We start from the raw sequence: 70470 nt of genomic DNA, 5'->3' as shown, positions 1-70470 counted from the left end.
TATTGCTTGCTTTCTTGTCTTCGCTTGCACATTATTCTTCTTTCTATTTTATAGTTTCTGCATTTGATGCGAACCTTTGCATTCTATGATTTTGTGAGTGTTGTGCAGATCGAGTATGATCCCAAATTGATTAGTTTCAAGCAACTTTTGGATGTCTTCTGGTCTAGTCATGATCCTAGACAAGTATTTGGCCAAGGCCCTGATGTTGGTAACCAGTACAGGTAATAACTATCCCTTAAGACCTAAAGCCACAAAAAAAAAAAAAAATTCATTCCAACCCTGTACATATAAGTAAGGTGTGCTGCATTGGTAGGTCAATAATCTTCACGAATGGAACTGAAGAGGTGAGGTTGGCTGCTGCTAGTAAAGAAAGGGAACAGACAAAATCAAGGGGTAATATCGTGACTACACAAATTCAACAATTGGGAAATTTCTATCCTGCAGAGACTGAACATCAGGTACAGTGTTGTAGATAAAGATTTCCCTTTTTTCTTGTAAGCTTATGGTTTTGTAATCAAATTTACCTATATGACTTGGTGTGGTGTAAATTTTGTGTGAGTCGTACTAGAAATCTAATATCTCAAAAATAGATCTTGTAGCGTGACTAGGACACAAATCAAATCTTGGAAGTCTCTAAGATTGTTTCCAGGCTCAAAGGATTTTGTGATTACTCACTGAATTCTTAACTGATACAGCCCAAACATTGGCCCACATGGGGTGAAGTAAATGACATTGGAAAATGGAGATTGTTGGACATAGGTTAATATTTGGAAAATGGGAAGGTTAGTTTAAGAGTTTTGGGGTTCCAAGTTAAATTAGTTATGTTTAATACCTAGGTTATAGTTTCTTATGGGTTTTCAGTTATTCTCTAAATAACAGTTACTAGGTTAGAGATGGGTAGAGTTAATTTAGTCTACCTTTTGTTGTTAAACATTACTTCAAAGTTCAAAGCATAAAAAAAAGCTATATATAGGGCTGGAAATTTGGAGAAAAAAACTAGAGTTTGAAGAGAATTTTAGTTCTTTCTTGTGGAAAGATTCTTCCTCCCCTGGATAATCCCCTAATCAATTGAGTGACTCCTGAACTAGGTTAGTGATTCCCTAAACCCTTTGGGTCTGAGCGACTCCCCAAACTATCCCATATATCCTATATATATATATATATATATATATATATATATATATATATATTTTGTAAGGATCTTCAGATCACATTTTGCAACCGGCAACATCTATAGGAAATCTATTTTTCTTGTTTCTTGAGTCCTAAAAAACCCACTCAGCATCATTATTAATCAACTCATATATTTTTCAAATTTGGCAGAAATTTGGGCTCAAGCGAAATCCATTTCTCCTCCAGCTGATCGGAAACCTGCCAGAAGAGGAGCTTGCAATGTCAAGCCTGGCAGCAAAACTAAATGGCTATGCAGCAGAGCTTTGTCCCCCGAATATCCAAAATCAGATTGATGCAAAGATAAGTGACATTCTTAAAAAAGGTTGGCCCATCTTGAAGGAATTGTAGTTGCGAGTGGTAACATTTAGATCAATATAATCCTTGCTTGGGAATTGAGAGAATGATTCAGCTGTGAGTGCATTGCTGTTGTTACAAGCTGGGAGAAGGAAGAAAGCAAAGATGTCATTTGAATCATTGTTGTATCTAATTCTCCTCTCCTGTGTTCACTAATGAGGTAGTTCTAGCTATATATTGATTAATGAGTTTCGCTGAAATGAAGATCTGTCTAGTACGTCATTATGGGTAACCTCAAGAGTGTTAAATAACAGAATTTGTCCCCTACAAAGCCAGGATTTTGGCACACGGCAGCTAATGTGCAATCTCTCAAGTGGTTCCAAAAAACGACACCAAGTAATTCCATTTTGGCAAGAAGACTCCATACCAGTTTGAAATCTGACCACAGATTATTCCTGTCAGCGCACAGTTTGCAATCCAGAGTTGAGATTGTTCCCCCTTACAAACTCTTGAAATAAAAACAAACCAAGACTTTTGGGCAGAAACCAGAATTCATTAACTTGGAACATTCCGTTCCACAGCTGAGAAAGGTAGGTGTGTCAATTTGATTTGGTTCCTGAGGTACCTAGGACTGGAACCATCGTATTTTTTTCAATTTTGGTTCCTGTCAATTCAGTTTCCATTCTAAATTATGTGGAGTAGGAACCGCTAAGAATTGTGGATATCTGTTGATTCCAATTGTCAAGACTTTGAAAAAAAATAAATAAATAAATAAAATCTCAAGACTCGGCATGAGATAAAAAAAAACACCTCAAGTGATTGTAGAATTTCATCATCTTTTTCTATATGACAACCATGTGAGAAAATACTGGCTATGAATGGTTGCAATTTTTTTCCCCTTTCAAGAACACACTGCATTATCTACAAAAGCATCAAAAATATAATTACAATTTGTTCTAGTAAAAAATACTAACTCAATGCTTTTTCTTCTTTTTCTTCGGAAATTAAAATTCATCTTTTGTTTAGCAATAAATTTCCAAAAGAGACGATCCACTTTACGTTTGAATAAACTTCCAAAAGAATTTTGTATGATATCTACCAATTTTAAAAGGTAAAAAATACAAAATAATAATCATTAAAAGTTTAAAAAGCTTCAACCATCTGCAATATAAAAAATGACAAAACAAATCAGTTCCTACTATCCATCGGATGGTATTGGCTCTAGTTCCTATCAGTTTCGTTCCTTTTAGGCCCAACTCTAATCGAATACATGGGTGATGGATCCAGAAATGGGGTTCTAAGTTCCCACTTCAGTTCTGGTTCGATTGGGGTTGAACCCATTGACACTTTTAGAGGAAGGAAACAAGAACTACAATTATCCCTGAAAGTTCTTGGCATCAGGGGTGCCATGGATAATTCATCTGCAGGCCAACCTAAACGACTAAATTCAAAGATCATACTAAGCTGCAAATCCCACCCATCTAAACGAGTTCTAAGTATCACAATCATCCGATCAGTATGATTTTGGCTACACTCTGACCTAAATGAACCCAGTCACGAGCCATGTAATATACATTGCATCACTATGCCATGAATGACACCAACACCTTTTTTATTATTCTTGAGAGATGTTTAAGTACTGGTGGTCCTATGGCAAGGATTAATACTACCACCTCCCCTTTTTCCTGATGTAAGGGAAGTTTTCCAATAAAATTATGTTCCGTTCCGTCAAGGTTCAAGGGATCGGTCGAGTGCTAAAGCCCTTCAAACATTATCGCAAAGATTTTGGGTCGATTAAACAAATCATGTTCCTCTATTCAATTCGGTCAAGAGCCTCATTTTTTGTCATCGAGAAAAATACTAAAAGAGAAAATTGCAACTACGATAGGGTTGATATCTTGAACAACCTTAGTAACAATGTTCCATAAAGCATTAATCAAGGAGACAAAAGTATCATTGAACAATTATTTTTCTAATTGAAAAATGGTGAAAGCATCCTTTTCTCATTTTGTGCCATTGTAATGGTTTGACAAACAAACAAACTTCAACAAAATTTCAAAGCTGTAAATAGAGCTCCATGATCTGCTACTACATTATCAATTTGAAAGATTATTGAATCAGAAATCAACAATGAATCTCATCTCTTCAATGATGAGCTTTAGCCTCCACCTTCGCATGTGACTTTGCCTTAGCCTGAGAAGAACCAACAAATAGCTAAATAAATATCTCTACCACAAGCTTACATGCACTTGCTCAAAGAAAGCAAGTCTTCCTTTGGGTATGCTATTACTATTAAGGTTTTAAAAAATTATGCGCAAACCAAACAACCTGATTTCTTCCTATAGTGAAGTAAACAAAACACACAGAAACAAGAAGGAAAAGCAGTTGTCTAATGCTTCCAGAAAGATTAGCAACAGATGCAGAACCTAAAGTGAGATCCATGACCATAAATCAGGGACACTTCCGATAAATATTCTTTTTTTTTTCTCTCCAGTTATCCTTCTATAGATGCCAAAATAAAAACCTATGTACTATAGATATGCACAGGTGTTTCAATGTATATTGATGCTAAGTGTTAAAAACACTAACCCATAAAATTTATTCTACACACTTTGTGAAATTACAAACTACTTTAGTTTGTGCTAAGCATATAATATTGAAAATTTGTATTTGGATAAGCTTGAATTCCTCATAGGGATGATGATATTGAGATGGATGAGTGGAACGAATAGAAAAGATAAATTAGAAAAGAACACAGTCGGAAAAATGCAGTTGCAGCTCCCTAATTGGCGATAAACTAAGAAAAAGTCAATTTAGATGATTTCGTCATGTTCAACGAACACCTATTATAGACCCAATTAGAAGAAATAGTCAGGTTGAAGGTCCTAAAATAGCGAGATAAATACCTAAAAGAATGTGGATGGAGATAGTGAAAGCAGATATGACCTCACTTTCAATAAAAGAAAACTTGGCTCTAGACAAAGTGGAATCAAGGAACATGATTTGTTTAGCTACCCAAATCTTTGGGACAAGACTTTGTTGTTGTATAGCAATAGATGGGTAATGGATGAAAATAAACTATTTGAATAAATTAATATTTGTTTAAAAAAGAAAGCCATCATGTCTTCTATCCTAAGTATGACATAGTATAAAAACAACAAACCCTCAGATGGACCTCGAGGTGAATGACAGTCGGAATTGTGGGAGTGGGTTCTAACATGGATAGTTTCTTCTACATGGATAGTTTCTTCTCAGTCAAGTCCTTCATAGTTCCATGGATTATCCGGTACAGCTCTTTGTCAATCCCATCTATTCAGATTTGGGGGGCCAAGAATTCCTTCCAAGGTGTCATTTTTTGTGTGGCTGTGTCAAAGAAAATTCTAACTTTGGAGCCTCTTATTAAGAGGATAATCTCTACGGCTAATTTTTGTGTTGTAAGCTGGCTAGCTCAGTGTGGTGGCATTTGTATTCACGTTTGAAATTGCAGGTTCCCTTTCTAATTCCATTGGAGAATTATTTGCAAGTTGGCCTTAAATGGGGAAGTCACTTTTTGGTAGCTAAGAGGGTCCTTTGCAGCTTTCTGCCATTTGCAATTTGTTGGGGTCTCTAGAATGAGCGAAATATGTGCATTTTTTAGTACAAGGAGGTCCCCTCCCAGGATATACTCATTTCTATCTTGAGCTTTCTATTTTTCGGGTGTAGGATTTTTAAAGAGTTTAAGAGTGAACTTTTTAAAGTTTTTTGGGTCGGATGGGGGTTGTATGGTTCTTGGTTGGTTTTCATATTTTTGTCTTGTTGGTTGGTCTTCTTGACCACCTTTAATATATTAATTTAACTATCACAAAAAAAAAGATCTCAGGAAGTAGATTTACCTATTGAATTAGAAAGAAGTGAATGGAGGAACAAGATGCATTCAGCCAACCCCAAATTTTTGGGATAAGGCTTTGCTGATGATGTGATTGGTAAAAATGAGTCTATTCCAAATCTTGCGAAGGCTTTCTTTTCCTATTGAGCGTATTTTAGTTAGGAATCCACAGGTTGAGAGGGTTGAGAAAAGACTAGCAACTTGGAATCACCAACTCTCACTATGAGGATGGATGAAATCAAAGCCATATGACTGAAACCACAGAAAAAGGACACAAGTAAGCCTGAGAAGAAAGAATAATCAGTATTAGTGAGCTTACTGAAAGGAAAGGAAAACTTCGAGCTTTACAGCTTCGAAAGTGAACAAAGAGGTTGTGAAGATATATCGACACAATCAGCTTCTAGAAGGCATAAGCCTTTGCATTTGGATGTCCACGTGGGGTCATATTTGGCTCATTAGAAATAGATCGATATCTTCTTAAGACCTCGAACTACTACTTTTACGATTTTTTACCATGAATTTAAGCAATGTTGTCAAATAGCATATGTGGTGATGTGTGATCAGCATATGATGTGGGCATATGCAATTGCATATCACCAAAAGAAATGTGTTTTTTAATAAAAAATTAAAAAAAAAAAAAAAAACAACTATTACAATAATTTTAGAAAATATTTCCTTTTCAATTTCATAAATTTTTTTTTCATTTACAGGTTTAACAAGGACGTAAGAATGCATCAACTTGAAATTTTTGAAAACATAAAATAAAATAAAACAATGCTTCTTGAATGTTGAAATCTTGATTTTTGAATGTTGCAAAAGTTCTTCAGTTTACTTCTTGAATGTTGATACTTGAGCTCGATGCAGATGATTTAAGGTGTAGAAAACGTAGTACATGTAGTTAAATTATAAATATAAAAAACTCTTAAAGGGGAGCTAAAATGAGAAGAATGAATTAAAATGAGAATAGAAATATGTTTAGAGTATTTTAGAAATGGGGGCTAATAATGTTTAGACCATCCAACAAATATGAGGTCACATAATGCATATGCGATGGCATAATGACTGAATCACATATGTCATCATGGCATATGCGATCGCATATGACTACTATGACTTTAAGTGACGTCCAACGAGACAAGTGTTGTTATTTGGACTGGTTAGGTCATTCTTACAATTAGATTTGCTATTTAAGTTGAATGGTTGTGCTCAGCTTCTTGATATTGGGGTTTTGTTCGTGTTATGAATAATTGTTATGTAAGATTTGTAAGCAAATTTTTTTAATTGCATGAGTTAGCCTTGCTAGCTTTATGGTTCTTGAGAGACTTTGATCTCTTCCTCTTTATATGGGACATAATTGAGTGTTCTTCCACCTTGGGATTGTTTGGATTAGTACCTTGAAAGAGCTTATCAGGGTTTTCACTTTGAGAAAAGGTTAACAATACATATGAATCAAACTATACTTCCATTAATATAATAGCAAATACATGAGCACAAATGCTAAGTGAAAGCTATTAAGTTTCCTATTTATAGAGTACACACTTTCTTCCCCTAATTTAATTGACCTCAGCCGTGTAGATTCCAAAAATCATCATAGAGGGAGAAAGAAAAAAAAAATTAACTAAAAAGTCTTTCATCACCATGGTTTCAGAACTCGTCCGACCGAGACGTATTGACCAAGTCGTCTTGGTATCAGGCATGGATGAGACAGACAAGTCAAAATTTCAGAAGAGGTTTAAACCCGAAATTCATTTTTCTCATTTTTTTGAACCAGACGTCTCAAACGTATCGGAAAACTCGTCCAAGACAACTCGGTATCGGCATGGACGAGACGAAACGTGAAATCGAGTTTTAAAACCATGTTCATAAGCCTGGTGCTACGATTTGTAACTAAAGCCTAACAAGAAGAAACGCCACCCAATTGGCCAAGCGGCTTTTGACCATCTACCCTATCCAACCATTTAGTAGGTTCCCCCATCACACACCACATAAGTTCCAAATTGTAATCTAGACCACATGTGTGAGGCCACTAGTCCACAAGATAACTTTCAACCATCATCTTGAAATCTTGTAGAATAAGAAAACTGCCATCAAACCCTAGATAAGATTTAAACCCTACATTTCTAATCTAAATTTCTTTAAATAAAAATAAATTAAAATGTAGAGAGGATCGAATCAAGGTCTTAGAAATCATTTTAGTACCTCAAGAAACAATAACAACAAGACTACATTGTAATCGAAGAAAATAGATAGTAACTCAAAATGTTTCGATTGAAATTCTGCAAACTTGTCTACGATGAAATTCAAAAATATTGAAGATTATATCGATTGGGGGAGGAGGAGGAGGAGTACCTTGAGATACTTGAGCTTCATGCTTCCATAAACGAGACCGAATGTGAATGCTGAGGCTCGAGCTACCTGCAAACAAGAAACATGGTGAAACTTTTAAAGAATCAAGCGAAACGTAACGGATTTAGGAAAAAATTTGAGAATATCTGACTGGACTGTAACGGATTACCAGGGCTAGGGTGCTGGTACCAGAATAAGGTCCTGGAGGCGGCGCCATGGAAGCTTTGATAGGACCAAGAGACCAAATGAATGAATGAATGCGTGAGAGAGAGAGTGGCACTCGCAATTTTCTCTAAACGCACCCCACTTAAATAAAAATAAATAAAAGAATTACTATTGACACATTAACTTTTACTAATGCCACACCAATTCCTATATAAATCTCCACATAGTTGGTGTGACGTTAGTAAAAATTGGTGGTTCAATATTAACTCTCTAAAATAAAGAATAAAAAAGAAAAAGACGCCCATGTCCCTCCCACTTTCATAATTTTTCCCAAATGTACTCCACTTCCCCCTCCATTTTCTTAATACACACCCCCCTTCTCTTCCTCTTAGGGTATGTTTGATTGCATGGAAAGTCACTTTCCATGGAATTTGAAATCCATAGAAAATTAGTTGTGGAAAATAGGTAGGGTTGGAAAATCAAATTCCATTGTTTGATTTCACTTGGATAAAATCATGGAAAAAATATGAGAAAAAATAAGAAGAGGAGAAGGAGGATGTGGCGACGACGAGGGCGACGGTGGCGGTGGCGGTGGCGACGATGAAGTAAGTGAGGAAAATGGGGGGAGAACTTGGTGGTGGTGGTGGCGGAGGAGGTGAGGGATGGAGAAGAAGAAAAATAAGAAGAGAGAGAGAGAAGGTGGTCGGAGACTGAGCCGACGGCGACGGCGATGGTGACGACGGCGATGACGACGACGGCAAGGTTAGTGTAATGGTGGTGGTGGTGGTAGTGGTAGTGGTGGTGGTAGGGAATAATTGATGATGGAAAACATGGGTGGATTTCATTTTTCCACCCATATGGGTGGGAAAGTGAAATCCATGATTTAGTGGACTTTTTGAATGGGGTGGAAAATGAATTTCATTTCCATGTGCAATCAAACACTTGAAAAATGTCATTTTCCATGGAAATTGATTTTCCACCTTATTTTCCATGTGCAATCAAACATACCCTAAAGTCTTCTTCTCCATTACCACTTGCCGCACATCTCTCTCTCTCTCTTTTCTCCACCATCATCGTTGTTGCCTTCCTCCACTCTTTTTATATGTCTCTCTCATTTTCTTCTTTTTCTCCCATGCCTCATTTTCCCCCTATCTCTTTTGAAATTTCATGTGATGGTAATAGTGGAAAAGAAGAAACTTGGTAGCAAGAAAAAAAAAAGATAAAAAAGAAGGGATAAGGTGGTGGTAGCAGAGAGGGGAGAAAAAGTGAAGGAGAAGAAAGGGAAAAATGAGGGGGATGAAAATGATAGTGATGAAAATAAAGGAAAAAAGAGAGTGCACTTTGAGGAAATAAATGGGGCATGGGAGTTTTTATTAAGCATTTGATCGTGAAAGCAAAACTAAACCTTATGGAAAAGTAGAATATGCCTATGTCATAGGCATGAGCATCCTCTCAGGGATTAAAAGGGGGTAAAAGAGAAATAAAAGTTTGAGTGGTATTATTGAAAATAATGAGAGAGAAAGAAAATACAATAAAGTTGGAAATATGTTTTTGAAAAATGGTAGTATAAAATAAATAATAAACTTGAATGGGTATTCTTGGAAAGTAGAGTAGAAGAAATAAAATAAAGTTAGAAGGGCATTATTGAAAAAAGATGAAAAAAAAAAGAAAAAAAAATATATAATAAAGTCAAAAGTGATTCTCAAGATTCGTAGGGGGATTTTATCACAATCCCTATTAATGTAAGGGATAAAAGTATGGGATACACAATAGTGTTTATTATATAAAGTAGAGTTTGGCACAGACAACATCTTTGGGATCTAGGGGTGAGAAAGGAAAATTAATATAGGAAAATGCAAGTGTATTTTTGAAAATGGGTAGAAAGTAAAAGACAACAAAGTTTTGGATATTCTTAGGAAGGAGGAGAAGAGATAAAATAAAAGAAGAGGGATAACTTTCTTTGAGATATATTGTTTATAGGGTATACATCTCAAGACAAATTAGTGGGAGTGTTTTATTATATAAATTACTAGAGTTTGCTTGTTCATATGACATGGGCATCCTATGTGGAATTAAAGGAGTAAAACAAAAAAGATGGTAAAGTAGAGGGGTATTATTGAAAAGAATAATGTTGAAGTGACTTAAGTTTGTACTTCACATTGCACATTTTGACGTAAAATTGCAAAGGAATCATAGGGGCTTTCATTGAGATACAAGTGAAAAGCATTTATTGCTCCTATGCATTTTTCACGTGATCAAGATGTGCAATATGAGGTACAATCTTGAGGTTACTCCAATACAACTTTATCAAAATGTGTGAGGAAAGGACATACAATAGATTTGAAGTGTGGAGAATATAAAAGACAATAAATAGGATTATATGGACCCCACTCATTTTTCATAATCTTTATATCTCATAAGATTACAGATTAACTTCGAACTACAATTTTGTGGGGTATATAGAGTGGGGTCCACTGTTGTTTTTATAAATTTGCAAAGAATGAAGAGGAAAAGATAATAAAGTGGAGTAGTGTGGATCCCGCTCAATTATAAATGTAATTAGACGTTTATATCCTATTAAACTGTAGTGGGAGTAAGATCCACAATTGTGTTTTGTTCAATATTTTTAAAATTGGACTAGATTGATCGATTAGACTAGTCCTAGTAGCTTTTACGAGTCAAGTCAATTGAAAAAACTAAAATTTAAAAATCAACTGGCCTGCTTGGCTCTACCAATTAAATTAGTGGCTCGACCAAAGTTTTCAAAGGACCGATCTAATTTTTGGGGTGCTTTTTAACTTACCCTTTCACAATTTAGTGAATATTTGAGAAAAATTAGCAAACTTAGTAAGATTTTAATTAATAACTCCAAATGGATTGCCACGTCGAAAAAACAACACTACAACCTTAAAAAATTCATGCTTAGATCCGATTTAAAATAAATAAATATTTTTTTTTGACTTGATCTATGCTTTGAAATGGATGACTATTTATCTCTTAAATTTCAAAATTAAATCCAACGATGGATTTTTATTTAATTTTTTTTTCTTTTGTAAAAAATCTTAAAATTTCTAATCTAAATGTTGTGGCATTGGACCATATTTTTGAAGTTGAAGTTACTTGAAGAAACTACCAATTTGACCTATCGGTCGCACCACTTTGGATACGGGTTAATAATCGACGCAAATTTTAAAACATAGGTTTCATTATATAGATTTAGACGAATCCTAGGGATAATACGAATCATTAGGAGATTCATTTTTTCCTCCCATCTTAACCATTCGTTGGATGTTGCAAAGGTAGAAGAGTATAACAATTTGAAAAAGAGTCCAATCCTAACTAAGGGGCTAGGCTTTCCTCTTAACCTCAAAAAACATGATCCAATGCTTTAAGATTGTAGAGGACGAAATTCTATAAATTTTGAAAAATTAAAATATGTTTTTTTAAAATGAAGTTATTTTTCACCATTAAATTTCATTTTTAAGTTTTGGGAGTTATGTGAAACTTCGGTAGTCGCTCATTTTCAAAATTTTGGATCTAATTTAAATATATATATAAATGTTTTTGTTACGTGAGTTTTTCAATGAAACATAGAGGGCTGTGATTTTGACTATATATATATATTTAAATGTTTTTGTTATGTGAGTTTTTCGATGAAACATAGAGGGCTGTGATTTTGACTTGGTAATCCAACGACCCTTACTAAGAGTTGAAGTCTTACTAAGCCAGTAAATCTAGTTAGACTCTAATAATTTCTATAAATGTGAACCGAAGCGGCGCCACCAAATTTTGACGATCAGATAATTGTGAAATCGCAGCCGTACAATGAATCAAATTATTTGGACGGCCAGAAAGAGTAGCTAGAACTGTTTCGATCAATCGAAAGGAATCTCTCCACCTTCCAAAGGCCTCCTTCGTCTTCCATTTCTCCCAATTTCTTCTTTCTTCATCCATCAAATACCTAAATGTCCCAAATTGAGAGAGGTTCATCTACAGAGCAGATTTCGCAAGACCAAGAAGAGATTGAACTGATCCCAGCTTGATTGGAGCTCCTCAGATGCCTTAAAAGTCTTTCTTTAACTTCTCCGGTCCTTAATCCAAGTTGATTTCTCTCAAAATATATGCTAGTAAGTCCTAATCTCCTCTAAAAAAATGCCTCTTTTTTTTTTGCTCCAAATTCGATAAAATTCTTGATCTGAACTGCTAAAATTGCTTTATTTCACATCTGTTGTCCGTTTTCATGAGTCTTTCTTATCCAAACTTATTTATTTAGATGTTGATTTGCTGTTTTAGTAGGGTTTTTTTAAGGCAAAATGGACATGGAGAGCACAAGCCAGTATGATTCATTGGTAGCTGATAGTGAGATATTTGAAGCTGTTTCAGAAAGTAGAGATAAGTCGGTAAATTCTGAAACTTTTACACTTAACGAAGTAACATGTTCGAAACCATTTGTCGGAATGGAATTTGAAACACTTCATCAAGCATTTCTTTTCTACAATGAATATGCTGCGATTGTGGGTTTTAGTGTACGAAAAGATAAAACTCGTAAATCCAATATCGATGGATCGTATCTTTTCCGTCGATTCTGTTGTTCAAAAGAAGGGCATCCCCGAAATAGTCGTGAAAATTCAAATGATAGATCAAAGCAAGGGAAAGAAGGTGGTGCTGTGAAGGTGGAAGCACGAATTCAATTGGTCACCACGAGAATAGGTCGCAGAGCGAAGTTAGACATGAAAAGACGAGCGGAAATTCTCCAGAAAATGAGGGTTGGTTGCAATGCGAAGTTAGACGTGAAAAGAACGACGGAAGGAAAATGGGTTGTACAGAAATTTGTCGAGGAACACAATCATGAATGTGTCAGTTTGGGGGAAACTCATTTGTTGAGGTCCCATAGAGGGAGACAAGCGACTCAGGGACAAATCGATAGGTGTGGAGTAGAGGAAATCCCTCCGTCGGATGAATTGAGAACACTTAACGAAGTGACGTGTGAGAAACCATCTGTTGGGATGGAGTTTGAGTCTCATCATAAAGCATTTCTCTTCTACAATGCATACGCTAGAATTGTGGGTTTCATAGTACGAAAAGATAAAACCCGTAAATCAAATAAAGACGGTTCGCTTCTTTTTCGTCGGTTCTGTTGTTCCAAAGAAGGTTATCGTCGGAAAAACTGTGAAGAAGATAACAATGATCGTAAACAAGTGAGGGGTGGTATTGTTGTGAAGGTGAGGCCACGAATCCTTCCGGTCACAAGAGTAGGTTGCAATGCGAAGTTAGAAGTGAAGAAAAGTACTGACGGTAAATGGGTTGTTCAAAAATTCATCGAGGAACATAATCATGAATGTGATCGTTTGGGAGAAATGCAGTTGTTAAGGTCTCATAAACAAATACAATCAACAACACAGACACAAGTAGTTGATGCAGAGATCGATGCAGTTGCAAGACCAAAAAAAGTAGCATCCTACCTAATAACAAGGGAAGCTGCTGGGAGTGAGAAGGTTGGGTCTTTTGAACCACGTTTAAGAAATCGCATAAATAAGAAAAAGAGGAAGAAACTGGAAAAGGGTGATGCACAGGTTTTGTTCAATTACTTTCGGCAGATGCAAACTGAGAATCCATCGTTCTTTTATTCCATACAAGTTGATGAAGAGGATCAGATGCTAAATTGTTTTTGGGCCGATGCTAGGTCCAGGATGGATTTTGGCTACTTTGGGGATGTGATTTGTTTTGAGACAAGTTACGGGACTAGCAAGTATGGACGACCATTTGCTCCAATTCTTGGTGTGAATCATCATGCACAAACTGTCTTGTTTGGTTGTGCAATTCTTTTAAATGAAACTGAGGAGTCGTTTTCTTGGTTGTTGGAGACATTGTTGAAGGCGATGCATGGTTGTCATCCCGTTACAATTATTTCCGACCAAGATGAAGAAATAGAAAAGGCAATGGAACAAGTGTTACCAGGAACTCACCACCTTTTATCTTTATGGCATATCTTCCAAAATACAGCTAAGTTTTTGAGCCATTTGTACACTAATGAGAGCAGCTTTACTACTGATTTCAAGAAATGCATCTATGAGCCCCTGTCGTGTGATGAGTTTGAGTCAAGGTGGGCATCGTTACTTGAAAATTATGAACTTTGTGGTAATGAATGGCTTGATAATATATACAAGAAACGGCACAAATGGGTTCCAATTTACTCAAAGCACGTCTTCCATGCAGACATGACGACGACTCAACGAAATGAAAGTGTACACTCTTTCTTTAATGGCTACTTAAACAAGTCACTTCCTCTCACTGAGTTTATTAATCAGTATGAGAAGGCACTTGGTAATAGTCGTGAAAAGGAAACTTATGAAGATTTTAGGTCACACCAAACAAGGCATGTTTTGAAGTCTGATCTTCCAATGGAAAAACAAGCGGCTGACATTTACACTAGATCGATGTTTAAAGAGTTCCATAAGGAGTTTTGTGATAGTTTTAACTTCATTGCTGTAGAGACAGAAACACCAGAGACAAATCGAACATTTGTATTGTCAAGGTGGGGACAAAACAGGAATTTTCTTGTTAAAATGAACTCTTGTGATAATGATATTCAGGTGACTTGTAGTTGCCAAAATTTTGAGTTCATGGGTAGTCTATGTAGGCATATCTTAAAAGTCTTCACAGCTACAAACGTTATTTTGGTTCCAGAGGTCTATTTAAAGAAGAGATGGACAAAAAGAGCCAAGTGGGGGGTAGTTTTGGATAAAACCAAGAAGGAAATGCAAGCTGACTATCAGAATTCCTTGGCCTTCCGCCACAGTGATCTTTTCCACCTAGCTCTTAATCTTTCTGCCAAGGGAGCATTCTCTATGAAAGCTTATCAAATTGCAAAGTCTAATATCGAGGCAAAATTAAGAGAATTGGAAAAGGTTTCAGAGGAAGACCCAATAATCACTCATCTTGATAATGGGGGCATTAGAAGTTCGTTCCCTCCAATTGAGTTGATTAAGAATAATGAGAGCTCAAAATACCTTGTGAGTGAAGATAATCAGGCATTATCCACAGCAAGCCAAGCAGCTTTATGTGATCCACCACATGTTAGAACAAGAGGCCGGCCACCCAAAAGAATTACGCCTTTGTTGGGGGAGATCCAAGGGAAGAAGAAAACCAGAACAGTGCCTGAATCAAATGACTACAATGCCATGCCTTCGCATTCCAGCAATGTGGGAGTGGGTATGTTTCAAAATAATTAGAATTCACTATTGTTATTTTTAGTTTATTTTTTCTTCTAATTGATATGGTTTATCATCATTGTTTTGGCTACTTATCTTCTTTAATTTGATTTGGCCTCAGAACCAAATGCTCCTTGCAATGTTGGGGGAAGAGGTGATCAAGATATTCAAAATCACAGTAGATTATTGTGAGCAAATATTAATATTCACAGTGTATACTTTGATTAAATCGTTAATTCATAGGAAATGACTCAAGACACCTTGTTATTGGTAGGAATGTGTGTCCAAACATTTGCATGTATGCATGTGCACCTCCTGGTCCCTCAGGTGATATGAACGACCAGTATCACTCTTCTGACACTCCTAGTTTCGGGGTTAGTCATTTTGAAAGTCCCTGTATTATTTATCTTATTAGTTTATAACCGACATACATTTACAGAAAATGACATTGCATCATTTTGTAGGAATCCTTTGCTGGCCTTCATTGCATCCAAACCTCTGAACCAAATATTTTTGACCTTAATCAGGTGGGCTTCCGGTAAGAATCGTGCTATGTTACATTTAGTATGATCCCCACAAGAGCTATGTTCTGTTCTGCCGAACAAAAAAATGCTCTTCTACACTTTTTTTTATTGTTATTTTCAACACTTATTTATTCTGGACATAATCATTATATTTAATACATTTTCAGGAATTGACTGTTGGCCCTTCTAACATCCAGAATTCTCAAACGAGCCATTTTGACCTTAATCAGGTGTGAGTCTTGCCAGAATCAATTTTTTCTATAGATTTCTTTGTATTTTACAAGATATTGCTATTTTTATCTATTCTTAGAATTAGAATTAGGAAACTAAAATATATGATTTTCTCGTCCAACTTTGGTCTAGAATCCAGTTAAGCCCTTTAGTTTATGGAAAGTGCAGACTTTACTGATCAACTGATTATGTTAGTTCTCTTCCTACTTGTTGATAATGAGGATGGTTATACTAGCCACCCATCAAGTTTGTACCACATAAGCTAGGGCTTTTGGGATTATGGATTCACCTTCTCTCTCTTAAGTGAAATTTAGGGTTTTCATGTAGTTGATTCACTTGATTGACATGGACTCATCTCCCGTTGATTGTACTCTGGTGTGGTTTCAATAATTATTGCGTAATTCTTCATTTTATTTTCTGCCTTGAAAATTTATATATTTTAAATTTTTTATATCTAGGTTAATCATGTTGCTAGAACAACAGATTCGTGGCTTCTACCTTCCTCAGGATGGATCAAGCTCAACTTTGTTGGAAGTAGTAAAGAGATTTGTTTGGGAAGCACTAGAAGAAGAGTAGCTGGTTTTGGTGGTACAATTTCAATTAGTGATGGATCTATCATCAAGGCATATGCAGGACCAGCTGGAGAAGTGCAAGCAGTTGATGCAGAAATATTGGCTCTTTGGAATGGATTAAAAATACTCTCTAGCCTCCCCTCAAGGCCAGTGTGGATTGAAGGGGATTCTCAACCTGTCATCAAGTGGTTGAGAAAGGAGAGTGACATCCCTTGGAGGTTCACCCCTACGTTCTTTGATATTGAGTCCATTATGTCTAAATTAGCCTTAGGTCGTATCACACACACTCACAGAGAAGGAAACTCTATGGCTGATAAGCTTGCAAATGAAGGGTTAACTAAGGACTCCTTGATCATTTGGGATCAAATGCCTAGTTTGTAATTTTCCCTTGTAAGGCCCCCATTAGTATGTTAATTTCTTTGATTTCAATATATATATTTCAAGTTTCAAAAGAGAGAGAGAAAGTCTGATTGTTATTTGGTTCAGTAGTTGTTTGTTTCGTTTCACTTTGGGATTAGGCTCTTTTGACAATTGACACAACTTTGGTTTATTTTTGTTTTTGATCAAATGAAGTTTTATTAGCAGTGAGGGTCTGACAACTTGAACTAGATTACTTCATTATATTGGGGAGTTGTGGCTTGCTGATGAATGGTTAAATCATTACGAGGGTGCTCCGTAGAATGCAGAATTTCCTTCTTTTTTTTTTTCCCATTTTTTATGGAGGTGGTCCTCTCCTACTATATAGGAAATTAATTGGAAATTTTTGAGAATTTTATGACATCCAGGTTTCAAGTATCAGTTACATGTTATATGTCTTTCAGTTAAGTGACATTTGTACATTTTTGTCCATTTTTCTGGTTGTCTTTGACCAACTTGTGAGTTACAGAGTGTTTCAACATCCTAGAGAGTGGGGACCAGATGCAGCTATCAACTTGCGTAAAAAATTCGAATATTTTGCTCTGACAAATTACAGGTGATGGCCATACATATCCATGTTCTTGCAGTAGTTCTTTCAAGCATTGTGGTGCTGATGAAAAGTATTTATTTCAACTGTATTGGTTAACGTCTATGATTCAAAATAAACGAGATAATCCAGAATCTGCTAATAGGTCCTACTGAACTCTTATAGGCCATCATAAGACTCAGGTCTCAGTAATGGGGTCTTCTATCCTATGCATATAATCACATGATTCAGGATTTGGCAGGGTGAGATGACTGAGGACGTGGCTTTAACACTGCTTTTTTAGGGCTATGCTAGATGCCCTTCGCGTATTAGAGCATTCACTCGATTTCCTAATATTTTCTCTGATTGAACCTGCTCTCATACATTTGGCCCACTCTGATTTTGATTTGTGTATTTCTTGAAATTGAACATAGTTGCCTACTTGTTTTTTTATTTGTTGTTATCTCCTGTGAGTGGAACTTTTTGTACCTTTGGCATACTAAACACTGATCTCAGTTTTGTCCCAAGAATGAGTCATCCTTCTCATTTACACTCACATACTGGGGCATTCCTGCATGGTTCGTCTTTCTAAAATGTTTGCAAGTTTTGCCTTTTATTTTTATATGGCTGTATTTGCCACTGTTGTTGTGGAGAATGGTGCAAAGACATTCTAACTAGCTTCCATACCACTGTTTTTTTAGTATTGCATATTTGACAAGTCTCCATAACACTATTGTACAGAAAATTAAGCTTTCTATGAACACTTTTAACATATGTTACCAGATTTGTTCCCAGTATACTGAACCATGCACCAGTATGAAGCGAACCAGTTCACAGTACGGTTTGCAGAATACAATGAACCCCGTACTAATCAATTTGTGAACCTAATCATCCCGGTTTGGTGAACCAAATAGTGAATATACCATGTATTTTTTTTTTAAAGAAATTCAATTGTAACTCTTCATCATTCTTCATATATATATATATATATATATATATATATATATATATATATATATATATAAATAGGGTGGTGTTGTCAGCCAACGCATTTGTCCTATATGGCTTAAAAGTTTCGGATTGAGCTGATTTTTTGTGAGGATGATCTCTACACCGAGGAGATCATCCTCACAAAAAATTAGCCCAATCTGAAACTTCTAAATCCATCGTGGTTTACAAATTATCGAATAAAAATCGATGGTCCACAATTCTAAACCACTTTTGATGGTGTTAGAAGTTTCAGATTGGGCTGATTTTTTGTGAGGATGATCTTCTCATACCCAATCTGAAACTTTTAAGCCATATAGGACAAATGCATTGACTCCCCAACGTTGGCTGCCGAACTTGACCCATATATATATATACAAGAGAAGTAAATCTAGATTCTTCTTTTTTTCTCGTTCGACTCTTTGAACTTTTTTAACATTATAGTTGTACTTGTTACTTGTATGCTTGAATTACATATATGCACAGGCGAACCAAGAAACAAATTATCTCTATCTACGCCTATGAACTAGATTCGTACTTGAGTGGTGATTCGCGAAACCAAATTCGAACAGACAAACTAGGTAACATAGCTTTTGACAAGGCAAACTTGCTGACCAATATGGTATTTCAAACTTCGTAAAATATTTATGGCCATCATCATGGCATATCTGTTGTTGCACAAGGAATTGTTCATACCATGAAATCTCTATCATTTCCTGTTGTCTGTGGCAGACTCAATTTTTTCATATTCCTTGTTAGAATCATCAATTTGTACCATTTTCTTGTGGACCTTGATCTGATAACAACTTATTGAAAACTGACAAATAGCCCATGTTTATAGAAGAGGCAGATGAATTGTAGGAAGCGTGAGAGACTTTGCCTGAGTTCATTCATAGATTTTTTTTAATAAGTAGTTCATCTGTAGAAATCTCAAAATGGTTTCTCACTTCGGAGGTTCTTGTCAACATGGACAAATAATTAGAATTCAGCTACTTGCAGGTTGGATATTTTACTGGGTCTGGGGAATTGGGAAGCTCACTTTAGCCTAGTTCGGTATTTGATCACCCTGTTGATTTGATAGTGGTAGTGTCAATAACCGTTCTCCCCCCTTATATTTTAGAACGTGGTTGGAACTTGGAAGTCATCAACTCTGTTGATCTTCTGGCCTTGTGTTGGGGGTCTTATGAGTTCATTGGAGGGACATAGTAAGCAGCTCATATGGAGCTAAAGCTCTAATAGTTCAATTGTTTGGGGAAAAAAAGGTTGATGGATTTTAATTTAAGTTGGTGCTCAAATAGTACATTTCTCACCCCTTATTTGTAGGAAAATGTTGACTGGAGGCTTGCAAGGATTAGGATTGATAAGTTTGGTAGGAAATGTCTATAAAATTATGGTGAAAAATCTTGCTTTAAGGCTTAAGGAGTTGTGTTTGATTATTTCTTAGGGCATGACCTGGAAGGTAAAAGGAAATTCCATCTTGTTTGGTGGAACAAGATGTGCGCTCCCAAGAAGTGGGGTGGTTTTGGGTTTAGAAGCTTCAAGGAGATGAATTCAGCTTTACTGCGGAAGTGGCTTTCGAGATTCGGGGTGGAAGAAGAAAGCTTGTGGAGGAATGTAACTGTTGGAAATAGAGTTCACTTCTGGGAGGATTGATCGTGGGGGGATTGTCCTTTCAAGGACCAATTTCCCATCTCTTCCAATTGTCCATGAAAAAGGGGCAGCCGATTTCGACCTTTGTGTGTAGGGAAGGAGGCTCGTTATCTTGGGACTTTGGTTTTAGAAGACCTTTCAATGATTGGGAGATTCAAAACTTGGCAAGGTTAACGAATATGATAGAACCACTTTTACATAATACTGGCATAGAGGAATGGTTGCTCCACAGTGAGATCCTGGTATCACTCTGAAATGTTGGATGTGTATAATGCTCTTTCCTCGCATTCCTTCTTATGGAATGGGAGAGTTCCATCAAAGGTGTCTTTCTTTATTTGGACAGCCACTCATGAAAGGATTCTGACTTTGGATCAGCTTATTAAGAGGGAGTTTATCTCTCCGAACTTCGGAGAGAGTGTGGAGTTGGCAAATCACGTGCTTATCCATTGCAAGTTCGCTTGTCAACTTTGGTCTCACTACTTGTTACTTTTTGGTGTGGAAGGCTGCTTTCCAATCTCGGTTTGTGAGTTTTTTGCATCTTGGCTGTCTTGGGTTAACTCCTTTTCTAAGTCTAAAAGAATGCTTTGGGGTTTTCTTCCTTTTGTCATTTGTTGGAGCATTTGGTTGGAAAGGAATGGTTGCGTCTTTTAAGGGAAGGAAACATTGCTACAAGATTGTATTTTCTCCTCCTTATCTTTGTTATTTATTTGGTGTAAGCCTCTCTTTTTGCTATTTAATAAAATATCTTTACTTAGCTCAGAAACAAATGTCAGGTAACGAATATTTGCACTTGTGAAACACATTGTATAGTTGGGGATTCCTTGAAAAGCAAACATGAAGATTGATGATTCTTAGAGCGTATGGTTAAAAGAAGGGGATCTGATTAGATGAGGATATGGAATTAGGTCTGTAAGTTTTGGGCTTTCCTTTCCTATTGAACAAGTCATTGACTATGTCTTCTAAAAGTTATATAGGATAACAATCCCCCTCTCTAATCCTTTATCATGGTGGAGTCTTTTTTATTAGACCTAGGAAAAAAAGGGTTGAAGGAATCCTTAAGGTTTCTCAGTGGGTGTAAATGTTTGCATGTTTTTTTTTTTTTTCAATTTGTAGATGACAATAATATTCTTTATTTGTTTTGGCATGACTTTTCATTGACAACCTGGGTACTTGAGATTCTTTCTTGCACGTGTTGAAGCTAGGTTGGGTTTGCACATACATCCTTAAAGAAGTGAAGCCAATGGATTGGCTGGAGTTGAGGGTTCAAATGTTATGGAGGTTGCCTATTTTTTAGGTTGCAAAGTTGGGACGTTTTGCTTCTTCATGTTCTGGTCTACTGCTTGGTGCTTGCCGTAGATATACACAATTCGGACTCCACACTCACAAGGTTTGAAAAGGGGGAAATCTTGCATTTTAGAAGAAAGTATCATTGTTTATGGAAGGGATGATAACTTTGATAAGGGTACTCTTTATAGTCTATAGATTTATTTTGTCTCTTTTCATCATGGCTGCTTCAGTTGCAAAGGACCAGAGAAGCGTGAAAGGGATCTGTTTGTAAATAAATGGAGGATAATGGAAAGTGGCATAAACCCAAGAGAGGCTGGTGATCAAGATTCAAGGCTTGAGGTTTTTTGAGGAAATGGACAAAGCCTTATTGGAGAAATGACACAGGGCGTCTGGTAAGAGCTTAAGTCTTTTGGGGATTTTTATTGAAAGCAACGTCTTAAGTAAACCCTGGATAGGGTAGCTGCTGCTTATGGGAATGAAGTTTATAAAAGCATTTCTTATGTTTTGTTTTGAAGACTTTAAAAAAGTTCTCTAGTTCAAGGCGTGGATAGCCGGATAGGTGATGGTGAGGTTTTGGGAGGATGTGTTGTGTGGGAACAAGCTCTCATGCACTTCTTCTTGATGTTCTTTGGGAACTCGGATTACAAAGGATTTCTTGTTGAGACATTTCTTTCAGATGAGAGGAGATGTGTTTTGGGACCCTAGATTTAAAAAAATATATATGTCAATGATTGGTAACTGATGGTTCCACGAGGAATATGTGATGGTTGGAGTGATACTTCATTTTTTAGATTGCTTGTACTACATGTAACAAATGCAAGAGATTGCTACTATGCGGTACCATCTCTGATTAAGAAATTAGCTAATTTTATATATATATATATATATATATAAAATAGGTATTAAATAGGTTAACACAAAGTCCTCACTAGCACTCTCTCCCATCTAAATGCGAAGTTCTCAAAGAACAGACCCTGATATTCCTTACATAATTTGAACCAGAAAAATAGGAGTACTGTCTGGCTGATGATGGTCTCCTGCACTGAGCTCTCTTCACCATAAAAAACTCTACTGTTTCTCTCCTTCCACTGGATTGCAGCACAAGGACGAACAGAGAAAATTTGGGAAGCCTCAATACAAAGTGATCTGGCAAGCACAGAACCATTATTCTTCTCTCACAGAGACAATGCTCTTCCTGTAAGAACATTTGGAATTTGAATTGAATGTGTTCAGATTTTTTTATACTAATCTGCTAGGTAGGATCGTCTTTACGTTGGCATCATCTTCCAATCCTCTCCATGATCATGTCAGACATGCTTGATTGAAATATGTGCAAGCCCATTTTGAATCAAGCATTATTTTGATCATTGTAGTCTCTAGGTATGTAATATTACCTTGACATGCTTTGGTATTGATACAGGCAATCCATAACACTTGTTGCAGGTTCTTCTATGTTAAAGTATAGCATCAGTTACTCCAGAGCAACTTTCCAAGTGCTCCAAAAAAAAAAATCTGTAAGAATTGTATAATTAGTACGTCCAATTACTTGGGCCCTGTGGTACTTAGAAAATATTTTTTTACTGTTACATAATTTTCAAAACAGCATAAATTCAGTTTTAGGTCCTGCATTCAAGCTTTGCAAATTTTTCCTTGCAAAAGTATTCCTTAAAATGATTTTTTTTTTTTAATATTTTGAATATTCTAAAACAATTAAAATGGCATCGCTGCATGTAACTGGCAAACAGTTGAAAATTCTATACAACTACATAGATGCTTAAAATTGTAATTTGGCTGATATTTTTGTTATGGTCTCAAAGATGTCACATATCTAGGAGAAAATGGGCATCATACATCCCGATCAAGCTATATAGTTCTTGATGAAAACTTTATGAAAAGATTCAGAAGATATTGTTATTATGAACACCAGCAGAGAAAGCACTACCATTCAGCTCAAAGCTCTTTGAGAAGAGATCATTGACGAAAAAGAGGTTTTTGGTCCTGGCTTCTATTTACTCTGGTTGCACCTCTGCCAAACGTGGTTCCAATCTAGGTCAGTTTCGTATCTTTGTAGTGTCTCACTCATTGGGAAGCATTTCTGGTTTTGGTTTAGTTTTAGTAGTTAGGGATGAGTTGTTTTCATTGCAATTTGGCTTCTTTTTTTTTTTTTCGAAAGGTAATGTGGGGTTAGGCAGACCCCAACCAGAAGAAACTACAATCTTAAGTACGCTTTACCTTTCCTATCCTCTTTGAGAATCCTAGAAAGGTCATTCCCATCCTCATTTATTACAATCAATCTCATCCCCCAAGGATCTTACAAGGCTAGGAAGCAAATCAGTGGCCTTGTTGGCCCCTCTAAAGAGATTATTGAAAGAAATACAAGAGAAATTATAAGCTGACATTCGATTGTCTTCAATGAGCCCTCTGACTTGCAAGGGAATCTGCCATTCTCCTTTAATACAATTGATTGCAAGGTTCGAGTCAGCTCTGCTACCATTAGGTGAGAGCAACCTTCTTGAATTGCAAGCTCAGCCCTTCCATTACTTAACCGTGCTCTAAAATGACTGGAGCCGACTACTCAGCTCCAAAAATACAGTTAAGAGTTAGTTCGTTTGGGATCTGATGGTTCTGGTTTTAATTTTTGAAAGTAGTGATGGTTAATATTTCATTTAAAATAGCCTTATTTATGTTCATCGAGGAATTGGGTAGTTTCAGTTTATGCTCTTTGAATTTTGGGGATTTATGGGTTTGATGATTGATTGAGATGAACATTTTTTTAGTTTACTCACTGCCTTGGTAGATGACTTGCAGTTCTTATGTACTTGATATTTTTGTCATTGAGAACCCTAAGAATAGGGCTTTTATGGTTTCGGATCCAAATGGATTCAGCTCTTCTTGTTGATTGTGGATTGTTATATTTATATGTAGAGTTTAATGCTCAATATTTTGTGTTCATGGACTTTGCATGCAATATGGTTTGGACATGTATAAAGAAAAACCTTTAGAGCATTACTCTTTGGCGGAAGTCAGGGGTTTTAAAAGGGCAAGATGAAGGTGAAAAATGATATGGATGGTGGTCATAAGAAAATGTATGATAAAATGCTTTGACTGAAAATATGGTTCCTTACTTCGTTATAGAGTTAGGGTATATTTAATTACATAGAATTTGAAATTCATAGAAGAATAATGATGGAAAATGGGTAGGGTTGAAAACTCAAATTTCATTGTTTGATTTTATTTAGAAAAAATCATGAAAAAAAGAAAATCTGAGGAAGAAGAAGAGAGAGAGAGAGGGGGAGGAGAAAGAAGAAGAAAAAGACGAGAGGAGAGGGTTGGGGCGAAGAGGAAAATGGTTGATGCGGAGGAGAAAGAAGAACAGAGAGAGAGAGCGAGGAGGGTGGTAGCCAAAGACGGAGATGGTGAATGTGATGGTGACTATGGTGGTAGGGATGACGAAGAGATGAAATTAGGATTTTGATCTGGGGATGAAAAATAAAGATGAATTTTATTTTTTTCACGAGTATAGGTGAGAAAATGAAATTCAAACTTTGTAAAAATTCATTTTAAATGTAAAAATATAATCAAACATAATGAAAAAATAGTATTGATGTTGCCGACCTTGGTAAATGGGACAAGCTGTGAACTTATTAAGGATCTATGATTGTCTTTTTTAATGCATACTTCATTTAATTAATATAAACTTAATTCTTATAAATTATCAGTTTTTAATTGTATTTTTTCTTGTGATATTGTAAGTGGTGACGGAGTGGGTAAAACAAAAAAGAAATAGGTGACACTCCAAGAGCCCTCTACACCTTAAGATATTTTTAAACTTGTCTGTCTCACGTTCTTGCTTCTGCTTTCGATGCTCGGGTCACTAAGTTTTGAACATAAGTTAATTCAACATCGGATACCATTGTGTAAGGAGATTGTCAAGTAATTTTAACAAAAAATGCTTATAATTTGATGTACTTTTGGCGCACAGATGCTGATGTGAAAGCACATAACTTTTTTTTTTTTTCAAAGGAGAGTTTCTCCTTTGCCCACATTTATTTTTTTAGATTTCAAATCTTAAAAAGGATCGTTGGGCTCACATTGACATTCCAATGACACAGCCATCTAGATTTCATGAAGATATTCATATTCAAAATAATAAGAATAATAAAATAAACAAATAAATAAATAAATAAAAACAATTGTTTTTCGAGTTTTATCCAAGGTGTTTAAAATGGACGGCGACCGAGCACCCAAATTTAAAAATAAAATTCAACAATGAAAAATAACAATTTTTTAATATTATAATTATTGATAAATTTAATATAATTTTATCCTCTACAACCCCATTTTAGCGGATCATGTTTTTTTAATGTCACAAAAGTTGCTTCTTCACTAAGCGCAGGAGAGTTACACTACGTTTGGATAGAGCTTCTTGACGACTTCTGCTCCTGCGGGAAGTTAACAAATGTCTGGATAGATTTTTGTTTTGGCGGGGATAGATTTTTGCTCTTGCGGGGATAGATTTTTTGCTCTTTATGAAGAAGTTCCAAAGACCTGCTCTTTCACGAAGTGGTTTTTTACTCTTGCGGGGAGTGATTGAGCTTTTGCTCTTGCACGGAGAGGTGTATACACACAGGCCCTTATGTGCTTCAACATCAGGGTGCATGCGTCAAAAGTACATCAAATTATTATGCAATGAGTTGACTCATGACACTTTTGAATGGAGACTGAGTGGATTAAAACTGAATCATCTGGGCCTTGTGTTTTTATATAGATTATTTATTTATTTTTAATTATACATTGGATATAGATTTTGTGATGGGCATCTAATGATCAACCTTTTAATAATATTAAAAAAGAAAAAAAGAAATTGGACAAGTCACCAAATCAATGAAATGATCTTATTTATCAGCAAAAGTTTTTTTGGAAAAATAGAGAGATTTATTGGTTAGACCTTGCATGCTTATCATATAAACTACTTTACTTTATCAAGTTTGTTACTCAATAAAACTTGGAATTAAAACATTTAGGTTCTAATTGGGATTTTTTTCTTCAATTTTATAAAATATTAAATATTTCCCCATTTTAATTTCAGCAAATGATTAAAAAATTACTTCATAAAACAGTACATTTTTTCCCTACTTAACTAAAATGTTTTAAATCCACAAATGACAATTTACTATGTTCGGAGTTAAACTGTATAGTCTACTGTGTTTTTGGGGTTTTCTATTTTTAGCCACATTTTAGTAAAACAGCCTTTTTTTTATATAATTCTGTCATATCTTTTGAAAGTTTAATGGATCAGAATTCCCATGCTTCTAGAATGAGAAGAAGGGATTAATCAAACTTTTGACCGTCTATCGTAATTTCCCCCCTTAGGCTCGTCTTGCATATTAATACCATGGTTTCAAAACTCGGTTTGGCGACTTGTCTCATCCACAGACGAGACCGAGTTGTCTCAGACAAGATAAAACATTTAACTCGTTTTATAATGATTTATTCATGTACATATATTTATATGAAAATAATTATAATTTTCTTTATAAAATAAAATAGGTCAAAAGATATTTAGTCATAAAGTCATGTTTTAGATATATAATAAATATTTAAATTCTAAAAAAAAAATTATTTTAATCAAAATATACAAAATCCTGATTGACTTGGCCGAGCATTACTGACTCAGACGAGATTTTCATAATATCATCTGAGTCATCTCACAAGATGGTGTGAAGTTTGAGAAACCGTGTAAATCCATCTCATCCATTAACAATAGCAAGATGACTTGGGTGACTCATCTCGTCTCGGGCATGGCTAATACTATTGGGCTTCCAGAGGAGTAACCTCTTGTTTTTTTTAACAAGTATTCTAACTTTGCATTTTATTTCAGAGAATCAAATAACAAAGAAAAATGGTAATTCAACCATTTTGGTGCACTCGCGAGCGCACATACACACACCAAAAAAGTTTATGCCAACAGATCTGATGTCTCACAATTACCATAGTTATCTGAGGTACACTGCTTTCATTGTGAATAAGTTATGATTTTGATTCATGCAGAAAGGGTCAGTAATATTCAAAACAATTTCCCAGAAATGATATTTTCTCACCTGGATGAAGAGCCTCAGTTAAGAGTAACTGGCCTTAAATACAGTCATTGCTTTTTCTCTTCAGCTTTCCTTGGCTGCAGAAAAAAAACAGTCAGAAAATTTTAAGACTCAAGTTCTTGGATTACTTGTAGAAGAGAACAAATGATTTCAAGAGCTGCTATTGGCACCCTAACATTTACTTATTACACCACAAATTAAAGATTAAAACACTCTTCCAACATTACCAAGGTTTAACTCAAATTATAATCTCAAACACTACCTAACATTACAACATTTGTTGAACACATGCATCCGGCACGTCTTACCAACTTAGCTAAGTTGGCACACATCCAGTATATTTGCAGTTCTTTCTGGACCATTCACAATTTTTGCTCTAAATTGGCAGAAAAATGTTATGGATGGATACAATTTTATGATTTCGTTGATTTTTTAATCTAGGGATCCATATATTGGGAGTATACATAGGGTGGGTTCAAACCGCCCTGCATCAAAACAGTGTCAGACAATATAGGTTTGGAGTTGGGACACTGGGTCTTAACTGAACTTCACAAATACCGTGTGGTTCCTCATGGAATGGTAGTTCCTCATTGGAGTTGCATCAAACAGAGAAACAGAACTGTCATGTAATAACAAAGTTTTTTACCAAGTAACATAACATAACCATCAGGACCAAGAGAACATCATTCAAAAAAAGAAAAAGAGTGGATGATTCTGATTATGAAAATGGTATTATATAAATTGGGATTCACGTCAAATGATTAAATATTCCAAACATGATAGGATCAATTGATAATGGCATAGACTGTATATGAGTCACAATCCTTGGATTTAAGTTAGAAAACAAAATCAAGAACCTCTCTTTTGATTTAATCATCAGCAGGAATTCCTCAACAAATGAGATGAAATGGATGCAACAGAAAGACAACATAATGAACATATTGAAAACACAAGGAATAATAGCTACCAACTCCAAAACTTTCCATTGCGTTTGTAAAGTAGTTCCACTTCCAACATGGGAAACAATAGACACAACACGGGTAATGGTAAAAAGTATGTTTAAAAACATAGGTAGGAACCTAAAAAGTATCTAAAAACTAGATTGTAAATAAAACATCTTATGAATATGAGGGAACAACTGAATTCTTAAACCCAACCCTAACTGAGACAAATCTTAATACTAATTTGAAGGGACTCAGTTTCTGGCAGTGTATTATCCAACACCTTGTTAATACCACATAAATACAACTATCATCATTACAGTCTCTATCCAAAATCTGATCTCTATTGCTACTTCCATCTAAACTTTATCTTGAAGCAGCATCTGGGGCTAGTTATGTTCCAATACCAAGCACAGGAAAATATTCAATCAGAGCAGACGACAAACATCGTATTCTAGCAACATGTCTTAAGAAGATTAATGAAAAGAATAGAGAGAAAAAACAATTTGAAAAATCTTCTTCTTCATTTCATTACTACATGGTAAAAAACTAAACAAATCCCCCTTCTCACAACAATTTCAAATCTCATTCTTTCAAAGTGAGTGGATGGATATGCATTTCTTGAAATTTATCTAAGTTGAAGTTGTATTTAGAAAAAAACACAAATTTTCTTTTTGAGGTGTTTCAAGGTTTAAAAAAAAAGTTACAAAAGTAGTGGACCTTATTTTCAACCCAAAAATATGTACAATATTATTGTGAACAGTACTCGAGAAGTAAGATTAGAAAAATATCATAAGATTTTTATCAAAAGGGATACATTTATGAGATTCAATTTCAAATCATACATCCTAGGATTTTAAACACTAGAAAATGGAAATGATCAAATCCCGATTTGTGGTTGAATCTCTTTTTCACTCAGTTATCTTGAATCTACAAGCATGGTTGGCCACTAACCACCCGTTGAAAGAGAGAATAAATGTCGCAGTTTTTATTCACCAGTTCAACTGTTGCATGGTAGTAAATGCAAAGAGAAACAAAAAATTAGCTGCAAGGCTTAGCCATACATAAGATAGAATCGATTGCTCCTCAATCAATAAGGAAAAACAAACCCATAATTTCCTGAGGTGCATTACCCATATCAAACTAACATTATAAGGCTCAAGTATTCAAACGTGATAAACAACATGTTATCAGTGTATGAATCTCAAATCTTTTTCTAAGGGTGTGATGCTATGCATAAGGGGATAATTATACTATGATAAGATCAGTGTTTTAAAAAACCTACGCCTTGAGGCACGAGGAGTACGCCTCAAGGTGAGGCGTAGGCTTCATGCCTTGAGGCTTAAGCCTCATCAAACATTAGTAATGCTTACGCCTTAGAGGTTTGAAGTGTGCGTCTCACACCTCAATATGCACTGAGGCTTACGCCTCAATAGTTTCGGCAGAACCCAATATTGTGGGTAAAAAAAATCAATTTTTTTTTCATTTTTATACTTTATTTTACACAAATACCCGCCCATGTCTCTTATTTACATAACCCTACTAAATATAAGTGTCTTCTTTTGTCTTCTAAACTTAGATTATCAAGAGATCTTTCAAAATCTCTCTTTGAAACCCTAAAATCTCCCTACACCAAAATTTCTTCCTAGAGGCTCCATACTCATCCAAATTCGAATCCACCAGTTCCTACAACTTTCTTACGAATATTGTAATCAAATAAAACCAAGAAATTAAGGATTTTCTAAGGTTTTAAAGTATGTGATTTTTCTATGTACATTTTTGAACTTTTTATCTAATTTTTTTTTCAAAAACTCATATTTCTCTCTTGTTTTTGTTTTTATTTTTTTGTTTTTATTTTCTTATATTCTACCTATTTATGAAGATGGTGGTTGATAGAAATACCTAGAAGAAGTGGTAAAGAAGGGAAAAAATAGTGAAGATGATTTTTAGTTGTTTTAATTCTTCTCTAGTTTATAATAGGGTCTAAAACTTCATTCCTAGGTCTAGAGTAGTTGTTTAATTGATGTTTGATATTCTATGAGTGATGATACATTGCTACTTCCTTACATTTTTAACGTTTAATTTTTATTTGATGCTTGAAGGTTGTTTACTAGTTTTTATATTTTTCTAAATTTATTATAATTTTTATATATTTTTTAGGATTTTTTTTAAAATTAATTGAGGCTTACACCTCAATGCGCCTTGAGGTTTACGCCTCGCCTCAAGAACCCAGAATGCCTCAAGTATGCCTTTGGTACTTTAAAGCACTTTAAAACACTGGATAAGATATGATCTTGCTGAAATGCGTTAATAAGTATTATATTTTAGGCCATGGATATGCGATACAATAATGATATTGGCTACTAATTGTTCAATGAAATATTAGAGTACGAAAGGAGAAGGTACCTTAGTCCCCGGGAACCGTTGGTGGAGCTCCTCTTCAGGGATGACAACAGGCCAAGACTCACCGTTGTCGCGGAACATTTGTTCGGTCTCAAGGAGCTGACCCTTGTCTAGTATCATCTTCCTTATGTTCTGTGCTGAGGTTGAGGTGGCGTCAAACATCTCTTCCACGCCATTCACGAATGTTACGGTGATCTGCGGCGGATGATCATCAGTTCTTCGCTTCACTTGAAGCTGGCATGCGGGGTTTGACTCCTTTGCCTTCCTTGCATTGCACTGGGCCAGGAACTCCATGCACGCAGCAGTGCGTGGGTCCAACGCATTGAATTCAATTCTCACCTTTGATAGAAACTTCAACATATTTTTTTTTCTCTGTTTGCTTCTTCTATTTCACCTGAAGTGAGAACAAAGAATACTTGAGGAAGGATGATACTTGGATAATAGAGTAATGGGTTTGCGCCCAATTAATGGATGTCCAAGCCAACACCAAGCACAACACATTAAAATCAAAGATGGTTTACTCGATAATCTACAATGCTCTATTATAATCTATAGTGTGGGACCCATTAAATGCTGATGAGGTCAAACTTTAGCATGATGAACCTCATTATGGATTGTCAATGACCCTGTTCGGTAAGCCCCCAAAAAATTGCTTGTTGCAAATGTCTGCAGCATAAATAATTGCGATAGCAATCCTTGACTCCTACTTGGTGGCAACCCATTAAAATCAAAGAAGGTTCACTCTATAATCAATAATGCTCTCTTATAATCTAGAGTGCTCTATCATAGATATCCCACGTAGGATCTATTAAATACTGATGAGGACAAACTTTAACATGTTGAACCTCATTATGGATTGTCAACTACCATGTTCAGTAAGACACAAAAACTTGCATTTTGCAAATGTTTGAAGTGATAAATAATTGCAATTGCAGTTCTTGACTCCTACTTGGCAGCAACCATAAAAATTTGTCACAAATATTTCCATGTGCTTGGTAGAATAGATCACTGCAAAATTTCCATTTTTCTTTCTTGAAGAGGGGGAAAAAGAAAACATATTCAACTCTTGCTTATTTATCAGTGCATAACCATTAATTGAAATTGTAAACCCACTAAGGTGAACATTTTTTTTTATAACGCAGGGTATCCCACGTTTCTATTGGGATGTGGACTAATCCCTACTGTTGCACGCCCCGACCCCACAGAAGTTTCCCAACGCACAACAGGGTAAATCAAGAGGCCGCCCAATTATGATCTTGTAGGGTCCACTCAGTGTAGTCCAAAACTTAGCTGAAGCCTACTAGCCAAAGCGTACACGACAATTTATATATTTATTTCTTAAATAAATTATTCCATTTGAACTGAAGAATAAGAATAATATGCACAAAAGTTTGAAAAAAAAAATTAAGTGTATAGCTATAGATTATGTAAAGATAGAAAAAGAGATTACCAATTATGTAACTTGATGATCAATTACTACGAAAATAATTTTTTTATTGAATGTCATAAGAAAAATAGATATACATACAAACAAAACCCATAGTAGGACAATAGGACAAAATCAATAAATTAAGCAAATGATGGCAGAAGACTGAAAAGGAGAGGAAGGAGACGAAAAATAAAGGGGGGGGGGGGGGACCATAGAAAAAGAGAACTTTTCTGTGTTGCATAGATACAACCCTTTTTTTCTAAAACACGGAAGAAATACAGATGGAATTGTTTCTTTTTAGCACAAACATTGTACTTTTCCAAAAATTAAAAATTAAATTAATGGACAAAAAAGAGAAGAGAGGACAAATTCAATGTTTCAAACACACAATTCAATGAAAATCCCACTATTTACAAATCTTTATGTCTATCTTGCGTTTTCACGTCTCTCTAAATGTAGTTCCTTCTGTTACAACTTCTACTTTAGGCTTTTGTGTCCGAGAGAAGCAGAAGCCTAAAGCCTAGGAAGTTGCGTCTGGGAGAATCTTGTCTGTTATAGAAGCTGCAAAAGTACTAGACTTCGCACAGAAGCTTGACAAGCCTGTTTGTTTCATAGCTTTTAATTGTTGGATTCTGGAAAAATGACCATAATGCCCTTACATGTAAAAAAATTGGTAAAATGTTGTATTTTGACAAAAATCTTGATAATTGCTCATACAAATATAGAAAAATATATCATGTCATCAACATGTTTTAGTCTATTGCATGATTTCAATCAACAATGAAGACAAGTGAGCAATATGAATTGAAAGCAAAAACAAATCTACAAAGATCATGTAATCATAAGTTGGACTAATGTTCTAACATTACGTGCCAATCCTTTACAATCCATAAAGCATATATCATAGACTTGGAGACAAGTGAGCAATATGAATTGAAAACGAAAACAAATCTACAAAGATCATGTAATCATAAATTGGTCTACTGTTCAAAAATTAAATGTCAATCCTTTACAACAATATGACAGTTAATATATTTCTTTTGGTCGACAGGACAAGGAGAGTAAAGACAATGGATGTATGTGCAGCCTTGTCCATCCACAATGGATGTAGGATATTGACACAAAAGCTGAAGTTGAATGTTCCTACAAAACATCCAAAATCTACACCACAAACAGATTCCATATTTCCGACACTATTAATTGCTCATCTCTTTGAGTGCTTCACAATAAACCAAAACAAAACAATGGGTAGCCTTTAATATGCAAAGTAAAAGTAGATTAAATAACACTACTACAAATACAAATTACAACAACATACATAAGCGATTCTTTCTCACTGGTGAAGCAAGAAAAAAGACAAGCAGACCAGATAGAGATACATATAAACAGATGAACCCTAAGATCCCACAATGGATAAGGGCATGTTTGTATATTAATACAAATATCTAATCAAAAGACCTGAACCCCACTCATACTGTTGGACATGTCTCAGAGAGAGCATTCCAATCTCGGAACCAAGTTTGCAAAGACTCTTAAGTAAAGAACACAAAAACATACATTCTAACGATCTGTAGTTAGGGTGTGGGGTTAATCGTGAGAGAATAGTATTAGGTGGTGGGAAAAGCATTGGCAAAAAAAAGATCCCTTTTTTATCTGTCATGGCTGAGTAACCTTGACTGTTCAAGTTCGTCCAATGGGTTCCAATCGGCCATGGTTGGACGATTGAGCCACACAATACGTTAAAAAAAAACCAGAAAAATTTAAAATCGATAAAATACAAACTCAAACCTGAGGAGAAGAGAATAGTACCTTAATCGCTTGCCTCTTCAAATCGACTTTGCCAAAGATCTGAAAATAAGGAATAAAGAACATGAACGGAGATCGATCGGAGGAGAAGAATGAGTTTGATGTTGAGCAAAATCTTCAAGGGGTTCTTACATTTAGAAGATGAACGGAGATAGATCGGAGGTCTGTGTTTGATGCCCTAACCCCAAACGAAAGCTTCCCAAGAGAGAGAAAAAAGTGAAAAAACCCTTTTTTCGTTTTGTTTTGTAATGGAGGCTATTTTCGGCTTTTCGCATGAATCGTTTTTTCGGTTATAAAACTTGGCTTTTGGCGTCCAAAAAAAGCTACAGAAACAAAAGCTATTGTAACAAACATCACTAAAAGCGGCTCAAAGCTCAAAAAGCCGGCAATACAGGCTATAACAAACAGACCCTTACTTTTCTAGCAAACTCCTTTATCCAAATGCACATTGAAGTAGTACTAGCTCCCCCACTTAATTAGAAATACTGTATATAGCCTATCAAAATTCCAAACACAATATACATACCCAGCACAGGGAAGTACTTATAGTGCCCCGTCAAGGAAGGTACTTCTAGCGCCTCATCGAGCTAGCTAGAAGTACTTCGAAAGATTTTATTTGAAGGCAACATCTTTATTTTGATTCAGGACATGATTTGAGTTCTCCCTTTGTTCCTGTCATAGAGAATATAGATTTGAGATTTAATTTACATTTCCTTTGTCTCATTGAGATCCAATTTGGTCTGAAGCTCTACTTCCAAAAATCAGGCGAACTCTTTATTGAACATCTTTTAAAAGGGATTGCTTTCTTGCACTGTAAATTGTTATGTATTATAGACAAGTAGTTGAGATCGTTCATTCACATTGAATATCTTACTCGATTTTCTAGGAGATCAAGATGAATCGTTCCCAGTCATATCAGTCTCTCACAAGTTTTAAACATTATGGCAGTGTGGTATTACTACAATCTCTACTTTTGACCCATGCCTCGGTTGACATATACAAATGCAATTTTGAAATTGGATTCAAATCCAACTAATCAAATGAAATGGAATAAAAAAAGTTATCGGAGGCAATCCACCATTCTGAAATCATTATTAGTATCCCTGCATTCATGCTCTATTGGTTGAAGCTCTCAAGGAGTTTAATGGGTTCATGTTTAGTAGGTGGGATGCTCAACCTCATTGTACACTCATATTTACCCTCTTCAACACCTCTAGCTGTGTTTCAGGCAACAGATGCACGGTTAAGGCCTAAACTAAATACAGGCATGAGGTAAAAAATAAGAAAAAAGGAATAAACAAATCAAGTAAATTGAGAGTCATAGAGATCCATCTCCTGATCTTTGAGCACTGATTGTAAATCTCATTCTCAATAAGAGAGAACCTTTCAACATATTTTGAGTTTTCAAAGTAATGCTCTTTAGGTACAGGGAGGAAAAGAACAATGAAAGAAAACATAAACTCCAAAAAGAAGAATTAAGGGATGGAGTTTCTATTTACTATGAAACAGAGATGAAAGGAAAGCCTGAAAACTGGCTTGCCACTAAGAATGCCTCTCCAAAATAACAAACGCATTAACCCAGGTGGCAAATTTACGTCCTCCCCGTAATTTCTCTATCTAGCTTCATTCTCTTTGCACTCTGTGCTTCAGGCATGCTTCCGATCCGTTGTTGAACTGATGATGTATCATGCTGGAATGCACAGTTGGCTCCATGCTTGCATCCCCTCGAACTATTAAAATAGATGCATGGCTTCATTATCTTGGGTTTTGAATCCCTTGGTTTGGAGTTCTGTACCATTTCTGGCTTCGTTCCCCCATGGTGGTGATTATGTCGGTTACCAAATTGCGGGAGTATCTGATCTTGAGCTTCAGATCTTTCTCCTCCATGTTGTTGAATCAAGCTCTTATAGTAGTTGACATCCTTCACAGGTGGGGCTTTCAGAGCAGATGTCGTGTTTTGGACAATTCCAGGGGGAGGCCGTGGTTGCAAGGTGGGTGTCACGGCATTTGTCAAGGAATGGAATTGTCCTGTCGTAGGTGGACCTACTGATAAGGGTGTCTCTAGTTCTATCCTATTGATATTGACAAGAGGTGGAGCCGATTGTGGGACTGACAAGTTTGTTGGAGTCTGAGGGTTGGGGTTGGTGGGCATTCCATAATCTGAAACCAATTTCTCAATCAGTTTTGGGTCGTTGAGAATTTTGATGAGCAACTCACGGTCAATTAAGCTGCCCTGCTCGTTACTTCTCATGATTGCAGTAAAAGCAGCAGAGGCAGCAGCAACCACATCAGGTTCAACACCAGGAGCAATCCCGACCGCAGGTTTTTCATCAGCGACTGGCTTTGAAGCAAGGGGCATATTGCTTTGAGATGTCTGCATGATTCCAGAGGCAAACAAGCTTTGGGCCATTAAGGGCAGTTGTGAGCTTACAGGAACATTGGGAGGTGTCATAAAATCAGATGATGGATCAACTGCATCTTCATCTTCAAGAGGAATGATGGGAATAAGAGGAACAGGATGATCGTCATAGTGTGCGTCTTCTAATACCAATGAAACAGAAGGGCTGGCAAAGAAATGGATGATGTCAGCATAAAATATAGAACAAAGTTTGCAAGGAGGAGGTAAGAGGGGGACCTTGGAGGTATGTCTGAAAGGCGTGGATAAACAGCTTCCAGCACTCTCACCTCTCTCTGGTTTTGAATTTTGGCCTCTTTGCTTTCTTCCCCAGAAACAACTTGCCAATGGGGATTCAACACAACCTGTGCACATCAGAGAAACACAATTACTATAAGACTGAAATTCAGTTTCCATATAGGATTTCAATGTGTCCAAAAGAATGAAACCTTGGCCCAGTAATTACAAGGTGATGGTTGAAACTTGAAACCATGTTAACGTAATTGAGATGAACATCTGAACACTAGCTTACTTACTTTAGGAGGGCATTGCCATTTGACTAGAGGGATCTGGGATACTTCTTTCTTCAATTGATTCGCAGAATGACCATCCTCAAAGCCAGGTGGCAGATGGTCATCGAAGCCCATACCAGCTGAATGCAATAGCCATGATGTTTTTGCTTGGAGGTGATCTTGAGCTACGGATCCGACTTGTGAAGGAGAATCCTCTGATAGGAACAATCTTACCTGTTCAGTAGGGGTTGGATCATTAGTATACTACCAAATTTATGCTGTTCATTTTGTTGGCAACACTGACAACATAAATGACGATTTGGAGTACAAGGAAGGGATCATGGGTCATGGCAATCGAGTAAACTGCAATACAGAAATATACAGGTCTAAAACCAGGTTATCTTACTCTTACAGAAGAGGTAGAGATTCAACTGCTGAGTGTGAAGATTGTGTTGGATTTTTAATTGGCTTTGATGCATTCAAGTTGATTGTAGGTCTATGACGATGGGTAGGTTCTCGTTTGTTTCTGAATACTTGTGTGACTTTTTTAACTTCCATTTCAATCACTAATCGAGTTGACTCAAATGCCAGTGAGATGACTCCACTCAATAAACTTTCAAGTCAAGTTGAGTTCCAAGCTTTGAAACCCTGGTTTGGACTTCGAAGAAATTGCTCAAATTCCTAATATATTGTGCCGTCAAAGTTTGTTCTATTTGATATAGAAAAACATTTTGTGGCAGCAAGATAAATGTTTTATGGAAACTGACGTGCCAAATAAGTTAATTACTTCCATAGGCCAAAAGGTAGCCACAAACTGCACTACCAAGGAAAAAATGCCAAATTCAGAACAATCAACTAGACCAACACTTGTTTGGATCTTCACAGGTTATGGTAACTAATTGGAAGCTTGTCAAGATATAAAGATATTAGGTATTATGTACCAAACGATTTACAAAGAATTAGGACCTATGCTGGTGAGAGGCCAAGATGACGCTCGGTGCCTTGGTATTTATTGTTTGTAGAAAGTATAGTACAAGAAGTGTAGAGACAAAACTGGATTAACAAAGTCAACAGAACTTTAAAATAAACCATACCAAATGAAGTACATGGATGATACTTAAGTAAAGATATGCATGGAAGTAAGACGATTATCAAAAAATGCAGACATGAGACGCAATTATGATCAATGATAGGTGATACCCCAAAGCAACATTTCTTTACTTCAATCTATTTAATAAGGAAAGATTGATGAAGATGTTGCTCCTATAATTATAACTGGCTGGCCAAAGTGAGATGTGCTGGAGTACTTTAAGACCACCAATAAGACGGTCTATGCTTAATGGAGCAGAATGTTGGGCTATCAAGAAACAGAACGTACACTAAACAAACGCAGTTATATGAAGTAGATGAGTGCCAGGACTAGAAAAGAAAATCGGTAAATTTATGTGCAGTGACCTAGGAGTTGCTGCACCAGGTAGTACGATAAAGAAGTGTTTAACTGACATGGTTTAGTCATGTAATTGACAGGCTCTGTACAGAAAGGGAAGGAAGAACAATATGCATCCACCTGACTTCAAATACTTGATGAAATAATGTTCTAATGGTGCTCATCTGTGTTGATTGAAAAAGATACTCTCACATGGAGAATTGGAGATAATGAACAGTAGAGAGGTGTTTTGTCCAACCCAAGAGTAAGGATGAAAAAATTTACTAATACATAAAACTAAAGTAAAAGAGTCAGAATGACGTTGCTGGAATTATTGGAAGAAAATATAAAGAATCTAGAGGAAAAGGAAAAGGAAAAGATGAAAGAATAGTAGTAAAAAAAAAAAAAATTATTAGTGATATCAATGTACAGGTACCAACCTTCCCTCTTTCATTAGCTCAGTGAAAAAAAAATGAGGATGTAAATCAGAACTATTATTAGTAACAGAACAGAAAAATAAATAAAATAAAGAAAGAACAGTGAGAAAAGTAGTAGAAAAAAAATTAGCAGTGATATTATAGTAAAGATGCCAACTTTCCCTCTTTAATTAGATAAGTGAAAAACAAAATTGATGACGTAAAATTACAACTAAATTACACTGCCCCAACCCCATCCCACTCCTAACTACTTGCATTCCATCCATATAATACCTGCTATATTACATACTCAAATTTCACGTAAATAAAATATGATAGCAGCCCTTAATAATAATGCAAGTATTAATGTTACATGTTACATTACATATACAATCACATCTTGATATAATAGTGGGGAATACAATAACAATAAGGATGTAATCATTCAACACCATCAAATCATTATAAGATGACAATTACAATATAGTAAACAGATACTTGTCTTCGTCTAATAAAATCCTTGGTTATCCAAAAAAATAAAAAAACAGCTACTTCAAGAGCAATATCAAGTACCATTATTATGTTAGTATGTGGTATGATTAGAAGGTCATGAACCTTGCTCGGGAATATATAGAATACTATTGCTCAACTATTATGCATACCAACAGATTGCATAATCGTGGCAAATAACTAAAACCGAACAGACTAGGAAAAATATAAAAAAAGCTAAAAAAGGGGCAAAGAGAGTGGCAAGAGAAGCTAAGGGCCAGTTTGTTTGAGCTTTAGGAACCAGTTTTTTTTTCTTTTAAACCAAAAAACCAAATAAATGATGTTCGTTTGGGCTTTTTTTGCTCCTACGGATTTTTACTAAAGCCAAAAAGTAGTTCCTAATAGAAGTCACCTAAGAGAGGCTTCTTCAAATGACTTTTGCGAGAAGCCAAAAATGTAAAACAGCTCAATTGTAGTTACCAAAATATCATTCATCTTTAATCAAATTTCCAACCAAACTTAACCTTAAAAAATGAAAGGAGATTACTAAAATACCCTTCATCTTCCAAATTACCCATCATCTTTACCAAAATACCTTTCATCTTTAATCAAATTTCCAACCAAACTCAACCTTAAAAAACAAAAGAGAATTACCAAAACACCCTTCATCTTTAATCAAATTACCAAAATACCCTTCATATTTACCAAAATACCCATCATCTTTAATCAAACTTTCAACCAAACATAACCTTAAAAAAAATAGAATTACCAAAATACCCTTCATCTTTAATCAAATTTTCAATCAAACTTAACCTTAAAAAACAAAAAAGAATTACCAAAAAAACCTTCATCTTTAATCAAATTTCCAAAAAGAAGATTACCAAAATATCCTTCATCTTCCAAAATACCCTTCATCTTTAATCAAATTTTCAACCAAACTTAACCTTAAAAAACAAAAAAGAATTACCAAAATACTCTTCATCTTCCAAAAGGGGATTACTACCAAAATACCCTTCATCTTTACTACCAAGATAAAAAACAAATCATCATCAGTACTTTATTACCAAAACACCCTTCATTTTTATGTGAATGTTGGATTAGAAAATTTTCATATGTCTATTTTTAAGAGGAGATGCTGCCAAAATTTCGATAGAATTATAAAATTTATAAATTTATTATATATAGTGTAATTATATATTTATTAAGGTATTCTGATTATTTTTGGCACATTCCATGTGCATTATCAATATTAAGGGTATTCTGGTCATTTTACCAAAATCCAGCAATAAAAAGTTATCAAACGAACATCAATTTCTGGCTCATGTGCTTCTATAACGAACAAGCTTTTGCTGGATGTAGCTTTTCAAGCTCTAGGCTTCTGCTAATTTCATAAATTATTAAATGAGGAATCATGAGACTTAGGAATAACAAGAGAAAATGAAAAATCCAAGAGCATATATGTACTTTCATAGAATTAGGATTTCAGAAGTAATACCAACGATGAAAATGTATAGGAAGATTTGGATTGTCCTGGCTAACTAAGCTATTCAATGATATTTTAAAACCTAAAAAGATGTTGGATGATGGAGAAAATGTATCGTAATACCTATATACGACAATAAAGGAAACATAGAAAACTATACCAACCATCAAGGAATTGAACTTAATAAACAAAGGCTAGGAAAAGAGTAATATATATCATCCTCACCAAAAATCAGCCCATTCCAAAACTTCTACCCCATCAACAATTTTTTACAAGTTAACGGTCAATGATTGTTCAACTTGTAAACCACTTTGTTGGGGTTAGAAGTTTCAGAGTGGGATGATTTTTTGTGAGGATGATCTCCTCACCAAAGAGATCATTTTCACAAAAATCAGCCCATTTCAAAACTTCCAATCCTATAGGACAAGTGGTTGTCTACTGGATTGTCAAATAAGGATTGTCACCAGATCCACACACACACGCACAACTATTCATATATATATATGCAAGGTAGATCAACCATCGAGGATTTAGGATTCATTCGACCCCAATCTTTGAGATAAGGCTTTGTTATTGTAGTAGATCAACTATCAAAGCAATCTTCCCACTTACAAAATGACATAGAAGTATATAGAAAAGAGAAAAATCTCCATATGATTTTTATGATTTTTATTAACTTGAGAAAACATATGACAAAGTACCAAGAGATTTAATTTGGTGTGTATTGAAAAAGAAATGTATCTCGAATGGATATATTGACATGATTAAGAGTGTGTAAGACTGTTGTGATTACTGTGAAAGAAAACAAAAAGGCGAGTTCCCATTGACAATTGATTTATACGAGGGATTGGCTTCAACACCAATTTTTATTTTTATTTTTTTGCTATAGTTAGAGATGAAGTAACTACTCATATTCAAAAACATGTACCTTGATGTATGTTTTATTTGTAGATAATGAATTAGTTGATGAGACTAGAGAGGGGGTCAACTCAAAAACAGATTGTGAAGAGAGGTGTTGGAGTCCATTGAATGTGGAATAAGTAGAACCAAGACAAAGTATGAGGAGAATAATTTTAGGACTAACACATTTGAAGAGGAAAGTTTAGTAAAAAATTGATAGTCTGGAAATATCTTGATGGAAGTTATGTACAGAATTATCATTGGCTATGCCTCCTATCATTCAAACTTATTGAGCTCTAATATCATGTTAGCCAACCATTTATCCCAAAAGGTAGACCTATGAGGAAAGGGGGCATAATAAATGTAAGAGGATCATAGGCTAAACAAGAGTACAATAATACATAACACCTGGAAGCAAGCGAATCCCATAATCAATATGGACATCACCCAAGACAATCAGAGGGGAAGTCCTCAATTTAGGTAGGACCCAACAATCGATAAATGGGTGCCAAGCCTAGGGTTTCAACCTGCTTTTCAGAGCCCCAGGTACACGTCCTCTCAACATTTTAACACATCAGCTCCTCAAATTATTTTTTTAAATCAATATATTTCTTCCTCAAGTTATGCCCTTCTATTAGTTATCCAATATTGCAAGAAGTGGAGAAAACAAATTGAACTAGAGATGTTCCAGTGGGTAATGGAACATATAAACGATATCAAAGTCTACTTGGGTCTATTTTCAATAAATAAGAATGGGAGCCCTTCAATTCTTTTCAAGGTTGCAATTAGAAAACATACAGAGCTTGAGGTACTTTATCGTCAATCATATATAAGGTCAATTGAAACAAAGGAAACTGATAGAGAGGCGTTTGCAATGATACAAAATGAAGAAAGGCCCCCCTTGAAGGAAAAGAGGGGGAACCAAACATAACAATTCACTTACAGGAGATCAATCATGGAACCATCCTTAAAGAGGGGGAAAAAACTAGGTTACACAGGGAAAGTCACGGCTTGGGAATTAACATGTAAAACTACTCAGTGAATGTTAATAATGTAAGAAGAAACTAGAGGGGAGGGTTCAACCAGTTGGTAACGGCAGTCAAAATTCTGTCATGGAATGTTAGGGCCTTAGGCGAGATAGCAAGAAGGACAACAGTGAAAGAGGTAATTAGACCTAAGAAGTCTAACATTGCACCAATTCAAGAATCAAAATTGAAGACAGTGAACAAGAAAATTATTACAGAAGTGTGGGGTCCAGGAAAAGGCTGGGCAGCATTGTCGACCATAAGAGCTTCTGGGGACATTATAATCATGTGGAATAAGGACCATATCTAAGTGTTCAATCATTTGATGTGAGTGTTCTTGGTTTTAATTTTATAATAATGTGTTTTAGAGGAGTTTTCTTGGATGATCCCAAGAGTGTATAGTCTGCCAATGGATGGAGAAAGGAATCAGTTTTAAGAGTTAAATGCTATGGTAAATTAATGGAAGATACCATGGTGCAGGGTGGGGACAAACTTTAATGTCATTAGGTTCACTGGTAAAAAAATGAGGAACGTGTATAACCAAAAGAATGAAGTCGTTTGGAGAATTTGTTAACCGAAATTTTCTTATGGACATGCCTATGGAAAAAAAGAAAGTTCACATGATCGAACTGTCATGAGATTCCAAGAATATCGAGATTTGAGACTTGATAATTTTTTTGGTCTCTATTGATTGGGAAGAACACTTTTACCTGAATTGTCTCATTATTCTAGAAGTTGAGTTAATTAACAACAGATCGATTTCTTTCAAATTTGAAAACATGTGGTTATCCCACCAAGGGCTCCATAGCAGAGTGCCTGAATGATGTGTTTCATTCTCCTTCTCGGGAAGGCTAGATGTTTGTTTTAGGAAGCAATTAAAGGCCCTTAAGGAGAAAATTAAGGTATAGAACAAGGAGATGTTTAGTTTAGTTTTTCCCTGATAGAAAACAAAGATGTTTGGTTGAGTGAAAGCTAAGAAGAGAATTCTACTCAATGAGATTAGAAGCCTTGATAAAAAGGAGGTGGGTGATAAGTTATCCTCCCATGAGTTAGCAAAAAAGAACAATACACCACTGCAATAGCATTATTCACATACTTGCTACACCATGCATTCGATCAATATCATGGATCTTGCTTTATCTCTAGTTTCTAGTAATGCAATCAGAGGGATTAGTCTTTTTTTTGTGCATACAGCAACCAAGGAATCAACTCCTTGACAAGCAGTTCTTTTACCAAGTAAAGATTAATGCAGTATCCAGGAATGTGATTTTATTCTCTTCCATTGAATTCGGTTGATACAATTGGTTGTTTGAAATAAATTAATTTGCGTGTTAGAACTCATGATTGAGCACTGACGACCATTCTTTTGCATAATTGTTGAAGTACTGAATATAAGTGATCCTCTAAGTAATTTACCACACGCATGACAACCAAATTCTCACATAGAATCTGCTCCTCCATTTAGTTTGCTTATGCACTTCTCATTGGAGTAGCTTTCAATGCAATTTAAAAGCTATAGACTTAAATAGATTTCAAACAATCATTGCAACATATTTTGTATGTATGCAAATTAAATTACTGATAACTGCCAATCTTTTTCTTTTATACAATCAAAAGTAGAATATGTTGAAAATGAGGACCACATCTGTGAATGCATACATAATTCAAGTATGACACACTTATTTTCAAATATTTATTGTTTATTTTTTTTAATCCACATCCTGTGTAGGAATACAGTTGGGCACTTGGGCTAGAAGGGATTTGTATTTCATAGAATGACTTCCACTAACAAAAGTTTCTAATTTGACCCGAGAAGATTAATGGTTTGAGAGACCAAAGACTCAACCCTTAATCAAAGCTAAGGATGTGAATGCATGTATTTCTTCTATTGATCCAACAGTAGCCCACTGCAGTTGATAAATTCGTCATGAGATATACTTTATAACTACCACCAATAATTGCTTATTAAAAATAAAAATCCAATTACAGTAGTTCAGCACTTTCGTATGCCCTAGAGCATAACCGAAAGGGATGAATCGTCATGTTGTTAGAAGTTTCATCACCCAAGAAAAATGATCTTTGCACTAAATTGGAAAAAAAATAGAATTGAAGTATGCAGTGTCCAAAAATAGAATTGAAATATGCAGTGCCAACTATTCAAAAATTTTACATTAGAATAAATTTAATACAAAGAATTGGAGATATGTAGTGCCGACTTTCTCTAATACATGTGAACATTATATCTTAGAATATGCATGCACACTATGAGGTATGGCGTATAATTTGATCGATAAGGACTTTTGACGGTTTGTGAATTATGGAAGCTATTACGAAAATCAACTTGCTCCAAGCATTATTTAGCATTGAATTGCAGTGTATTGATGTTTATTGGTCTGAGGTATTACTCTTAGATAGTAAGTGCAGACCAAGTTCCATTTGCAGATTTCTGGTGCATTCAATAATATGGTGCAAGTGAGTTTTTCCGGCTGTATTGGGAAGCCAAATCAGATTTTATTCTTATAAACATGCTCACAGAGTAGAAAAATGTATTGTAATTTGATAAAAATATTGGATTAGTTGCAATCAATAAATCAAGGAGAATTATAAACAATGTAAATAATCAGTTATAATCCATGAAATCAAGCAATACCTATTTCAAGTTTTTCTTTTTGAAGCATAAAAAAAAAGTTAATAAATAAAAAGATACACGAGGAAGAGACCAAGGCAGCTACCCACAGCACAACAAGCAAAAAAAAAAAAAAGCATCAAGCTACAAAATAGTTATGCATCACTTAACAAGTCCCCCCTCTTAAACAAGAAATCCTAAAAAAAAACTCCTTTAAGATTTTGTTTCAAGAGAATATCAGTCTCATTATACCCCAAAACACGGCAAAAGGGGTTATGGATCAAATGATTCTTTTCTAGTCTGTGCTATTGCTTTGAGATGCCAACTTAGAGAAATGGCTAAAAATGAAGATGGAAAACACCAAGAGAATTCTTCAAATATTGGGACTTTTTTACCCTTTACTGGGGAAAAGGAAAAGAGTTATTTTCTCCTAGGGCATTGCAATGCATTCACAACTACTCATTGAGATGATTTTTTTCAGGGCAGTTCCTAGAAAGCTGATTCCCATTAAGACAGCTATCTAGTTTCTCCTTTATCCAGCTTTCTTCCTAGTTTCTCCTTTATCCAGCTTCCTAGTTTCTTCTTCATCTAGCTTTGTTCGTAGTTCCTTCTTTATCTCTGGTAAACTACAGCTATTGAAAACTGAAAATCATTTCCTTCACACAAGATGATACGGGACAAAATGAGAATTTTTAGTTTGACAAATTAATAGTGAAAAGCTAGTGTGGTGTGCAAAGAACAAGAAGAAAATCCTGCAGCAGAAAAGCAAGAGACTTAAAAAAGGAATTCACTGTAGAGAAAATGGAAGAAATATTGACACGTAAAACAGGATCGTAGTAGATTGGGTAAAATCTCATCTAAATTGAAATGACTGGAATGGTTCCAAGGTGATCAACCCGTAGCGTGGACTAACCTACAAGAACCTTTCTAAGGATGTAAGCATAAGAATAAGCATCCAATAACCTTTTTATCTAAAGAAACATTCAGTTGATATATTTTTCCATTCAAACCAGGAATCAGCACACTAGGTAAGCTGCTCATATAAGAAGTCTTCTTTCTATCCTCAACACAATCAATTTCCCAGGAAAACCTATAAAAGGAACTAACAGTTTCTCTAATGCATTTTCATCAAACTTTAGGGGGGTGCTACCTGACAGGAATTTACCTACAACAAGAAACAATGCCAGAAGAGAATGAATAGATAAATTTTAAGAATAACTAAGAATAAGATTTAACAATCGAATTTAAAAGATAATGGTCAATCAGCTATTATTCCCCAAAAAATTGTGAACATTACAGGACATAATAGTTCACAGTAGCAATCTTGATGTATGACTCTGAGGCTGTAGTTATACTGCTTAATGATGGGAAAATCTATAACAATGCTCACATTTCATGCAACTATTCTTTTGGCAACCTGCACAGTTGCACTCAACCTCAGCTTAACATGTAGGAAAGTAGCCATAGAGAAGTCGTATGACAATCTGACAAAATTTTGTTCCTCTAGGTAGTCACCGATGATATAAAGTAAAGCAGCTCTAACCAGGATCATGCCAACAGGGGGTCCTCTGATCCGTTTTCAATGGATTATACTTAGTTCGGGTTTGCATCAAAGACTCCATTAAGCTTTCGAAACAAGCCAGAATGAAGTATTTGGTAACTATTCAACTGGGCCACTGTGGTGGTAAATGATCCATCCTGAAAATTATGTTACTGCTGAAGGCACCCCTTGCATCAGAGTATAGTACGACAATGGTTGCCAAACAATCCATTCCACATAGTGGGACAGGTTTGTAAACAGGCAAACCACGCCTTACAAGTATCCATTTTTAAACCCATAAACCAATGTGAAACCCCTGGATATTTTCATCTCATTTACCTCAATTACGCATGGCTTAATTTTACATTTAAGCTTCTGACTTGAACCACTACCAGCAGAAAGACTTATAGTAAACATAAATTATGTTCATACTTCTTTATTAGTTGAACAGTAATAATATGGTGCATTGTGTAGAACAACCATACATCCCATTAAGAATCAGTATAATATGGTGCATTGTGAAGGGAAGAATCACTCTTTACAGGAAATCATCTTTAATATTATGAGTGTTTTATTTTATTGGTGTAAGCAATTTCCAGATTTCAGGGGGTTCAAGTTTGAAAACTTCTTGTTTAGGTGGGATCTTGTGAGTAGAGGGTGACTGTACTTTTGGGTGTTGTGGCTTTGTTTTGTTTCTTCTCTCTTGCTTGTACTTTCTTTGAGTACTCCTTGTCCTCCTTTCAGTAAAATCTTTGGCTATCAAAAAAAATTAACAATTATAACCCAACTAATGTTTAGAACATTTAGTTAAACTTACTAATCTGTGCTGTAAAAACCGAGTCTTTTTTTAGGCTTAATATTGTACATAGCAGACCACATAACTTTTAATGGAACCTGTTAATGACATTGTGGCAACATTCACATACAGATTTTTTTAGGTAGTTGTTTTCTCTTGGGTGAGCCTGGATAGGAAGGAAACACACCATCTTCAAAGACATTCCCTGCTGAAATTCTAATTTCTTATGTTTTATAGAGCCATGGTAAACAGGCGCTAAATGGCACCATGAAGTACAAAGTTGACTAATAATATTACATCGTCAAAACTAGCTTCCAGGATTCCTGGCATTTTGTTCAATTTTATATTCCAGCTCCATAAATCCAGTGTTCTGGCAATCTTTTCCCTTTATTTTAATTTTTCTTCTTTTTCATGTTCATCAGTCTTACATTTCAAACAATTGAAGAGGTCCACTATTAGGTAGTCAAATGGATCAAAAAAGTTCTTTTCTTCTTTGTTTCTTTGGCATCAAATTCACATCAATGCTTTAAGATTAGCTCATGAAATTTTATTTAATATTGTATGCGTATTGAGCATTTGCATGAGGTTCATATCTTCTTTTCCACTTTTTTCCCCTTATTCATCTGTGCATTATAGCATAAAAAATACCTGATTAATCCCTAACCATCAAAAAGATCCACATATTAGTCTCCAAATGGAACAATAATACATTTTATTTAGCATATAGATTTGATATTTCTATGCATTGAAGCATTTAAATGTAGTTCAAACACACCTTCCACGTCTACTAGGTCTAGTAGGGGATCTAATCTCACTTTTAAAATCATCATTTGATAACCTACCACCAGACATCACAATTTGATCTCTAAAAAGGTTTCCCTCATACCTTCACTTACAGTGATTATACTTAGCCCAAGTCCTCCCTGGAATCAGAATAATATCATAGCGACAATTTTGATATTATGCTAAACTTTAGACAGAACGATCACATTGATTTATTAGCTCAACTAAATAATTCATTAGACATGATATTTAAACTTGAATTTCATGATATTTCATCCTCAAGCATTGACATTTGCATCTTAAACTCACATTCCGCATCATTTTTTACGTTAAAAACCCAGTTCTATGCAATTCATTTTCATTATCTTCTCTTTCTTTCTTTTTTCTTTCTTTTTTCTTTCTTCTTTCTTTTTTTTTTTTTAAGATTTAAGTTGTGATTTTATTTTTAAAGAATATTATGTTCCCCTTCCATGATTCTCAAGCAATTAAAAAAACAGTTTCTCTATTGAAATAAAAACAATGTAGGGAAATTTATAGAAATCTTCACGAATCAAGACCACATACTGATGAAGAAACATCTATGATTGTAATACAAATATATAATCAAAAATAGAAAATAACATAATTTCTCAAACAAAAGCTTTAGAGCAAAAAAAAAAAAAGGTAACACACTAACAATTGAGATAAAACCCAAAATCCAAATACTTCATTACTAAATTGTTGTATTGGAAAAAAAAAGTGTAGATTTCTTTTAAGGGTGGAAATCAATAAAAATTTTGATTAAGTTCAGTGTAACAATTAAAATTGAAAGACGAACAAACCCCAAAGAAATCGAACACGCAAATACATTCAAAGAAACACAGATTTGATGAAGATGATGTGATTTACCTGACAAAGGTTTACATCTGAAGCCCATGAAACCTTTTTTAATTTCTGCGATCCCCTCATGTTAAGAAACAAAATCTCGCTGTCCTTCTTGCTTCGATTATCAATATTTAGAGAAATTGTTGAAGATATTAACGATCGATCACGATACGGAACCCCTAGTTCTTGGATTCTAAACCCAAATCTACCAATATGTGATTATTATTTTTCTTCCTTTTTAATGACTAACACCTGAAAACCCTAAATCCCGCTTAATCCAGTTTTATATATATAGAGAGAGAGAGAGAGAAAGAGTGATCCCTTAAAGAATATTGAGAGATTTTAGGGCAAATATAAACCCTGGTGTGAGAAAGAGGCTCTGAGGAGTGAGATGCCTCCGCCCTCCATTTTCGAGTTTCTGATTTTTTTCAGTTTTTCTCTCACCAGTGCTCTGGGCGTCTGCCCTATATTTTGTCTATTAAATAGACAAGGGGCCACGTGTCTGTCCCCAGTTGGAAAAATGGTCGGGTAATCGGGCTATTGAATCGGATCAATCCGGATTTAGTTTATACCCGGATCCACAATCTGGATTCGAAACCCTATCTACATTTTTTTCCCCGGAAAATACTAAGGGCTTGTTTGATTACAGAGAAAATATTACCTCACAATTCCATTTCTACTATTTGACTTTGAGCACAACATGAAAATTTTCACGAAAAAATATTATTATTTATTTAAATTATATAAAAAATAAAAAATTATATTATTTTAATTTAACTTTTGTGATAACTATATAAGAATCATGATTAGATCATTTTTTTTTTTAATTTGATTTAACACACTCCAATTTCTTAAAATTATTAGAGAATTACTATTGGCATCCCAAATTTTAATTACTATACCCCAATTTCTTAAATTATTTATCACATCCCACAAGGGCGAAGCCAAGATTTTCTTGTAGTGGGGGCAAATTATGGTTAGTTGAATGGTTGAAGAACTTGAAGATGAATGATTTTAAAGAAAAATTCAGATATTTTTTTATTAGAAGTTGAATAAAATGATATTTTAAGTCATTTCCAATTAGTATATGAGAGGCCCGATCGAGAGGCAATGTCATCAACAAAAAATTGAAAAAGGGGGGAGGAGGGGGCAAAAATTTGAGGGAGGTGATGGTGTGGGGGCAAATGGGGAGAGAGGTGAGGGAGTGGGGACAAATGGGACATGTAATTAGTTGAAAATATAGGGGTGTCTCAAAGTTTTGTGGGGGCAATTGCCCCCACCAACTCCTTACTAGCTCTGCCTCTGACACCCTAATTAAAGATTAAAACACACTTCTCAAGCATTAGAAAGATTTTACTCAAATCATAATCTTAACATTGTAACGCTCGTTGATGTGTTTGATAAGTGAAAGTTGAACATGAGAGTTAACAACATGCACAAGTTGCTAAAGATTGTATGTTTGGAAAGCTCAACTCACAAGAGTTGTCAATTCACCAACTCTCTAACTTCCTAAAATCAAAGTATTTTAACTTTCATCATAAGAGATGAAAGTTGGCAACTTTCGCTTTCATCCCATTTGTTTAATTTTATTTATTATTATAATAATGTGAAAATAAAATAAATAATAATAATAAAACTTATATTACTATTTTATTATAATGATGAGAAAAGGAAATACAATTAAAAGTAATAAAACAATTAATAATAATAATAATAAAACCTATATTATTATAAAATAAATAATAATAATGATAAAACTTATACTATTATTTTATTATAGTGATGAGAAATGACAAGATAGAATGAATAAAAAGTAATAGTAAATAATAATAATAATAAATTAATATTAATAAAACTAATAAAAATTAATAATAATAATAATAATAATAACTTATAATATTATTTTATTATATTAATAAGAAAAGGTAATAAAAATAAAATAATGAAATAATAATAATAATAATAAAACCTATATTACTATTTTTTTTGTAATAGTGAAAAATATTAATTAATAATTATATTATATTATATTTAAATTTAAAAAAATGATAATAATTATATAAATAAGATTTTATCTTTAACCTCAATTAGAAAGTTGGATTTTAAAAAAAAAATGTTTTCTCCGATCTCTCAAGGGAGTTGGAGCTCTATCAAACCACAAGGTGAATTCTTGTAAGCAACCAACACACAAAAGTTATAATTAACATTCATTGTCAACTTCCAAAGTTGAACTTTCGAGAATTAAACACTTGAATGTCCAACTCTCACGGTGAACTCTTACTTGTCAAACAGACCCTTGGTAGTTGTTTAAATTTCACTCACATAAAACCCCAAACTAAAAAAAAATCTAGCAACAAAAAATGAGAGAATTTCTATTGGAACCGCAACTTTTACTTTTTTTTTTTTTTTCAAGTGTAACCAATAAAGTTTGGAGTGCCAATAGCATCTTTCTATTTTTATTTATAAAACAAATATTGAAATAATTCAAAATTAAATACTTCATCAGAAATATAAAAAAATCAATTGACTTGAATAATTTTAAAAAATGATAAAAAATAATCAATTTAAATATTTATTTTATTAAAAATAGAGAGCTTCTATTGTCACATAAACTTTTATTAAGAAGAATGCAAGATAGATGCCAATTCCTTGTTGATATCATAGGAATGGTGGTGTTGTTAGTAAAAGTTGTCGAGACAATCGAGTCTCTTTAAAAATAACATTATTAGTAGTCTTACACGTGTTTTGATAATGTCCATTAAACAAACGGTTGAGATGGGTGCATAATCCCAAAGATTTTCAGAAAATTGTAGATCTAAACTAATTCCTAAAAACTAAGAACTCGTTTTTGAACTATTGGAGAAGATGACAATGGTGTTGAGAAAGATTTGAGATTTCCAATTCAAGTCGATTGAACTCTTATACAACAAAAATTTCTCTATCATCAAAACAAAAGGCCAATCAAGCCATTACATCTACCCATTTGATCTTCAACCTTCCCCTAGATTAGATCGATATGTTTTTGTTCTTATTTATTCTCCATTGGATCGATTACGTAAACATTTAAAATGATCTAGTTTTTGTGGACCATAGGATTTAACAACAATAATGTATACAAACACCTTGTTTGTATAAGATATACACTTAAAAATCTCTTTAACTCATTTCTACAAACTAATTTGATGATCTATAAATCTATCAAACCAAGAGAAGGGCCCACTCTCCCCAATTACCAATTCTCTTTATATGTACTTTGCAGAAACGTGTCACTCTTTAAACCTTTGTCTTCCTCGTCACCACCAACCCTTTCTCACAAACACCGCCACAATGAAGATTCTTGAATCTGAAGATCAAGTAGTCCTCCGTCAACCTCTCCTAAGACCAATCAATTACCACCATCATCTCAGCCATACGTTGATGCTCAACATCAGCACCACCACCATATAGAATCTCCTCCTTCTCCTCAACATAATGAGCTCAATCGACTTGAATTCATACTAACAAACACACATATAACAAGCTTTGAAAGAATTCGATTAGCCACCATTCTTGAACATCGTAATTATATCCACCAAACACCACAAGTACATACACAAAGGTTTTTAGGTGAGTGAGGATTTAAATCGATTGATGAATGGATGTAAATTTCTGTCTTACTTTTCTTTTTCTTTTTTTTTTTTTCCTCTTTTACTTCTAGAATTTCTGAAAATTTTCGATTGAGCTCTTGGAGAAGATGACAATGGATTGCTTAAAACACGAAAATTGAAAAAAAAAAAAAATTGCTTACTTGTGTGAGTTGCAGAGATGAACTCTTGATTGTCAGATCAGAGAGAGAGAGAGAGAGATGACGCCAAGTTCACTCTGTTTTGGCGGAACGGGTTGATTTTGTGGAGCCTCGGTGAAGTGATGGTAGTCGATTGAATCGGCTAATTTTGACGAAAGAGTCGGCAATTAAAAAGAGGTCGAATCCATTCCATACACTGAAGTTTCAAAATACCGAACATGTTCGGATGAGTTTAGCCCGCCCACGGCTCTTCCAAACAGAGTATATATAGGGTCCCGTTCAGCAACAAACATTTTGACAAACATTTTGGCAAAACATTTTTCAAAACATGGGTTAGAGGTTTTGGAATGTGTTGATTTTTGGTGAGGATGATCTCTACGGTGAGGAAATCATCATCACCAAAAATCAACCCATTCCAAAACTTCTAGCCCCATCAAAAATGGTTTACAAAAAATGCACGATCCACGATTTTTCAACTTGTAAACTGGGTCTAGAAGTTTTGAAATGGGCCGATTTTTGGTGAGGATGATCTCTTCACCGTAGAGATCCTCCTCACCAAAAATCAGCCCATTCGAAAACCTCTAACCCATATTTTGAAAAATGTTTTGCCAAAATATTTGTTGCTGAACACGACTTATATATATAGGGAAATGTTCAACACCCTAAGCTTTACCCTACACTTTAACAAACGTGTTTTGTCTTACATGGGTTAGAAGTCTTGGAATGGGCTGATTTTTGATGAGGATGATCTCTATGATTAGAAGATCATCCTCACCAAAAATCAGCTCATTCTGAAATTTTTAGCCCCATGTTTACATGTTGAAAAATCGTGGACCATTCATTTTTTGTAAATCATTTTTGATGGGGTTAGAAGTTTAGGAATGAGTTGATTTTTGGTGAGGATGATCTTCTCACCATAGAGATCATCTTCACCAAAAATCAGCTCATTCCAAAACTTTTAACTCATGTAGGACAAAACATGTTTGTTAAAGTGTAGGGTAAAGCTTAGGGTGGGGAACGGGACCCTAAGCTTTACCCTACATGGGTTAGAAGTTTTGGAATGGGCTGAAATCTCTGCGATTCGACTCGATTTAACTGTTTCAATTAGATCTGGACAAACAAGACAAAGAAATGGGGAAGAAGATTAAAGAATAGACTAAATGAGTCTGAAGGATTCTTCAGATCTGAAGAATCTACGCTCTCCACGTCAGGGTAGTCAATCGAGTATGCCACGTGGGGTAGTCCGATTATCACGACTTTTTTTTTATTTTTTTATTTTAAGTTTCGTGTGCATCACTGCATCTAGTCGGTCCCTTTAAATGGCGCTTTTTCTAGAGTTTTATTCTCCCGTCGTTTTGCTTCCTAGGTATCCTTGGAACAAGGAAGGTAAGACTCTTGCAAAGATCTATGTCAACCTCGATTTTTCATGTTTACGATTCTAATTCTCAGTAGATCGGTTAAGTTTTCTGTGAAAATTCTGGGCCCATGGATCGTTTTTGTTCATGAACTTGCATTTTGGGGTTTGAATGTGTTGTTATTGAACTAGAACTTAGCATATGAGCAACATAGTCGAACTTTAATGGGAGTATTTCACTGTTTCGATTTTACTTGAATCTAGCTTCGAAGACGAGTTTTTTTTATCCTGATACGAGCCCAAGGAGTGGGATGGAATAAAAGATGTAGTTTCTGTTTTAGTTCTATTTAGGATTCAGTTTCTAGTTTGTTTTGTTTCATTGCTTCTGTTTTTGGGTCTAGTTTGTATTTCTGTTAGTTGCTGTTTTTTGCTTATTAAGAAGTCTATATAAGTACGAAGTCATCCATGTCCGGAGGTAACAAGAACAATCAGTCTATGTTCTAATGATTCGAAGGTTTCCCCCTTGACTTGGGAGTTAATTTTCTGCATCTTCTTCCTAATTTTTATCAGATTGGTTTGTATCTTAGGGTTTCTATTGTTCTTGATATTAGCTATAACATATTATATAAGTTTTGAAATCATCCGTGGTTATGGTTTCATGTAATTGAGATTTTTTATGTGATTGAAGTTTTGATCACAAAAAAAATTCAAATCTCTCTTATTGGGTTGTAGTTCTAAGTGAATTTTTTTTTTTAATGTTAAAATTGAATCCTAACTCAGTTCACACTATAATCATTGTCGTAATTCACTTTCCTCTATATTTCATTCAATTTTGTTATAATTATTTTCTTTAAAATTTGATTTGATTTTTTTTAAAAGCTTTGGAGTAGAGAATTTGAATTTGAGACAATGGCGTTGGGTATGATGGAACCTGTGAAGCCTGATCTAGAAGAACCAGCGGAGCAAGAGCATCGTATTCGGATTACCCTCTCATCCAAAACTGTAAAGAATCTTGAAAAAGGTTACCTAGGGTTTCTTTGTTTTACCATTCTTTTGATACTCCTTATAGAGGACATCACTTAAATAATGTTCCTTGTTGGCATGTTAACAGTCTGTGCAGATATTGTGAACGGTGCAAAGAATAAAAAACTGACAGTGAAGGGTCTGTAAGGATGCCCACGAAAGTTTCGTATGTCACGACAAGGAAATCTCCACGTGGGGAAGGTAAATTTGTATACTCTTTGTCTTTTATTGCGAACCAAAAACTAGTTTTGGGAAGGTGAACAGAACAGTTAAATGAGATTGTTGGTTTTACATTCCTCATCACATAATTTAAGTTTATTTTTTCTCAAAGAACCTTTGATTGCTAGTTACCTTGTACTACTCTGTTTTGAGAATTTTTTATGGCATTTACAACAATGATTAGAGAAGCTGCATGGATTTTTCTAAAGTACACACCACTGATTCTGTTGAAGCACTTTCCAGTTTATGTTTTGTTCCCTTTTATACAAATAACAAATGCTGCAAATTGTGAATTTTATGTTGCGGTTGCCAATTAAAGTTTTTTATTTGGAAAATATAAAGTCTTCGCATATTTTTTTTTTTTCACTTTTCCATAGGTCTGTAATGCAAATTATAAGATATCCCATACATAAACCACTAACAACCCTGTTAGTCTATAAGTAGTAATTTAATTATTTTGAATGTATTTCTGAGTCCAAGAATCCTTCTCTGAGTTTTGCCAAATTTGATTATCCGTAACAAGTCACACCCGACTAAAGCAAACCTGTCAGTGCAACATGCTCCATAAACAGAGTGGATGGCAAGAAAGTTTGGTTAGCTCGAGAGCTCAACTAGAAATGTGTATTTCTGATAAGTTTATGCTCATGGAAGACTTTTTTTTGTCCTTTCTATGAGGGTTCCTTTGGAATGGATATTTTTTTTTCCTTCATGAATCCACATTATTAGAAGGATGAATACAAAAAGATTAGGTTAATCATTACTTCAGGGGTTTCTTATGGAGAAGTATTCAAAGCATGTTTGTGTGTTAAGTGGTTGAATTCTATTTATGTTTCACTTTTTTATTTTAAGCATGATAATAAGTATGTACATTCTCCTTCATCATTGGATTTCTAGTGAAGGCTTTATAATAATCGTGAACGCTTCAATATATTGGGACTCAGTTATCCCGAACTCAAGATTCAGTTTCACTTACAGAGTGGATGCATAATTTTAATTCTTTCAGAGGATTTAATTTATGGATGACATAACATCTTTTTCGTTACATTTATTGTTACCAGATTCGGGTTGCTGACCCGACCCCAAATTCTTGGGTTAAGGTATTTGATGTTGAATCCTTTGTACCTTCAGTAGAGGCTTGATCAAAAAAAAAAAAATGTATACTGGGTTGGTTGATGTGGTTAAGCAATTTAGCATGGTTTCATGAGGCATCAACAGATGCATATATATGTAATTGTCACTCCCAACTTCTAGAGGTCAGGGTTAATAGGGTTTCTGTTGATTGTTTGAACATGTAGGTACTGGGATGCATGATGCTTGTTTTTTATATGCAATGGGATGAATTGGACTTCTTGCTGATGAGAACAACTTCTTTTTCCCATGTTTCTTTCATTTTTTTTTCTTGGAGGCACAATTAATGCTTGTGTTGTAAATTTTCAGGCACAAACACATGGCATTCCCTTGAGCAGCTACATGTTCACGAGAGGGTTAGTGATCTTGGAGCTCAGCTGATGTTGTGAAACAGATTACTTCCTTCATGATTGAACCAGGTGTCGAGGTTGAGGTAACCCTACAGATGCGTGAACAATCTTAGCTGTCAGATGCTGTTCAGTTTTGTAGGCCGAGGAGGGAGGGGGCTGATTTAGTGGATTGGTTTGCTTTTTTAAATTTTATTTAGTCTTAAATTAGGGACTTGTCTTTATACCTATCGCGGTTATCTGCCATGAGTAGGTTTTGAAAAATGCAAAGGTCAGCAACAATTTTTAACAATTGGATTAATTGAGAGAAAGATTTCAGCAGATTCTATGACACACAATGCCCGTGCTTGCTATCTCAAATTGCAATTGTCGTTCAACATATGGTACTACGATGCTTCTCTCATTTATATGACCCATTTTACAACCCTGAACATCCATCTCATCATTGTATCACATGTGTTGGATGGTCTGAACCGTGAACCATCTTGTGGTTGTATTTTCCATCTGATTGGTCATCCTTTCCAGGTATGGATTGGTTTCCAAGAATATCTGGCAAAATTCTGACAAAAAAAAAAAAAAACTGAAATTTGATTCAGGCAGAAATTGTTTTTGATTTTCTGGTAGAACCGAGGAAAAATTATTCGGAATCTTACTGAATTAAGTTTTACCCATTTTGGCAGTTTCACAACGTGAGCCCCTCCAAACTGAACTATGCATGACGATGATCTATACGGCCTTAGAAAAGTTACCATTGGTGGGACTATTTATGTTTCAACTAAGTTTTGGTTGAATATGATTGCTTAGCATGAAAATGGACGGAATAGAGCGGAGCTATGCTTTATGCGTGTTGGATTTTTGTTTAATTTTTTTTAACATATTCAAGATTCACATTGTCCGACTTGATAATCTGTTTGGTCTTCAATTGAAATGTTTGGTTAGGCCAAATGTTTGCTCAATTGGAATACTGGTACAATTCAAAGATGTATGCTGACCAGTGACCACCACCGTCATCAAATCAATTGGACTAGATTTAAATGCATAAGCAAGGGAACTGGATTCACCATTCTCTTAAATAACTCTACAACTTTGACCGACACACACCAAACAAAGAATTAAATGAACTTGTTCTTCTCCCAGCAAGCCTCAAAGCCACAAATGAAGTAGATAGAACGAACATGGGTGACATGCATGATATGCACCTGCATTTATGAAGGGTCTGTTTAAAGCAAATGCACAAGTTATGGCACAAAGCCTTGGGCTTCCAAAGGATGCTAGCCTAGGAACGCATCACGAGGTCTTGTTTCCCCCCTTCAATCCGAAATTTCACGGAACAAATCACACAAACCCTCTGTTTACAAAACTGCCCATGCTTGGCTTGTGAAATCCCAAATTGATTTTTCTAAGGAAAAAAAAATAAATCTCTTACTGTGTATATATCCTTATTTGGTGTATTATTATACATAATCTCATTATTTGGTATTATAAGAAAAAAATTGTGTGCAATAAATAAAAATTCTCCTAAGTCCTAACTAAAGTTCTTCCAATTGCCCCCCTCTTTTCTCTCCAAATCCCAACCAAATCAGAGAGAAAATAATGGCACCCCAGAACGACACCCACAAGTCAAAATCAACCACTGAAAACAACACTACCACTAGGGGAGATGATGCTACACCCAGGGCAAGATAGCACTGATGACAGGCATAACAGGCGAAGATGGTTCATACCTCACATAATTATATTAGTCTAATCATAATTGGAAACTACTGAACGAGTGTTATAACTTTAAAAGAGTCGTGATATGATAATCTGACGCCCCCATCATAGAACCATGGATCATTTGCCTCAAGATACACAGGAGCAAGATATATGTCTTTGCGTATCGAGACAGATGATCTATAGTTCTATGATGGGGGTAGGGGGAGTATGTTAGAGGGGGCGTCCGAAAATCATTATTCATGTTAAAATTATAATTTGAGCCAAACCTTTGTAACCATTTGCTTTAATCTTCAATTAGGGTGTAATAAATAATTTAAGAAAGGGTAGGGATCTGTTGACTCCTAAGAATCACTCGTGAAAAAAGCACATGATCCTAACCCATTTAAATGCAAAATCCAATGATTGAGATTCACCTTTGGGATACGTATCTCTGAGATTTATCTTATCAAGATACTCATAAATCTCAACCATTGGATTTTGTCTTTAAAAGGGTTGGGATCATGTGTTTTTTTTTTTCTCGAGCCATTCTTCTCAATAGTCAAGTGATCTTACCCATTAAGAAATTGGGGGTGTACTACTAATAAGTAAAAGTTAGGGTGCCAATATCAGATTTCTAAAGTTAACGCCCATTCTTGAATCTTGACTCTTCCCATCGTCCCTGTCCCTGTCCCTGTCCCTCCTCTCTCTTAAATTCTCTCCAAATCTCAAAACCAAACCAAAACAAAACACAGAGAGAGAAAGAGAGAGAGAGAGTAATGGCATCCGAGAACGACAACAAAGGAGGAGATGGTGGTGCACCTTGTTCACCTACCCAGCGCAAGATAGCACTGATCACAGGCATAACAGGTCAAGATGGTTCGTACCTCACAGAATTACTCCTTAACAAAAACTACGAAGTCCACGGCCTCATCCGTCGCTCCTCAAACTTCAACACCCAACGCATCAACCACATCTACATCGACCCTCACAATTCCCAAAAAGCCCTCATGAAGCTACACTACGCTGACTTAACAGACGCCTCTTCCTTACGCCGCTGGATCGACACCATCCTCCCTGACGAAATCTACAACCTCGCTGCCCAATCCCACGTGGCAGTCTCCTTCGAAATCCCAGACTACACAGCCGATGTCGTCGCCACCGGATCTCTCCGCCTCCTCGAAGCCCTTCGATCTCACATCGCCACAACCGGCAGATCCCACATCAAGTACTACCAAGCCGGATCTTCAGAAATGTTCGGATCCACACCACCTCCTCAATCCGAATCGACCCCATTTCATCCTCGATCGCCTTACGCCGCATCTAAATGTGCTGCACATTGGTATACCGTAAATTATCGTGAAGCTTATGGGATCTTCGCTTGTAATGGAATTCTGTTTAATCATGAATCTCCTCGTCGTGGGGAGAATTTTGTTACTAGGAAGATAACTAGGGCTGTTGGTAGGATCAAGATTGGGCTTCAGAGTAAATTGTTTTTGGGCAATTTACAGGCTTCGAGGGATTGGGGGTTTGCGGGGGATTACGTTGAGGCAATGTGGTTGATGCTTCAGCAGGAGAAGCCGGATGATTATGTGGTAGCCACGGAGGAGTCGCATTCGGTGGAGGAGTTCTTGGAGGTTGCATTTGGGTTTGTTGGGTTGAATTGGAGAGATCATGTTGTGATTGATAAGCGCTACTTTAGGCCTGCAGAGGTTGATAATTTGAAGGGGGATTCGAGTAAGGCAAGAGAGGTTCTTGGGTGGAAGCCAAAGGTGGGGTTCGAGCAGTTGGTGAAGATGATGGTTGATGAGGATGTGGAGTTGGCGAAGAGGGAGAAAGTGCTTGTTGATGCTGGGTATATGGATGCTCACCAGCAACCTTAAGAGGATAAGGTGTCACATTTCTATGTTTCATTTGTGTTCTTTTAAGAATTCCAAATAGGACTCATGTTGATGATCCAGTAATTGGGATAAAATATGCTTTTATTGTTATTGTTCATTTTGTTTTGTTAGATTTTATGGGTTGTATGATCTTTAAGGATCTGTTTTGTTTGATTCTTGTAATTCGATAAAATTTTCAAATATCCTATATTTAACAATTCGATTTCATTCTACTTCTCTACATGTTCTTCTCATTCAAATCATTTTGGTTGGGCAATTCAGATTTGATATTGGTGAGCTTGAAATCATGCATTTTTGTTTCTGATGGGGTCCTACTGTTGATTTGTTTCAATTAAAAAAAAAAAACAGATCTGCTATTCTCTCTCTTCTCCACCAAATTTAAGGTTTCTCTATTATGGGTCTTCATGATTTGTTCAATAGAACTGAGGATCTGTCTTGGTTTTGTGCTCAGTTCCTGCTATTCTCTCGTCCATCAAATTTGAGGTTTTTGTATCATGGGTCTTCATGATTTGTTTAATGGAACTCTTACGATCTGTCTAAGGAAGTTAATAATAAGTTAGATCTGGCCATTTCCAAAAAATCTTTGTCCCACCACGTATTAAAATTGATTAATTTTTGTAATGTTTCTGCTTTGTAGTTGAAGATCTCCCACAATGTAAATCAACTGCTCCGGTCTTCCTTAATTTTGGTGAAATGTTATACGCTTTCTTTGAAAATGTGGAGATATGCTTCTCACTTTTTGTAGGAAATTCAATAGTTTCTATATGATCCAGGTATTAATGGAAAAGAAGAATCTTTTAGGCACATTTGATATCTTGAAGTAAAATTCTACTGTTTTTATGTTTTTGTTTCAGATTTACATAACCTATGGTGGGGTTACTTGTGGGTCTCTCCTGTATTTTTCTTCTTAGTCTCCATTTGATTGCATTCTGTGTCGGTAGACATTTTTCTCTTATATTTTCAGGAGGAAATCTAATCTTTCATTTATGGATGAAGAGAACCCTCAGTCTCAACACATTTGGAGTGGGTTAGGCTTGGACCAAGGTAATTGGATGTGAATATCTCCAATAGAATGAGCATCGATTGATCTCACTAGACCTGTCTTGATTTTCCCAATATGCAATCACCTATTTCAGTACTGGAACCTGATAACACCGAAAGCTACATGTGTAAGAGCCCGTTATTAAATCCATTGGTATATTAACAAAACCTGAATCTGAATAGATAGAGAGCCCTATTTTGAAGTGTTTCCAAAACTGAAGCCATCATGGTCTAGTACCTGAAATCGCCACATATGACAGGTTTTGGTCTAGGTATACCAAAACCCAAGCCATCAGGGCCTCATCTCGTACCTTGAAGCATTACAAACATAATAGGCTTTGGGATGAAGGGTAAACAGGCACCCAAAGCACCAGATCCATTAGGGCAGGAGTTCTCCCTAGTTCTAAATAAATGAATGATTTGACACTATCAAAAGATCACATTGATTTAACAGAAGGGTGCAACAGCTTACATGATGGTTAAGATAATTTAATAGGGCCAAGCTTCAATCACACCAATGAAGTCTTGATCATAAAAAGAATTATTGGATGACGTTCACCGTCCATGCTCCCATGTACTTTTTTCCTACATTATTCACTGATCATCCTCCAAAAGATGAATTACATGTACTGCCTCCATTAGATTAATAATCTCATTAAGTGTACCCCTCTGTACATGCCTGCACAAGAAATGGCAAATAATTCTGATCTTCCAACCACACTTTTTTATTTTATTTTTATAGATTACGAACAAAGAACAACTTCTGAGAATCAAACCATATAACCAAGGGTGAGGCAAAATAAGATGAATATTCCATTTTATTACAAACACAAATCAAGCTTTCCGAATCTCTCCATCTACAGTATAAAACTTTGGCCAATCGCCATATGTATCTCCTCAAAAGCCAACTGAATGATATCACACACAAAATAAATATAAGACAGACACAGACAGACATACAATCAAACATAGGGCAGCAGAACTTTCAGATACCATTAATATTTATGAATTCCTCAATCCAGTTCCTCTCCATTTCCCTGCCCATTCCAAACACCTTACACAGGTAATCTAACATGTAAACCAGAGATAAATTCCGATATTCTGAACTATACCTGTCATGAAGCTCAACGTCAGTCGGACTCCAGATGCTAGTAATGGAGGCCAATCAAGTATCAGCACCACTTTTGAGAGCGTGAGGCCACTTCAAGTACAACATTACCTTTGCCATTTTCTCTCTGAAACAAGCAGGATTCAAGCTGTATAAGAAAATTGGTGTCAAGATGTTCTACATGACAACCACAATATTCTAGAGTCTCACAGAAGTTAATGGGGGAAACATTGTATAAATGATTAATTGTGAAAAAATGGTGGGGAGAGAGATCCATCAACTCAAGAGGGAAGCCCCTATGGGGTCTCCGCTGGTGAGTAGATTGCACTTGAACTCTGTTAGAATTGTATCATAGTGATTTATCTCACCAGTGCTGGGAACCTGAAAAGATCTAATTTAATATTTACCGTGGATGCCATCTTATTGGAAACAAGCAGGTCAAGACTTGGTCTAATTCCAGTTCACGAAAGAACTCGGAGCTAATCCAAGTATGGTTGCACCAGTGCAGTTTAGAAATTTGGACCTAAAGACAAGTCCTCAAGAAGGACTTGGAGTAGAGCTAATGTTTTTTTCAATAGGTAAAAAAGAAGAAAAAAGAAGAGAGATTCTATTGCCACACCAACTTTTACTAACGCCGCCCCAATTCATATGTTAATCAACAAATAATTAGCAGACATCTATCTTGGGGTGGTGTTGGCAAAAGTTGGTGTGACAATAGAAGCTCTCTATAATAAACCATACTATATAAATTCTGCTGGCATAGATCATAGTTGTTGCAATAGGGCATTTTGAGCATGTACAATGACGACTTTTTTTCAATCTGAAATAAACACATGAGAATAAGCTTGAGAAATTACCTTGAGTAGGTGTCCCATTTCCCTTTGTACCATGTTGCGCTTGGGAATTTGACCTCTGCATGCGAGGGGAGCCCTGCTTTCCATTTGTGCCGGGTAGGGAATGACGCTTCTTGATGTGAATATCCTTGCCTTGCATGTCCGGGCTCGATCTTGGAGAGGTGTTTGCAAGTGCCTTGGCCCTTGCAGATTCCGTGGCTTGCATGTAACTGGGGAGGGAATTATTACTACCTTCCCTTGGCTCATGGTCAATCTGATCAGGTCTTGCTGAACCAAATGAGTTTCGCCTCTTCCCATTTTTCTGCTCCTTCACCAATTGCTCTGTACTGCTTCTTGCACCTGAATCGTGGTTTGGATTCGATGGAGACATCTTGCCTGCTGACTGAGATTTTCTCTTTTGGGTGGGTCCACTTTTATCCAATTTGTTCCTTTTAGCCTTCACAGATACCTGACTTGATGGTGTACCATGAGATTCGGGAACGGTTATATGGCTTCTTGGGGATCCTTCTGGTGACGATGACGACCTATATGTTTTTAGATCTGTTGGAGTGTCCAGTTGGGTCTGCACATCCGATGCACTTCTCTCTGGATGCTGTGCTACTTTCGGGGAGCCTACCACTGATGCAACAGTTTCTCTGTTAACATCAACATTGGCAGGGAAAGATGAATCAGGATCAGATGTGGAGGAAACATTATTGGCTTCAACATCTGGATTAACAAGATTAGATGCATTATCAATTGCTCCATTTGGTTCAGAAGTCACTTTTTCCACAACTTCAGCTTCATGCTCCAAGTCTCTACCACCAACTTCAGATCTTTCTGGTGAATCAAGCGTGGAAGAAATGGAAAGATCGGTGCTACATTCCGAACCCCCAACCTGGACTCTTGGTTCATGGGAGATAGTATTTTCTGTCAGGCTAAGCTCATTTGTCGTTGTCACAGAATCTGAGAGAGGCGAGAGGCTGCCCAATTTTGATTCTAATCCGTCATCTTGACAGGTAGAATTGATCGACCTGCCTGACGTGGCAGATAAACTCAGCTCTTCAAATTTTGACTGGACAGCAACAAATGCAGGATTACTTGCCTTTCTTGATCCAAACATAAACTTCTTGCCCTCGGTCTCTGGTTGTTCAGAGGCAACCCTTTTCACAGAGCGTTTTAGTGGTTCACTGTCAGCCTCGGGCTTATCAGAAATGGAAGCGAGCAACGTTTGAGAAGCAGCATCTGACATCATATCTGTTTGATTCGTTTCTTTCATTGAAGAGGTTTCTTGTTCTTTGCTAAAATCCACATTATCTAGCTGAGTCTGCTGCATATCATCCATTGCTGAAGCATGAAAATCGAAGTTATCTGCATTATAAGTGTTATAAGTGATCAAATTCTCCTCATCTTCACGTGGAAGTGGAATTGCTGTTTTCCTAACAGTGGACTCCAAATCCACCGACTCAGAGATTACTTGGTCTGGAATTTCAACTCCTATTTCAGAAGCAGTATCCATCCTTTCTTCTTGTTCCTGATACTCTGGACTAAATTGAGGTTCCTGTGGTTGCGTAAGGTTGGATGATGACACAGCCATCCACCTCTCTAACCATTGCCATGCAGAATCAGGCCTTGAAGGATCACATTTGATGAGAATTCTTTTTTCCGTTGTTGATTTCAAAAGCTATTGGCACAAAAAGACATATCAGTCTCACATGGAAGATATACAAATCAGGGATAAACTACCTCCCTTGGTAATGAAGTCAAAAGGTAATAAATCATGACCACACCTGACGAGCAAAACCATTTCTAAGCCACTTCTCAGCAGATGAGAAACTTCTGATGGCTTTTGATCCTGAATTTTCTTTTCCCTGAAACAAGACAGACGATCAGATGGGAAAATAAGAGTTTGCTGTCAAATAAATACCTCCATTTCATGGTGATGAAAACAACAAAATGAATCTAAAGTAAAAGTTTACAGGAGTCAACAATCGGCAAGACAGAAAAGAACGAGAAAAAAAAAAGGTAGAAGAAACAAAACTCTATCCCAAACACTCCAAAAAGAAAAAAACTCTATTCCAAACTGAGGAACACTGATAAAACTCGCAAAGGATCTTTCTGATTCTCGAAGAATGAGGGGCAAAGGGATTGACTGAGGAAGATCTCTTGTTCTTATTACAAGTTATAAGATTCATTATAAGTTATTAGATTCAGATCGTGATTGGATCCGCATATGTTTGGTAAAAAGAAGAATCTCCTCCTTTGAGAATAATAAAAAATGGAAAAGTGTTCAATTACCTTTTTTTTCCCTTTCATGATAGATTGGCTAAACTAAGGAAAAACAAAAAAGAAATAGCATTGAAATGTATTTTTATTGACCAATCAGAATTGCCTTCCAAGACCTATAATTGCCTCAAAAGGTCCAATATACATACATTATTAGACCTTTTGAATAAGAGTCAAGAAGATCTTATGAAAATTGAACATTTTCGCATAGAAGATGTAAAACGGATATTGGGCATTCTATATGCATTAGATTTTGGAGTTGTCTCACAGCTCACATGAATCCAAGACCAGTGATTTAACTGGTCAGTGCCTAAGAATTAATTTCAACTGACTAATAAGGTAGATTTGAGTCATTCTTGAAACTTCAACTGCTGAAAAGTACTCTTCCGATAAAAGATAAGCATTACCAAGGTCTTCACACTCTGGCTATTTTTCTCAACATCAAGCCTCGCTTCAATAACTGACCCCTGCGATGACAAATGAGCGTGACGAGCACGAACAAGAGCCTGCAATTTGACAATGGCTTGTGCACAACGTAAAGTTCCCACGGCTTGCCTCCTGACCAAATGTCCACGGACCGCAGCTTGCAACTTAACTACATTCTTAAGCTTCAGGAGTGCCCTCTGAGCCTGGCAAGATTGATGTAAACAAGAAAAGTTGAAAACAACATAATTCAAAATTAAGTTTCAGAAATCAGAAATAATGGGAAATAAAGTACCAAGTATTCTCTGATAGCAGCCTGGATGACAATGGCAGCAGATTCCTCTAGGTTATGATCAATCTTACAAGCATTATCTGTCATAATCAAGGAATCATTCTTAGTGGCACTCCCCGTTGAGATTAAAGGATCAATCTGGCAGGCATTCTCTGTGGCAATTATGGGATCGGGTACATTTGCATTCACTGCAGTTGCCACTGGGGACATTTCATCTGTCCATTGAGGTACATAGAATTTTTCAGGAACAGTTGGGTTAATCTGTGAATGGAAGTCAATACTAGTTGGGTCTGGGCTCTCCTTCTTTCCAGTGGATGGGGTTTCTGAGATCACAGTGTTGCTTAGGACTCGATGCCTGGCAGATCTCTTCCGGAAACTCCACCCACGCTTGTCGGTCGAACTTGTCCTCTGGAACAACATTTATAGAAAACACTAATCAGGAAGAGAAAACCCATGACACATATGACCCTCTTCCCCACTATCTTGATTCCTTATTTCCATACATAAAAAATAATAAAAAATAAAAGCAAATGAGCCATTAAAGATCAGCAATCCAAGATAATCTGATTTTGAGTAACTTAAGTTTCTATTCTGTTTTATTATTTCAACATGAATGTACATCCAGATCGCTAGTGTTTGTGCACAGCAGAAAATGTGCAAGTAGAGGGGCTCCATTTTCAAGTTGAAAAGGCTTACAATCAAAGTGAAACACAGCGTTATCCCAGTTCTTGTAATTACAAAGAATCATAAAAAATATGCGCAAAATATCATATAGATATTACCCCAAGCATGAATAGAACTACTGAAGGAAACTTTCTCTTTTAAGATTTTTTTTTCTAAGACAATGTTTTCCCAGAAGAACTAAAATCTGTAACACCATCAAAACGCCAATATTAAAACAGAATAACAACACTTAAGAATGCTCAATTGGTTCTTCATAAAATGTGCTTGGTGATGGTACATTTCAGATGCTTTGATCATGGAGTTCACTGAAGAAATTCACTCATGGTATGATCTATTAGATTTTGAGAGGATGTTTGGTGTGGTTGTTTTGTTAAGTGTGTCTTCTCGATCTCTTGTTTTTTATCGTGTACTTTTTAGTCATTAATCAATAAATCTCACACACCCACAAAAACGCGGGCGCACTATATTTTGGTGAGTAATGGAAATATACTTGGAACCTCAAGTTTAAAAGGAACCCGAATGGTTGAGCAATAAGTACTTCAGTATCTTTGCTTGACATATTTTGACCTTATTTCTTAGGATTCAACAATAGCCAATCAAGTTGTGTGGAAAGGGATTTCGAAGGAAAATTCTAAGTTAAATCCCACTATTTCTGATTTACTAGTTCAAACTCTCCCTTATTTCATGCCAGGACCCTTTAAAGATGACCATATTATTTTAATGAATAACGTACTCTTCATTCGAATAACAATCTTGAATGAAGTCCTAAGAGTGTACCATATTAAAGGTAAGGGTTTCCAGATTCCTGATATCTGCATTAGGTGTCAAGGCATCACAATCAGTGGATCGTCTAATACATTTCCGCTTCATCCATGTCGTGTAGTTGGCGATCCTAGAATTCTTTGGCATGTTTTGGGTACTTTAAAAAAAAAAAAAATCTTCGATTTGTTTTAGAAATGATCATCAAAAGCCTTTGGCAACACTTTGTGGAAGTCCCTTCCTTCCCCTTTGCTTTGTCTTGGTCCGTATTGAGAAATGATCTTGTCTTTAGAAACAAGGAACGTCCCCCTAGAGATGGCAGTCATTAGCATTGAAGTCTTTGTACACAAATGAACTTCCATAATGGGTGAACTCTTCTTGATGGGAGATTCTGATATACATTCCCTTCTTAATCAGCTCTCAGGTTTTCTCACCTACTTCCTTTTTGGTCTCAATCTTCCTAGAGCTCTTTGGCATCTCTTGGGTGCTTCCAAAAATTTTCTTTGATACGTTAGGGATGGTCATTGAAAACCTTTTCTCCTAAAGAGAACATATTAAGCTCCACTTTGCTTTGGCTTGGTCCCCACGGGAGGAGAGAAATGATCGCGCCTTTAATGACATCAAGTTCCCCTAGATATGGTAGTCATTAACAAAAAAACGCTTATTCAACAAATGGATTTCTATATCAGGGGTCTTGTATTGATGACTGTCATTAGATGGGAGGTTTTGACTTGTATGTTCCCTCTTAGTCGGCTACCAGTGTTAGGCCTAGTGAGACTCTCTCACCTACCCCCTTTTGTTGCCATAATTGTCGTTCACAAAGGCTTATCACCCAAATTCCATTCGATTCTATCTAAAGCCATGTCCTATGTTAATTAAAGCCCTTTTTGGTATTTCTCTCGTTCTTTAGAACCTTCCGACTTGCATGTCTTTTCTAGCAAGATCTGTTACTAGTCTTTGTTGCACATAACCAAAGATGTTGGAGAAAAAAAACTTCTCAAAGGGCACCATGTCGAGCACCTCATACTCATGTTGAACACTGACACCCGTGTCCTCGACTCCTTGTTACATAGCTATTTATCTAAGTTTATACAATTTCATCAAGCCCATTACACCTTCGAGACAATAAACATGTTAATGTCAAATTTAAAACACAAGGTGTACAACATGGCAACCTAAGAAAATATTGAAGTCGAGAGATAAAATTACATAGGTGCATACTATCAATTTAATGTTTTTCATAAGCATACAATATACATTAAGAAATCTTCAATTAGGCAATTATCCAAAAACCCATCAATATTAGTAATTAGTATATGAGATTTAGGAAAATAAATTATGCTTAATTCTGCCAAAAATAATGTCCATGGCAGATGATCTTCCTGACTAATTGTAAATCAGATCCAGAAGGTGTGCTTTAGATTCTTTATTAAACAATGGAATTAGGGATTTTAATCAGTTCCAGTGTTAGTCAGTTTTGAGAAATAGCCAACACTTGCACATGTCAGGATGTTTCCGGTTCATATTTCAAGCACACAGACATCCACCAATGCAGATCTCCAAGTATCGAATCAAAGTGTGAATATGTTAACTTGATCGATATTAAAATATAGAATCAAAACTACAACGTTGAAAATTGCAAAAACAACCTCCATTTCTGAATCTCACTGCACAATTCTCTTACATAACACACCGGATTCCTTTTTCGATGAGAAAATATCACCAATAACAAATAAAACAATGAACAAACAGATCGAGAACAAAATCAGACAAATGTAGGAAACGGATCGAAACTCACAATTATGTAATTACGGTCATTAATCAAACAAAACATCAAAAACACGATCCAAAACCCTAGAATCTCCAAAAAGCGATACCTCAGTTCTTTCGAAATCATCCTCATCAACAGAATCGCTGCTGCAAGTGATGATCCTCAAGCAAGAGCTCTTCGATCTCACCATTTTTTAACTCCGCCTGAGAGACCTCGCTCAGCTCTTCGTCTATTAAGCTTTTCTGCCCTATATGCGAGAACCAGAGCTTGATAAACCCGGACCCTAATACACTCCTAAAATCTAGCTAAATAATGCATTGGAGTCCGCCATTTATAAAGGTCCGTTTCCTTCTCTCTGCCCATTCGTTGAGAAAGAGAGAGGCAAAAAAAAAAGAAAAAAAAAAGCTGTCAGATCAGTTTCAGTATTACTATTTCCGCAAAAAATTAGTTATTAAATAAGTTATCCAGTTTTAGGTGACGCGACTCATGACAAATTAAGCTTTCTCGCGGTATATCGTATTTGTGGGGTTCACTTGGCGAGATTTTGGTTAAACAAACTACACCTAAATTTATGGTTTTATACTAACGGTGGCGGTGCAACTTAGAGTTCTACGTCCGGTTTAAGAGTATTATTGATTGTGTGTT

At 35.7% G+C, this 70470-nt stretch overlaps 7 protein-coding genes and 1 pseudogene across 11 annotated transcripts in view; 4 read left to right on the top strand and 4 right to left on the bottom strand.

The window, feature by feature from the left end:
- Positions 1-1727, top strand: part of MSRA5 (Peptide methionine sulfoxide reductase family protein) — a 6359-nt gene extending 4632 nt beyond the window's left edge. Inside the window, exons 2-4 of the mRNA XM_086436063.1 lie at positions 109-221; positions 314-458; positions 1324-1727. Coding sequence (XP_086292189.1) covers positions 109-221; positions 314-458; positions 1324-1521 — 456 coding nt within the window. The 3' untranslated portion in view covers positions 1522-1727. The remainder of the gene's footprint in view (positions 1-108; positions 222-313; positions 459-1323) is intronic.
- A 1680-nt stretch (positions 1728-3407) lies between these two features.
- Positions 3408-8000, bottom strand: LOC147407475 (uncharacterized). The gene is made up of 3 exons (XM_086436062.1): positions 7848-8000; positions 7682-7747; positions 3408-3660 (listed from the first exon to the last, which is right to left on the bottom strand). Exons 1-3 carry the CDS (start codon positions 7893-7895, stop codon positions 3613-3615), a joined length of 162 nt encoding a protein of 53 aa, XP_086292188.1. The 5' UTR covers positions 7896-8000; the 3' UTR covers positions 3408-3612.
- Positions 8001-11621: 3621 nt separating this feature from the next.
- Positions 11622-17354, top strand: LOC147407474 (protein FAR1-RELATED SEQUENCE 7-like). Of its 3 annotated transcripts, none has more exons than XR_015176806.1 (7): positions 11622-11970; positions 12140-15055; positions 15176-15242; positions 15329-15428; positions 15519-15592; positions 15746-15808; positions 16268-16354. XR_015176806.1 is itself a non-coding variant. In XM_086436060.1 (7 exons), exons 2-7 carry the CDS (start codon positions 12157-12159, stop codon positions 16760-16762), a joined length of 3687 nt encoding a protein of 1228 aa, XP_086292186.1. In that variant the 5' UTR covers positions 11623-11970; positions 12140-12156; the 3' UTR covers positions 16763-17354. The 3 variants fall into 3 exon arrangements, 2 of the variants coding, with proteins under 2 accessions (XP_086292186.1, XP_086292187.1); XM_086436060.1 differs by having other exon boundaries at positions 11623-11970; positions 15519-15581; positions 16268-17354; XM_086436061.1 differs by having other exon boundaries at positions 11623-11970; positions 12137-15055; positions 15519-15581; positions 16268-17354.
- Positions 17355-27086: 9732 nt separating this feature from the next.
- Positions 27087-34168, bottom strand: LOC147407473 (39S ribosomal protein). Of its 2 annotated transcripts, none has more exons than XM_086436059.1 (4): positions 34058-34168; positions 33929-33967; positions 30694-31084; positions 27087-27423 (listed from the first exon to the last, which is right to left on the bottom strand). In XM_086436059.1, the coding sequence occupies exons 3-4, from the start codon at positions 31048-31050 to the stop codon at positions 27394-27396; spliced, it is 387 nt and encodes a 128-aa protein (XP_086292185.1). In that variant the 5' UTR covers positions 31051-31084; positions 33929-33967; positions 34058-34168; the 3' UTR covers positions 27087-27393. The 2 variants fall into 2 exon arrangements, with proteins under 2 accessions (XP_086292185.1, XP_086292184.1); XM_086436058.1 differs by having other exon boundaries at positions 33929-34011; positions 34089-34141.
- A 1059-nt stretch (positions 34169-35227) lies between these two features.
- Positions 35228-49631, bottom strand: LOC147407472 (Zinc finger C-x8-C-x5-C-x3-H type family protein). The gene is made up of 4 exons (XM_086436057.1): positions 49205-49631; positions 36857-37066; positions 36561-36685; positions 35228-36489 (listed from the first exon to the last, which is right to left on the bottom strand). Exons 1-4 carry the CDS (start codon positions 49262-49264, stop codon positions 35517-35519), a joined length of 1368 nt encoding a protein of 455 aa, XP_086292183.1. The 5' UTR covers positions 49265-49631; the 3' UTR covers positions 35228-35516.
- Positions 49632-54029: 4398 nt separating this feature from the next.
- LOC147407471 (small ribosomal subunit protein uS10y-like) lies at positions 54030-57373 on the top strand (annotated as a pseudogene). The gene is made up of 4 exons (XR_015176804.1): positions 54030-54202; positions 55198-55339; positions 55430-55542; positions 56998-57373. The product of XR_015176804.1 is annotated as a small ribosomal subunit protein uS10y-like (transcript).
- A 2013-nt stretch (positions 57374-59386) lies between these two features.
- Positions 59387-60846, top strand: LOC147407470 (GDP-mannose 4,6 dehydratase 1). The gene has a single exon (XM_086436056.1). The coding sequence runs from the start codon at positions 59507-59509 to the stop codon at positions 60608-60610; it is 1104 nt and encodes a 367-aa protein (XP_086292182.1). The 5' UTR covers positions 59387-59506; the 3' UTR covers positions 60611-60846.
- A 1613-nt stretch (positions 60847-62459) lies between these two features.
- IQD32 (IQ-domain 32) lies at positions 62460-70204 on the bottom strand. Its single transcript, XM_086436055.1, has 6 exons — positions 69932-70204; positions 66615-67019; positions 66304-66525; positions 65401-65481; positions 63635-65294; positions 62460-62904 (listed from the first exon to the last, which is right to left on the bottom strand). The coding sequence occupies exons 1-6, from the start codon at positions 70013-70015 to the stop codon at positions 62885-62887; spliced, it is 2472 nt and encodes an 823-aa protein (XP_086292181.1). The 5' UTR covers positions 70016-70204; the 3' UTR covers positions 62460-62884.
- Between the last annotated feature and the right edge of the window lie 266 nt (positions 70205-70470).

The sequence above is a fragment of the Akebia trifoliata genome, chromosome 3, assembly GCF_017979445.1.
Source record: "Akebia trifoliata isolate Shusen 1 chromosome 3, ASM1797944v1, whole genome shotgun sequence".
NCBI lineage: Eukaryota > Viridiplantae > Streptophyta > Magnoliopsida > Ranunculales > Lardizabalaceae > Akebia > Akebia trifoliata.
The sequence above is the reverse complement of the archived record's forward strand: the minus strand, read 5'-3'. Positions and strand labels throughout refer to the sequence as shown.

What these genes read in the sequence shown, in the direction of transcription:
- IQD32 (XM_086436055.1), bottom strand. Translation starts at nt 70,015, where the DNA reads ATGGTGAGATCGAAGAGCTCTTGCTTGAGGATCATCACTTGCAGCAGC. An exon ending in ATGATTTCGAAAGAACTGAG is followed by an intron (nt 67,020 to 69,931) that starts GTATCGCTTTTT and finishes ATGTTGTTCCAG; the next exon opens with AGGACAAGTTCGACCGACAA. An exon ending in GCCAGAGTGTGAAGACCTTG is followed by an intron (nt 65,482 to 66,303) that starts GTAATGCTTATC and finishes GTCTTGTTTCAG; the next exon opens with GGAAAAGAAAATTCAGGATC.
- LOC147407470 (XM_086436056.1), top strand. Translation starts at nt 59,507, where the DNA reads ATGGCATCCGAGAACGACAACAAAGGAGGAGATGGTGGTGCACCTTGT.
- LOC147407472 (XM_086436057.1), bottom strand. Translation starts at nt 49,264, where the DNA reads ATGAGGGGATCGCAGAAATTAAAAAAGGTTTCATGGGCTTCAGATGTA. An exon ending in CAGATGTAAACCTTTGTCAG is followed by an intron (nt 37,067 to 49,204) that starts GTAAATCACATC and finishes CCTACTGAACAG; the next exon opens with GTAAGATTGTTCCTATCAGA. An exon ending in CTTTCAGACATACCTCCAAG is followed by an intron (nt 36,490 to 36,560) that starts GTCCCCCTCTTA and finishes TTTCTTTGCCAG; the next exon opens with CCCTTCTGTTTCATTGGTAT.
- LOC147407475 (XM_086436062.1), bottom strand. Translation starts at nt 7,895, where the DNA reads ATGGCGCCGCCTCCAGGACCTTATTCTGGTACCAGCACCCTAGCCCTG. An exon ending in GTACCAGCACCCTAGCCCTG is followed by an intron (nt 7,748 to 7,847) that starts GTAATCCGTTAC and finishes TCTTGTTTGCAG; the next exon opens with GTAGCTCGAGCCTCAGCATT. An exon ending in TGAAGCTCAAGTATCTCAAG is followed by an intron (nt 3,661 to 7,681) that starts GTACTCCTCCTC and finishes GGTTCTTCTCAG; the next exon opens with GCTAAGGCAAAGTCACATGC.
- LOC147407473 (XM_086436059.1), bottom strand. Translation starts at nt 31,050, where the DNA reads ATGTTGAAGTTTCTATCAAAGGTGAGAATTGAATTCAATGCGTTGGAC. An exon ending in AACGGTTCCCGGGGACTAAG is followed by an intron (nt 27,424 to 30,693) that starts GTACCTTCTCCT and finishes TTTTTTCTGCAG; the next exon opens with CCAAGGAAAGCTGAAGAGAA.
- LOC147407474 (XM_086436060.1), top strand. Translation starts at nt 12,157, where the DNA reads ATGGACATGGAGAGCACAAGCCAGTATGATTCATTGGTAGCTGATAGT. An exon ending in CTGACACTCCTAGTTTCGGG is followed by an intron (nt 15,429 to 15,518) that starts GTTAGTCATTTT and finishes ATCATTTTGTAG; the next exon opens with GAATCCTTTGCTGGCCTTCA. An exon ending in ATATTTTTGACCTTAATCAG is followed by an intron (nt 15,582 to 15,745) that starts GTGGGCTTCCGG and finishes ATACATTTTCAG; the next exon opens with GAATTGACTGTTGGCCCTTC.